Source organism: Takifugu rubripes, chromosome 2 (genome assembly GCF_901000725.2).
Source record: "Takifugu rubripes chromosome 2, fTakRub1.2, whole genome shotgun sequence".
Lineage (NCBI taxonomy): Eukaryota > Metazoa > Chordata > Actinopteri > Tetraodontiformes > Tetraodontidae > Takifugu > Takifugu rubripes.
This window is the reverse complement of record NC_042286.1, coordinates 27,989-88,936: the sequence shown is the minus strand read 5'-3', so window position 1 is coordinate 88,936 and position 60,948 is coordinate 27,989. Positions and strand designations below refer to the sequence as shown.

Sequence of the window (60,948 nt, the reverse complement as noted above, 5' to 3'; positions counted from 1 at the left end):
GTCCTGTAAAAACCCAACCTTAACATCTAGGAGTTTCATCGGAGACCCTTTATGTTCCCACAGTCAGTACATCTGGTGATGGTCCAGTTGTTGTGATGGCCTACTTAGATTTTTTTCTGATAGCTAGAACTTTATCATTGAAGAAGCTCATTAAGTCTTCATCACTAAGGGAAGAAGGGATACGTGGGCTCACTGATTCTTGGTTATTTTGCCACAGTGCTGAAAAGAAACCTGGGGTTATTCTTGTTTTCTTCAATTAAAAAAGAAAAATAAGCTGTTCTAGCCTTACGGAGGGCTGTTTTGTAAACTACCAGACTGTCTTTCCAGGCTAAATGGTAGCTATCTATTTTACAAGAATACCACTTCCTTTTTAGTCTTTCCACTTTCTGCTTGAGGGTCCTAATGTGTGAATTATACAAGGGGGCACACCTCCTATGATTTACTATTTTCTTTTTTAGGGGGGCAACAGAATCAAGCGTGATTCTCAGTGAGGTTGCTGCACCTTCAGCAATAGTCAACCTCTGCAGGGCTAAGATTATCATGCTTGATCCCTGGAGAAGCACCCCACCGTCCTGGGATCAGCACAGGGATCACTTCCTTAAACTTTGCAACAGCATTATCTGAAAGACATATGCTATACTAAGACCTTGTTCTGAGCATAGACAAATCCTTAATCATAAATGTAAAAGTGATCAAAGAATGATCTGACAGGAGTGGGTTCTGAGGGAACACTGACAAATGTTCTACCTCAAAACTGTAAGTTATAAGTAGATCAAGGGTGTGGTTGAAGCTATGAGTTGGTTGGTTTATCTGTTGAAGGAAACCAATTGACTCAAGTAATGAAATGAAGTAATTTATAACCTACACGGACGTTAAAGTCTCCAATGATAATGACTTTATCTGTTCTAAGGACCAAGTCAGATAAGAAGTCAGAGAACTCAGATAAGAACACTGAATGTGTTCCAGCAGGGGGCCAATATGCAACTACAAACAAAAGTGGCTTTTCTTCCATCTGGTTCAGATGGGTGATGCCAAGAATCAGGCTTTCAAATGAACTGGAACCATGTTTTGGTCTAGGATTAATTAATAACTTGGAGTGATTGATTGTTGCCACTCCCCCCTCCTCGACCAGTAACATGAGGAATGTTGAGATGGGTTGGAGGAGTAGATTCGTTTAAGCTAACATACCCCTCATCCTGAAGCCAGGTCTGTTAGACAAAATAAATCAATGTGTTGATCCACTATCACGTCGTGCACTAACAGGGATTTGCACAAAAGAGATCTAATAGTTAATAGTCCACATTTAATTGTGATGTCAGTTTATCCAATTTATGCTTTGGTATTAATTTTAATAAGATTATGGTGCTTGGTGAACTTTTAACTGTGGAACAGAGACTACTTCTATAGTGTTAAATATGTTATTGTTGGTGGATGAGGGTTCAATGGAACCAGCAGAGAGATGTGTAAGACTACAACTCTGCATCCTGGTCCGGACCCTGGTTTGTCAGGTAACTTTAGTTCAAATACAATTGGCGAAGTTACTAGAAATAAGTGAGGCACCATCCCAGTTGGGATGGACACCATCTCTCTTAATCAGACCAGGTTTTCCCCAAAAGCTGTTGTAGTATCTGAAGCCTGTGTATCTATTCTCTGCCTGCCTTTACTTCTGTAAGGCCACAACTTGTTTCTCAGCCAGCCGGGTGCCATATTAGGATATGCTCCACATGTGTCCTGTGACTTTGGTCTCTCTTTAAGCTTGTAATGGAAGTCTTGTTATTGCTAAAAGGAGTTGCTGTTGTGGTTCGGTTTCTGGTTGGCACTCGGACTTCTCACCTCCTCCTCTACCTGCAGGCACGGTATCCAGGGGCAGGCCGATCTCCGAAGAGCACTGAGCCTCCGGCGCACCTGCAGCTCGTTACGCCTAAATCAGCACCTACTTAAGCTCTCCCCTCTTTGCCTCCGGTGCCGGATTATTGCGTATGTTTCTGTATCTAGCTCCAGCTCCCCGAGATCACCAGCCCTTCGCCTCGTTTGTTCTCTCGTATAGTAAGTTTTTTCAGTGCTTAGTCACCTCTTTCATTTGTTTCTTTTCTCGACGGTTTTTTACCATTTCGATGGTGATTTTTCATTCCCCTTTTCCGTTGTTACTTTCTCAGAGTTTTTGGTTGTTACTTGGTTCGATCGTTTTGGATATCTTGTCAAGAAGGAACCTTTCTGTTTGCACTCTGCATCTGGGCCCTGGCCTCCTTAACTGTCCCGTAACAGTTGCTAAGAAGTGATGCTGGGCCCCGTAGGCAGTTCTCCATATGAGGATGTGTATCATGAGGCCTTTCTACTACCATATTTTCACGACCATAAGGCGCACTGTAATAAAAGGTGCAGTCTCAGTTACGGGTGCTATATCTGTATTTAAAACATACATAGGGCGCACCATATTATTAGGCGCATGATAAAACATACAGTAAAAAATGACAGCGGAAGTAAAACGGCGAGTTTCGACACATTTATTGAACAAAATATAAATTCTTCCGCCACAAAACCATCAAAGTTTTCATCTTCTGTATCTGAATTAAACAGCTGCGCTATTTCATTGTCCAACATCCCGAATTCCTCTTCTTCATCATCTGAATCAGACTCACCGACCGGTTCCGCTTCAGCATTAATGCCGGCTTTTGTGAAAGCTCTTACAATACATGAAGACGGAATCATAGCCCATGCGTCTACAATCCACCCGCATCTGGTGGCAAACTCGCCTGCCGCTGCCTCATAGTCTTTGTGAAAGAGTGTTCGCCTTCCGTCATCCAGCGCTCCCACGATGGATGGATCTCATCTATGTTGGTAATGTGGCTGGGGGCAATTATCTTGTCACGGCAGTAGGTGCGGAAGATGGCCACCCTCTCCTGGTAATCCGTGGGCAGCCGCTGCACAACAGCTGTCCTTGCGCATATGGAGAGATGCCGCCTCCTCATAAAGCAAAAACACCAAGACAGACCTCCTTGGAAGTGTACAATGTCCATTTCTTCAGCAATTGCTTTGGCCTTTTGTTGAATGGTGACAGTAGAGACACCCTTTCCAGTTGTTCCGCGGAAACTCAGCTTCTTCTTCCTCACTTGGCGCAGTTCACTTTCTTGTTTTCTCCACTTTCTGACCATTAAACATTACATTACATTAAAATGGCTTGCAGTTGCTCGATTGCCATTTTCAGCCGCATATTCGATGGCCTGCAGTTTAAAGTGAGTCTCATACGCATGTCGCTTGACCGGTGCCATTTTAGGTGGTCCTTACGCATATGTGTGCCGCTAATCGATGGGTGGAGCGTTTACCATAGTGCACCCACCAAAGGCACACAGCAGATTCTGGAACTCAGTCCACACACAAGGTGCACCATATTATAAGGCGGACCGTCGATTTTTGAGAAAATCTCAGTGTTTTAGGTGCACCTTAGTTGTGAAAATACAGTACTCCCATTTTTGGAGCTCCAGCCCCAGGCCTGGCTCCAGGGTGGGGCCCCGGTAACCCTCCGGGCCGGGTACGCGGCTTCCCTTTTAGTTGCTTCATGGTGGGTCTTGAACCATTCTTTGTCTGACCCTTCACCTAGGACCAATCTGCCTTGTGAGACCCTACCAGGGGCAAACTGCCCCGGACAGCATAGCTCCCAGGCTCATTAGGGTACACAAACTCCTCCAACACGATAAGGTGATGGTAATGTGTATGTATACAGTATTTTTGTGCTGATTGATGAGAATTGTCTTTATCTTGTTATGTGTTTCACCATATGTTTCTGTCTTCTCTTAGAAGTTAGGCAAGGTAGACTCATTGGTAAATGTAATAAAGAACAGAGACATTCCAGTTGCAGGATTGTTGTCTGTTCTATTGTTATCTCAGGAGCCAGTCAGGCAGGGGGTGTCAACCACTCATTGTATACAGGACATCAAGGGGTTGATGATCACATTTGCATGAAGAATGGGAGCTGGCCACCTGGGAAAACAATGGAAAAGAAGAACCCTACCAACACCGCAGGGGACTGGAGGAAGAGGACGAGGACATCCCAGCAGGGGATCTGGATTGGATTGCATGAACATTGTGAATTTACATGTGTGTGACTATAAAGGACTGGGCCAAGGGATAGTTAGGCTGTCAGACTTCATGCCCTGACAATTGACTCTGTTGTTGCTAGGGTTATGAACTGGCCCGGAACTCTGTAATATTTGTATCTGGAATTGGTTCTATTGTTAAATACATTTTGAAATTGGTACTTTTCTTCTCGAAGTCTTCGTTCAAAGAACACGCGGATCGGCAGCTACACTTGAAAGGTATCGCGATCCAACATGATGTTGGGGAACAGTTCTTTTTTCCAAAATTTTTAATTTGACCTTTTTTGTGTTATGAAAGACTGAAGTAGTGGCTCTGGAGGAGAGACAGGCCATGAGATTTATTTGCACTGCTCATTTCATTTAAAAAGGACATTCTGAATTTATCTTATTTCGGTCTGTATACTGTGTTATGTACAGGATTGGCGACTGAGCGTGCGGGCACTAGGAATGTGTCGTGTTATGGCCAGGAAATGATGTTAAAGTTTTAGAAAGCCGCGGACAATTGTCCCAAAGTCCTATGTGCCCTTTGGGAGTACCCAGTCAGGTCTCTCTTTCTCTTGATTGACTGGAAAACTGTGAGTAATACCGGGTCGGGGGTGTCCACTCTGGCGTGGCTGACGAGTGCGTTTGAAGACGCTTTTTACGGTCAGATACCCACTTTTCAGGGATGTAAATTTCGTGCGAGCAGTCGCAAAAAACTGTGATTTATGGCAGCGGCGCCAGACATGTCGTAATAGGCTAAATCTGCATACGCAGATGGTGTGCGTGAGTGCATAATCAGATCTGGCTTTTGTTAGTGTGTTTTGTTTAACCCCTACCCATCTATCTCTCTCTCTCTCTCTCTTTCTCTCTCTCTCTCTCTGAGCGTGAGCGTGGTGAGTGATAAAAGGTATGTTGGCTGCGGGAGTTAATGATAAATATAAGTGTTTTTTCCAAACATTTTCTAACTTCTGATCTTTATTGTCACACTGGGTGGTGTATAATCATATTGGGGAGCACTTTTTGTAATTTTGATTGTTTCCTCACTGTCTTTTTTGGAATTGTTTGGGGGCCACGGTTGCCATGCCCGTCATGACCCGAAGAGGTGGCACGTCTGAATGAATGGCACAACACAGACGTGCCACCTCTTTGGGTCAGGATTCAGCAGTCCACTTACACTTAAAGGAGAGTGGGCACTCCTTCGAGGACAGCCAAGTAAGGATACTGGCCAGAGAAGACCGCTGGTTTGAAAGGGGGGTCAAGGAAGCTATCCATGTTAAATTGGAGAAACCATCCTTAAACAGAGGTGGTGGCCTGAGGCACTTCCTATCACCCACATACAATGCAGTCCTCCACTCCTTCCAACAGCAAAACAAACATTCACACCATTCCAGGAGACCCAGTGACTCATCACCATGTGACCCAGCAGACAAAGGGGAGACACCTCAACAGAAACTAGGCCGACCAACGACCCTGCTAACGACTCTCAGGTGACCACCCAGATCATTAGCATGCAAATGGTCCACAGGGGCTATATATTTTCAAGCTCTCTCCCCAGCGATTTCAGAACTGAAGAAGCATTCTGGATAGAAGGCGAAACGTCTTCAAGAGAAGAAACCCAGTCCAGTTGACAGAGAAAACTACCTTGGATGTTTTAAATATCATTTTGGCATCTTTAAGAACTGTCACATCATCCCCGTAGGTGTTTCAGACCATTCTTTGGTAAAATGTGAGTTTTTTATTCAAAATGTTCAAACCTCCAGTGCCTTTTGGCACTTTAACACTGCTCTGTTAGAAGGCAGGCTCTGCAGGTGTTATGGGATGCACATAGACTCAGGAAACCAATGTTTTCATTGCTGCACAGGTGGTGGGATTTTGTAAAAACTGTAATTCAACAATTCTGTCAACAGTATACTCGCAACATCACCAAGCACATCACTGGATTTCTCCAGGACCTGGAGACTGAGGTACAGAACCTGCTGGGCTGTACAGGAAACAGAGGACGTTGAAGTCCTCCAAAGCACAGCTGCATTTCCTGCCTGGTAGGATGTAAATCGGCTTGAATTCAACCCTCAAGGAATGGATTTGACCTCCTCTGATGGGCAAATCCAATCCATGAAGGCTGGAATCCATCCAGGTTTTGCATCTTACCAGGGAGAAACCGCTTTCACCAAGGTAAATGGAACCCCAGGTGAAAGTATTTACCTGTGGGACAGAAAGTCTTGGCTTGGATCCGGCCCTTGAGGACTGGATTTGCCCACCCCTGCTGCAGAGTATCGAAGGCCTGGGATTACAGGAGTCCGTGTTCTTACTGGAGCTCAAGAACGTGAGTATGTTTTCCCTTCCATCTTTTTACCGAGGTCTTTTCAGAACCTGGAAGCTGCTGTGGAAACAGAGCCAATTATCAATCCTCGTTTTGGCTGATGAGGGAACCAGTGAGCCATGGAAGACTCCTGAGTTCCCCTTCCTGGGCAGGAGCAACAGTTGCAGAGGCTCTGCGCTCAAAGAGGAATGTGGACCAACTACTGAGCTACTGGAGAGCCTGTCTGACGGGGAGAGAGAGGCAACTGCTGAGGGAGCATAGCCAGAGGGTGACCTCTCCCTGTCTCCCTGAGCATCCTTTCCTTTCCCTCGTCGTTCGACCGGGACCAGATCAAAAGCAAGATGTAACATTGGAGACGGCTGAGAGCAAGGCTCTGACTGGACTGATGGTGAGGTCACTGAACAGGCAGAGGCTGGAGCGCCGGTGCTGATCACCCTGGAGGGCCAAACTAGCCCTGGGGGAAGAGGTTCGGCCTTAGTGGAGGAGTTTCTATAAACCCCGTCTCTCCAGGAAGGTGGCTGACCTCCAGTGGAGGCTCATCTATGGGATCTTAGCTGTCAACTGTTTCATTTCAATCTTGAACCCTTCTGTTCCAAATACCTGCCCGTTCTGTGAAGCAGTGGAAACCAGTGTCCATTGCTTCTCAGAATGTCCTTGTCTGCTCCCCTTGTTTTCCTTGCTCGACTCTTTGTTCAGGAGAGCGGATGAGGTCTTTTCACTTAGGACATTTCTGTACGGTTTCAAGTACATAAAGGTAAAAAAAGACAAGTGCCATTTGATTAACTTTATCCTGGGCCAGTCTAAAATGGCCGTGTACATAAGCAAGAGGAAGAAGGTTGAAGACAGTGCGGACTGTGATGTGGTTCTGCTATTGAGTACAATGCTTAAACCCAGAATTATTTTATAGAAAGATTTAGAGCAGTTTGTAAGGACATGGACCCACGGGGGTGTCCTGTGCTCTAACCCTAACCCTGTTTTTTTCAAACCAACTTGTCTAATTTGTTTTCCATCTACTTATTTATCTATTGTCAGTTTTCAAGCTGCTTTGTCCTATGATTTACTGTTAATGTAGAACACAAATGGCAAAATAAAGATGTGATTAAATCTCTCTCTCTCTCTCTCTCTCTCGCTGACCGCATGCTGGGAGTTTGCTGGTGAGCGTGCTGAGATTTCTATAAGTTTTTGAGTGTTTTCCCCAACTAACTCCCCCTTCTTGGCGGTGTGTCTGCACTTTTCATCGGGGTGGTTGTTGTCGGGTGGTTTTGGTGCAGTTTGGCGGAGGGATCGTCGTGTTTTACAGTGGGAATGGTGTCCTCGGTGACGCCGTCTCTTTCGATCCGACATGGGGTTCGGGTCCAACCCGACCCATCTGTGCCGGTGGAGGAGGTTCTCCTGGCCGTAGGAGACCAGGTGGGACACGCTAACCTGTCCTACACCTCCAGGATGAACAGAGGAGTGGTGGTGTTTGTGAAAGAGCAGCAACTGGTGGCTGAGTTGGTGGGGAGGGGGTTGACTCTGAATGGCTGCAGGTACGCACCTGCAGCTGTCCCCGCTCACTGCGCCCTCCACTTGGGTGACTGTCTCAGGTGTTCCCCTGTTTATTTCTAATGAGGCTCTGGAGCAGGAGCTGCTGCATTTTGGTAAGATGGCGAGTGGTCTGAGGACCGTGGGTCTGGGTTGTAGGAGCGATAAACTGAAGCACATGCTCTCACTCAGGAGGCAGTGCTTCATGTTCCACACCTGTCCGTCACAGACGATAGACGTGTCCTTCAGGGTGAGACATGGAGATGGACAGTACATGGTTTATGCTAGTTCTGGGAGCATGAGGTGTTTTGAGTGTGGGGATGTGGGACACAAGGGTGTCGCTTGCCCTCACAAACCCGAGCTGCATCAGCAGTCAAACCCTCAGGCAGTCTGGAGACGGCTGAAAAAAACACACGACGCTGGTCTGGGAGTTCACACATGTGACCGTCTATTTTGCGCATGCTCGTAAAACCTGCCGGCATCTCAAAGGCAGAGGCACATTATGTAATAGCGTTCGACGTAAAAGTGAGAATTTGAATGCGATGGCCGGGAATCGAACCCGGGTCAACTGCTTGGAAGGCAGCTATGCTCACCACTATACCACCATCGCGACGCGGTCAACATCTGCCCAGCACATCTGGAAGCGAAGACAAACGGCACCAAAGGACTTGAGGGAACGACTTTTCCTATGTAAATGATGTGATGCAGCATCTTTTAACTGCCGCTGTCTTTTAGTGCCCATTTTGTACAGTTCAATTTAATCCAAGTGCGTAACAACACGCAAGAGCTCAAAGGCAGCGGGCTCGCGCTCCTCACGTCAGCGTGCGCTCACCTCCACTTGACGGACGCAACAGAGAGGAAGGGGGACGTAAGGTGGTTGTTGAGAAACATTGTAATTTAGTGTACTAAGTTGTGATATATAATTTTCAGTCATAGTTTTATGGCCCAAGAATTAACACTGGCATCAACCTTTCGATTCAGGTCACGCCCATGTTGAGCCTGTTTTTTTTCTTTAAGTTCCGTTCCCCATGATTAAGCAGGAAGACGACTGATTTCGTTAATCGCTAATAAATACGCCCAGGTGGCTAAAAGACAATTTTGTCCCAGGAAGGATTTATTTGCCGGCTTCAGCGCAGGTAAAGCTGCAAAACTCAACAGTGTTGTGCGTCATTACGCGTGGTGACGCCAAGCTCTTCACCGCGGTATAGCTGTGAAATATGACGGCAGCATGTTGTGCAAATTACAAGAACGAATAGATTCCCGTGTTACATTCCAAAATGCATCACATTATAGCAAATCTTGTTGCTAAAGTCCACGACACCCTAATATTCATATGAACCGTTGAAAGTGACAAGTCAACACCGAGGGTTCAACACCAGAAAAGAGCAAAATCAAGTCACATCAGGCTAATTGAGACAACTGTAAGTTTTTTCTTTGAATTTAATTTAATCTGTGCAGTGCAGAAGGAACACAGGAAACCGTCATAGAGAGTGCTGCTCTTTCTATGATGGGTTTTAATTGCGGGGGCGAATTAACACTTGTGCTCAAATGTGACCACTTCAATTCATTTGCATTTACCAGAGACAATGTCACTGGTCTATTGCAGCATCTAATCAACTTGCATCGTGGCGCACAATAACCAAGTGACATCTCCACTCTTTCTGTATCGGTGGAAGACACAACTGTTTACCTCCACCTGTTTGAATGCCTTGGTGATGGACTGTAAATGGACATGTGGATGAACATCATTAGCTGAGCTGTGCTGGCGCTGTCTACCGACTCGTCGCGCTGGATGTTGAACCACCTGCACTAAGCGAGATCTCGGTCCAGTTGCTCTGTTAAGTTCTCAGACAGATGACACTCTTCTAGCAATCGTACTTGCTCCAAGGTGGACACGACCACGCACTAATGACCTTCGCCTTCAAAAGAGGTGGCTTCATAATGGCGTGCATAAAAAAAAGTTCCGTTTTTTAACATTGTTTAAAAATCGGCATTAATGTAAGCATTTTTTCAAAAAATTAAAGCAACTTTAAAAAAAATAAATAAAAAATTCTATTGTGACCAGTGCTATTTTTAGAGCATGCCGTGCGGGCGCCTTGAGTGGTCATCCCGGACGACCGTTTGGGTGACCTACATTAAAAAAAAAAACCCAACAACATTAATTCACATTCATGTAGTATCTGAAGCCTGTGTATCTATTCTCTGCAGGCCTTGACCTCTGTAAGAACTTAACTTGTTTGTCAGCCATCCTGGCGCCATCTTACACATGTTCCATATGTGTCCTGTCACCTGTGTTTTCATGTGCTTGTGATTGAATGTCTTGTTTTTTCCTGTGTGAGGAGCTGCTAAGAGGGAGTCCTGGGGCCAACAGGCTCCTGTGTCTTCTTCTTATGGACTGGACTCTGTACTATTTGGTTGGCTATATTGTGTTATGAGGTCCTCAGAGAAGAATGTGTTTACTTGACCATATATAAGGGGCTACCGAACTAAGCCCTTCGGAGATTTTAACGTCAGGACCACAAGACCTCCCGCGGACAAACTGCAGTGTCCGATTGATGCCTGACTTTTCTCTCCAATAAACATCTCTTCCAACCAAGTCTGTGAAGATTCCTTCCTCATCAACACATCTCGGTTACCATCAGAAGAAAATTCACCGCAATATTCTGGGGTCTTTCTCTCCCTCTTAGGTTACCTTTCTTCCTGTTCTTTCCCAGTACTTTTGTAACTTTGCAGTTTTGTCTTGAATTCTCCAAAAGTTAGCGTGTCATTTGTCTGGGTGATATGCACAACAAATGGCTTATATGAATCACGTAGCCCTTTTAGTAGCATTGCTATTTGAAGCCCATCACTTATTTGCTCCTCTGCTCTTCTAAATGATGTGAATATCATCTGTGGTCGAACAATGTAGTCTGTAACTGTCTCATTGCTGGCCTTTGTTGTGAAATATAGCGAATCGCATTTTATGTTATAGCTATTTTAATAAAAGTAGAGTAGTTTCGTTGATAATGCGAGGAGGATTAACTGGGGTAAAGTGGACTGGGGAAACTGTATGTGAGCGTGTTTGTGAGAAGGAGGACAAAACAACAATGTGTGATATCTGCTTGGGTTAGGGTACTGAAGGCTGTGCACCTGTGCGTAGGCCGAGAGCCGCTTCAATATGGTCAACTATGGGCAATGTGACTCGGTTGATGCAAACTATGGAACTAAAGAAACGCCTCCTGCCATGTAATCATGCCTGTTTTAATAAAAGAGACAATGCTGGGGCGGAGCGAGAGTCCCCGGGACAGCGCGACAGCAGGCGTGTCTGTAACGGAGCGGGACTCCCCTTGGCCAAGGTAGAAAAGGAACTTTGACGTCTGGTCTCAATTTGTGGTGAGCTTCGTTCGTGCGCCTGTCTGAGTACAGTTCTGAGGGTGATTTCGACGACACCTTGCAGAGTGAGGAAGGCTCGCAATACAAACTTACAATGCGGGGTTTATCTGTTCCCGCGTAGTGCTCTTGTAGAATCTCCAGCGCTCTTCTTCCGTCACGTTTTGCATCTCTCATTACCAAGGACAAACTCTTGTTGTCCACTAATTGCGCATATGCCTCACCGTTCTTTGCCTCATCTTCAGCGAAAACTTCTACGTCATCCTCATCGGCCTCCGGTCCTTTCTCAATTATGCCTCTGAGGCTGTGCAAGCCCACGTGCGCCATGAAACATGTTTCCCAAAGTTCAAAACTTTTTTCGTCACTGTTGGATAAAAGTCTAAACCACCTCTGGCCGGCATGACCGGGCCCATAACCTGCAAGAGTGGACATTTCTGCAGCAGTCAAACCCTCAGGCAGTCTGGAGACGGCTGAAAAAAACACACGACGCTGGTCTGGGAGTTCACACATGTGACCGTCTATTTTGCGCATGCTCGTAAAACCTGCCGGCATCTCAAAGGCAGAGGCACATTATGTAATAGCGTTCGACGTAAAAGTGAGAATTTGAATGCGATGGCCGGGAATCGAACCCGGGTCAACTGCTTGGAAGGCAGCTATGCTCACCACTATACCACCATCGCGACGCGGTCAACATCTGCCCAGCACATCTGGAAGCGAAGACAAACGGCACCAAAGGACTTGAGGGAACGACTTTTCCTATGTAAATGATGTGATGCAGCATCTTTTAACTGCCGCTGTCTTTTAGTGCCCATTTTGTACAGTTCAATTTAATCCAAGTGCGTAACAACACGCAAGAGCTCAAAGGCAGCGGGCTCGCGCTCCTCACGTCAGCGTGCGCTCACCTCCACTTGACGGACGCAACAGAGAGGAAGGGGGACGTAAGGTGGTTGTTGAGAAACATTGTAATTTAGTGTACTAAGTTGTGATATATAATTTTCAGTCATAGTTTTATGGCCCAAGAATTAACACTGGCATCAACCTTTCGATTCAGGTCACGCCCATGTTGAGCCTGTTTTTTTTCTTTATTTTTTTTAAAGTTCCGTTCCCCATGATTAAGCAGGAAGACGACTGATTTCGTTAATCGCTAATAAATACGCCCAGGTGGCTAAAAGACAATTTTGTCCCAGGAAGGATTTATTTGCCGGCTTCAGCGCAGGTAAAGCTGCAAAACTCAACAGTGTTGTGCGTCATTACGCGTGGTGACGCCAAGCTCTTCACCGCGGTATAGCTGTGAAATATGACGGCAGCATGTTGTGCAAATTACAAGAACGAATAGATTCCCGTGTTACATTCCAAAATGCATCACATTATAGCAAATCTTGTTGCTAAAGTCCACGACACCCTAATATTCATATGAACCGTTGAAAGTGACAAGTCAACACCGAGGGTTCAACACCAGAAAAGAGCAAAATCAAGTCACATCAGGCTAATTGAGACAACTGTAAGTTTTTTCTTTGAATTTAATTTAATCTGTGCAGTGCAGAAGGAACACAGGAAACCGTCATAGAGAGTGCTGCTCTTTCTATGATGGGTTTTAATTGCGGGGGCGAATTAACACTTGTGCTCAAATGTGACCACTTCAATTCATTTGCATTTACCAGAGACAATGTCACTGGTCTATTGCAGCATCTAATCAACTTGCATCGTGGCGCACAATAACCAAGTGACATCTCCACTCTTTCTGTATCGGTGGAAGACACAACTGTTTACCTCCACCTGTTTGAATGCCTTGGTGATGGACTGTAAATGGACATGTGGATGAACATCATTCGCTGAGCTGTGCTGGCGCTGTCTACCGACTCGTCGCGCTGGATGTTGAACCACCTGCACTAAGCGAGATCTCGGTCCAGTTGCTCTGTTAAGTTCTCAGACAGATGACACTCTTCTAGCAATCGTACTTGCTCCAAGGTGGACACGACCACGCACTAATGACCTTCGCCTTCAAAAGAGGTGGCTTCATAATGGCGTGCATAAAAAAAAGTTCCGTTTTTTAACATTGTTTAAAAATCGGCATTAATGTAAGCATTTTTTTCAAAAAATTAAAGCAACTTAAAAAAAAAAAAAAAAAATTCTATTGTGACCAGTGCTATTTTTAGAGCATGCGGTGCGGGCGCCTTGAGTGGTCATCCCGGACGACCGTTAGGGTGACCTACATTAAAAAAAAAAAACCCAACAACATTAATTCACATTCATGTAGTATCTGAAGCCTGTGTATCTATTCTCTGCAGGCCTTGACCTCTGTAAGAACTTAACTTGTTTGTCAGCCATCCTGGCGCCATCTTACACATGTTCCATATGTGTCCTGTCACCTGTGTTTTCATGTGCTTGTGATTGAATGTCTTGTTTTTTCCTGTGTGAGGAGCTGCTAAGAGGGAGTCCTGGGGCCAACAGGCTCCTGTGTCTTCTTCTTATGGACTGGACTCTGTACTATTTGGTTGGCTATATTGTGTTATGAGGTCCTCAGAGAAGAATGTGTTTACTTGACCATATATAAGGGGCTACCGAACTAAGCCCTTCGGAGATTTTAACGTCAGGACCACAAGACCTCCCGCGGACAAACTGCAGTGTCCGATTGATGCCTGACTTTTCTCTCCAATAAACATCTCTTCCAACCAAGTCTGTGAAGATTCCTTCCTCATCAACACATCTCGGTTACCATCAGAAGAAAATTCACCGCAATATTCTGGGGTCTTTCTCTCCCTCTTAGGTTACCTTTCTTCCTGTTCTTTCCCAGTACTTTTGTAACTTTGCAGTTTTGTCTTGAATTCTCCAAAAGTTAGCGTGTCATTTGTCTGGGTGATATGCACAACAAATGGCTTATATGAATCACGTAGCCCTTTTAGTAGCATTGCTATTTGAAGCCCATCACTTATTTGCTCCTCTGCTCTTCTAAATGATGTGAATATCATCTGTGGTCGAACAATGTAGTCTGTAACTGTCTCATTGCTGGCCTTTGTTGTGAAATATAGCGAATCGCATTTTATGTTATAGCTATTTTAATAAAAGTAGAGTAGTTTCGTTGATAATGCGAGGAGGATTAACTGGGGTAAAGTGGACTGGGGAAACTGTATGTGAGCGTGTTTGTGAGAAGGAGGACAAAACAACAATGTGTGATATCTGCTTGGGTTAGGGTACTGAAGGCTGTGCACCTGTGCGTAGGCCGAGAGCCGCTTCAATATGGTCAACTATGGGCAATGTGACTCGGTTGATGCAAACTATGGAACTAAAGAAACGCCTCCTGCCATGTAATCATGCCTGTTTTAATAAAAGAGACAATGCTGGGGCGGAGCGAGAGTCCCCGGGACAGCGCGACAGCAGGCGTGTCTGTAACGGAGCGGGACTCCCCTTGGCCAAGGTAGAAAAGGAACTTTGACGTCTGGTCTCAATTTGTGGTGAGCTTCGTTCGTGCGCCTGTCTGAGTACAGTTCTGAGGGTGATTTCGACGACACCTTGCAGAGTGAGGAAGGCTCGCAATACAAACTTACAATGCGGGGTTTATCTGTTCCCGCGTAGTGCTCTTGTAGAATCTCCAGCGCTCTTCTTCCGTCACGTTTTGCATCTCTCATTACCAAGGACAAACTCTTGTTGTCCACTAATTGCGCATATGCCTCACCGTTCTTTGCCTCATCTTCAGCGAAAACTTCTACGTCATCCTCATCGGCCTCCGGTCCTTTCTCAATTATGCCTCTGAGGCTGTGCAAGCCCACGTGCGCCATGAAACATGTTTCCCAAAGTTCAAAACTTTTTTCGTCACTGTTGGATAAAAGTCTAAACCACCTCTGGCCGGCATGACCGGGCCCATAACCTGCAAGAGTGGACATTTCTGCAGCAGTCAAACCCTCAGGCAGTCTGGAGACGGCTGAAAAAAACACACGACGCTGGTCTGGGAGTTCACACATGTGACCGTCTATTTTGCGCATGCTCGTAAAACCTGCCGGCATCTCAAAGGCAGAGGCACATTATGTAATAGCGTTCGACGTAAAAGTGAGAATTCGAATGCGATGGCCGGGAATCGAACCCGGGTCAACTGCTTGGAAGGCAGCTATGCTCACCACTATACCACCATCGCGACGCGGTCAACAACTGCCCAGCACATCTGGAAGCGAAGACAAAGGGCACCAAAGGACTTGAGGGAAAGACTTTTCCTATGTAAATGATGTGATGCAGCATCTTTTAACTGCCGCTGTCTTTTAGTGCCCATTTTGTACAGTTCAATTTAATCCAAGTGCGTAACAACAAGCAAGAGCTCAAAGGCAGCGGGCTCGCGCTCCTCACGTCAGCGTGCGCTCACCTCCACTTGACGGACGCAACAGAGAGGAAGGGGAACGTAAGGTGGTTGTTGAGAAACATTGTAATTTAGTGTACTAAGTTGTGATATATAATTTTCAGTCATAGTTTTATGGCCCAAGAATTAACACTGGCATCAACCTTTCGATTCAGGTCACGCCCATGTTGAGCCTGTTTTTTTTCTTTATTTTTTTTAAAGTTCCGTTCCCCATGATTAAGCAGGAAGACGACTGATTTCGTTAATCGCTAATAAATACGCCCAGGTGGCTAAAAGACAATTTTGTCCCAGGAAGGATTTATTTGCCGGCTTCAGCGCAGGTAAAGCTGCAAAACTCAACATTGTTGTGCGTCATTACGCGTGGTAACGCCAAGCTCTTCACCGCGGTATAGCTGTGAAATATGACGGCAGCATGTTGTGCAAATTACAAGAACGAATAGATTCCCGTGTTACATTCCAAAATGCATCACATTATAGCAAATCTTGTTGCTAAAGTCCACGACACCCTAATATTCATATGAACCGTTGAAAGTGACAAGTCAACACCGAGGGTTCAACACCAGAAAAGAGCAAAATCAAGTCACATCAGGCTAATTGAGACAACTGTAAGTTTTTTCTTTGAATTTAATTTAATCTGTGCAGTGCAGAAGGAACACAGGAAACCGTCATAGAGAGTGCTGCTCTTTCTATGATGGGTTTTAATTGCAGGGGCGAATTAACACTTGTGCTCAAATGTGACCACTTCAATTCATTTGCATTTACCAGAGACAATGTCACTGGTCTATTGCAGCATCTAATCAACTTGCATCGTGGCGCACAATAACCAAGTGACATCTCCACTCTTTCTGTATCGGTGGAAGACACAACTGTTTACCTCCACCTGTTTGAATGCCTTGGTGATGGACTGTAAATGGACATGTGGATGAACATCATTAGCTGAGCTGTGCTGGCGCTGTCTACCGACTCGTCGCGCTGGATGTTGAACCACCTGCACTAAGCGAGATCTCGGTCCAGTTGCTCTGTTAAGTTCTCAGACAGATGACACTCTTCTAGCAATCGTACTTGCTCCAAGGTGGACACGACCACGCACTAATGACCTTCGCCTTCAAAAGAGGTGGCTTCATAATGGCGTGCATAAAAAAAAGTTCCGTTTTTTAACATTGTTTAAAAATCGGCATTAATGTAAGCATTTTTTCAAAAAATTAAAGCAACTTAAAAAAAAAAAAAAAAATTCTATTGTGACCAGTGCTATTTTTAGAGCATGCCGTGCGGGCTCCTTGAGTGGTCATCCCGGACGACCGTTTGGGTGACCTACATTAAAAAAAAAAAACCCAACAACATTAATTCACATTCATGTAGTATCTGAAGCCTGTGTATCTATTCTCTGCAGGCCTTGACCTCTGTAAGAACTTAACTTGTTTGTCAGCCATCCTGGCGCCATCTTACACATGTTCCATATGTGTCCTGTCACCTGTGTTTTCATGTGCTTGTGATTGAATGTCTTGTTTTTTCCTGTGTGAGGAGCTGCTAAGAGGGAGTCCTGGGGCCAACAGGCTCCTGTGTCTTCTTCTTATGGACTGGACTCTGTACTATTTGGTTGGCTATATTGTGTTATGAGGTCCTCAGAGAAGAATGTGTTTACTTGACCATATATAAGGGGCTACCGAACTAAGCCCTTCGGAGATTTTAACGTCAGGACCACAAGACCTCCCGCGGACAAACTGCAGTGTCCGATTGATGCCTGACTTTTCTCTCCAATAAACATCTCTTCCAACCAAGTCTGTGAAGATTCCTTCCTCATCAACACATCTCGGTTACCATCAGAAGAAAATTCACCGCAATATTCTGGGGTCTTTCTCTCCCTCTTAGGTTACCTTTCTTCCTGTTCTTTCCCAGTACTTTTGTAACTTTGCAGTTTTGTCTTGAATTCTCCAAAAGTTAGCGTGTCATTTGTCTGGGTGATATGCACAACAAATGGCTTATATGAATCACGTAGCCCTTTTAGTAGCATTGCTATTTGAAGCCCATCACTTATTTGCTCCTCTGCTCTTCTAAATGATGTGAATATCATCTGTGGTCGAACAATGTAGTCTGTAACTGTCTCATTGCTGGCCTTTGTTGTGAAATATAGCGAATCGCATTTTATGTTATAGCTATTTTAATAAAAGTAGAGTAGTTTCGTTGATAATGCGAGGAGGATTAACTGGGGTAAAGTGGACTGGGGAAACTGTATGTGAGCGTGTTTGTGAGAAGGAGGACAAAACAACAATGTGTGATATCTGCTTGGGTTAGGGTACTGAAGGCTGTGCACCTGTGCGTAGGCCGAGAGCCGCTTCAATATGGTCAACTATGGGCAATGTGACTCGGTTGATGCAAACTATGGAACTAAAGAAACGCCTCCTGCCATGTAATCATGCCTGTTTTAATAAAAGAGACAATGCTGGGGCGGAGCGAGAGTCCCCGGGACAGCGCGACAGCAGGCGTGTCTGTAACGGAGCGGGACTCCCCTTGGCCAAGGTAGAAAAGGAACTTTGACGTCTGGTCTCAATTTGTGGTGAGCTTCGTTCGTGCGCCTGTCTGAGTACAGTTCTGAGGGTGATTTCGACGACACCTTGCAGAGTGAGGAAGGCTCGCAATACAAACTTACAATGCGGGGTTTATCTGTTCCCGCGTAGTGCTCTTGTAGAATCTCCAGCGCTCTTCTTCCGTCACGTTTTGCATCTCTCATTACCAAGGACAAACTCTTGTTGTCCACTAATTGCGCATATGCCTCACCGTTCTTTGCCTCATCTTCAGCGAAAACTTCTACGTCATCCTCATCGGCCTCCGGTCCTTTCTCAATTATGCCTCTGAGGCTGTGCAAGCCCACGTGCGCCATGAAACATGTTTCCCAAAGTTCAAAACTTTTTTCGTCACTGTTGGATAAAAGTCTAAACCACCTCTGGCCGGCATGACCGGGCCCATAACCTGCAAGAGTGGACATTTCTGCAGCAGTCAAACCCTCAGGCAGTCTGGAGACGGCTGAAAAAAACACACGACGCTGGTCTGGGAGTTCACACATGTGACCGTCTATTTTGCGCATGCTCGTAAAACCTGCCGGCATCTCAAAGGCAGAGGCACATTATGTAATAGCGTTCGACGTAAAAGTGAGAATTCGAATGCGATGGCCGGGAATCGAACCCGGGTCAACTGCTTGGAAGGCAGCTATGCTCACCACTATACCACCATCGCGACGCGGTCAACAACTGCCCAGCACATCTGGAAGCGAAGACAAACGGCACCAAAGGACTTGAGGGAAAGACTTTTCCTATGTAAATGATGTGATGCAGCATCTTTTAACTGCCGCTGTCTTTTAGTGCCCATTTTGTACAGTTCAATTTAATCCAAGTGCGTAACAACAAGCAAGAGCTCAAAGGCAGCGGGCTCGCGCTCCTCACGTCAGCGTGCGCTCACCTCCACTTGACGGACGCAACAGAGAGGAAGGGGAACGTAAGGTGGTTGTTGAGAAACATTGTAATTTAGTGTACTAAGTTGTGATATATAATTTTCAGTCATAGTTTTATGGCCCAAGAATTAACACTGGCATCAACCTTTCGATTCAGGTCACGCCCATGTTGAGCCTGTTTTTTTTCTTTATTTTTTTTAAAGTTCCGTTCCCCATGATTAAGCAGGAAGACGACTGATTTCGTTAATCGCTAATAAATACGCCCAGGTGGCTAAAAGACAATTTTGTCCCAGGAAGGATTTATTTGCCGGCTTCAGCGCAGGTAAAGCTGCAAAACTCAACATTGTTGTGCGTCATTACGCGTGGTCACGCCAAGCTCTTCACCGCGGTATAGCTGTGAAATATGACGGCAGCATGTTGTGCAAATTACAAGAACGAATAGATTCCCGTGTTACATTCCAAAATGCATCACATTATAGCAAATCTTGTTGCTAAAGTCCACGACACCCTAATATTCATATGAACCGTTGAAAGTGACAAGTCAACACCGAGGGTTCAACACCAGAAAAGAGCAAAATCAAGTCACATCAGGCTAATTGAGACAACTGTAAGTTTTTTCTTTGAATTTAATTTAATCTGTGCAGTGCAGAAGGAACACAGGAAACCGTCATAGAGAGTGCTGCTCTTTCTATGATGGGTTTTAATTGCAGGGGCGAATTAACACTTGTGCTCAAATGTGACCACTTCAATTCATTTGCATTTACCAGAGACAATGTCACTGGTCTATTGCAGCATCTAATCAACTTGCATCGTGGCGCACAATAACCAAGTGACATCTCCACTCTTTCTGTATCGGTGGAAGACACAACTGTTTACCTCCACCTGTTTGAATGCCTTGGTGATGGACTGTAAATGGACATGTGGATGAACATCATTAGCTGAGCTGTGCTGGCGCTGTCTACCGACTCGTCGCGCTGGATGTTGAACCACCTGCACTAAGCGAGATCTCGGTCCAGTTGCTCTGTTAAGTTCTCAGACAGATGACACTCTTCTAGCAATCGTACTTGCTCCAAGGTGGACACGACCACGCACTAATGACCTTCGCCTTCAAAAGAGGTGGCTTCATAATGGCGTGCATAAAAAAAAGTTCCGTTTTTTAACATTGTTTAAAAATCGGCATTAATGTAAGCATTTTTTCAAAAAATTAAAGCAACTTTAAAAAAAAAAAAAAAAATTCTATTGTGACCAGTGCTATTTTTAGAGCATGCCGTGCGGGCTCCTTGAGTGGTCATCCCGGACGACCGTTTGGGTGACCTACATTAAAAAAAAAAAAACCCAACAAAATTAATTCACATTCATGTAGTATCTGAAGCCTGTGTATCTATTCTCTGCAGGCCTTGACCTCTGTAAGAACTTAACTTGTTTGTCAGCCATCCTGGCGCCATCTTACACATGTTCCATATGTGTCCTGTCACCTGTGTTTTCATGTGCTTGTGATTGAATGTCTTGTTTTTTCCTGTGTGAGGAGCTGCTAAGAGGGAGTCCTGGGGCCAACAGGCTCCTGTGTCTTCTTCTTATGGACTGGACTCTGTACTATTTGGTTGGCTATATTGTGTTATGAGGTCCTCAGAGAAGAATGTGTTTACTTGACCATATATAAGGGGCTACCGAACTAAGCCCTTCGGAGATTTTAACGTCAGGACCACAAGACCTCCCGCGGACAAACTGCAGTGTCCGATTGATGCCTGACTTTTCTCTCCAATAAACATCTCTTCCAACCAAGTCTGTGAAGATTCCTTCCTCATCAACACATCTCGGTTACCATCAGAAGAAAATTCACCGCAATATTCTGGGGTCTTTCTCTCCCTCTTAGGTTACCTTTCTTCCTGTTCTTTCCCAGTACTTTTGTAACTTTGCAGTTTTGTCTTGAATTCTCCAAAAGTTAGCGTGTCATTTGTCTGGGTGATATGCACAACAAATGGCTTATATGAATCACGTAGCCCTTTTAGTAGCATTGCTATTTGAAGCCCATCACTTATTTGCTCCTCTGCTCTTCTAAATGATGTGAATATCATCTGTGGTCGAACAATGTAGTCTGTAACTGTCTCATTGCTGGCCTTTGTTGTGAAATATAGCGAATCGCATTTTATGTTATAGCTATTTTAATAAAAGTAGAGTAGTTTCGTTGATAATGCGAGGAGGATTAACTGGGGTAAAGTGGACTGGGGAAACTGTATGTGAGCGTGTTTGTGAGAAGGAGGACAAAACAACAATGTGTGATATCTGCTTGGGTTAGGGTACTGAAGGCTGTGCACCTGTGCGTAGGCCGAGAGCCGCTTCAATATGGTCAACTATGGGCAATGTGACTCGGTTGATGCAAACTATGGAACTAAAGAAACGCCTCCTGCCATGTAATCATGCCTGTTTTAATAAAAGAGACAATGCTGGGGCGGAGCGAGAGTCCCCGGGACAGCGCGACAGCAGGCGTGTCTGTAACGGAGCGGGACTCCCCTTGGCCAAGGTAGAAAAGGAACTTTGACGTCTGGTCTCAATTTGTGGTGAGCTTCGTTCGTGCGCCTGTCTGAGTACAGTTCTGAGGGTGATTTCGACGACACCTTGCAGAGTGAGGAAGGCTCGCAATACAAACTTACAATGCGGGGTTTATCTGTTCCCGCGTAGTGCTCTTGTAGAATCTCCAGCGCTCTTCTTCCGTCACGTTTTGCATCTCTCATTACCAAGGACAAACTCTTGTTGTCCACTAATTGCGCATATTAGATTAGATTAGATTAGATTCAACTTTATTGTTATTGCACATGTACAGGTACAGAGCAACAAAATGCAGTTTAGCATCTAACCAGAAGTGCAAAAGAAGCAGCAAGTGAGGATAATAACTTAATAAATACAGTATGGCGGTTATTTTACAATTGTTTACCGGGTTGTGCTATAAACATATTTTACAGATGGTGTTTACATTAAATGCCTTGGACTATAAGTGCAGGAGCTATTTAGCTATTTACGTAAGATAGAGGAGATGTGCAAATTATAAATTACGTGTATACAGATACAGATGATAAAGTGCATGAGTGCGCAGGACAGGTTTAAACAGTAGCTACATTGGTTACTAAGCTAGTGAGTTGTTGTGTAAACTGCTGTAGTGTAGTGAGGTGTGGAGTGTGTAAGGGTCAGCAGGAGTTCAACAGGGACACCGCTCTGGGGAAGAAGCTGTTCCTCAGTCTACTGGTCCGAGTCCTGAGGGTTCTGTAGCGCCTCCCAGAGGGCAGGAGGGAAAATAGTCTGTGGGCAGGGTGGGAGGAGTCCTTGAGTATGCTGCGTGCTCGATGCAGGCAGCGCTTCCTCTGGACATCTCCGATGGCAGGGAGTGTAGTCCTTGTGATGCGTTGGGCAGTTTTCACCACCCTCTGCAAGGCCTTGTGCTCAGCGATAGTGCAGCTTCCATACCAGACTGACACGCAGTTGGTCAGGATGCTTTCTATCGCACAGCAATAGAAGTTCACCAGGACAGCCGAGGATAGCTGGTTCTTCCTCAGTGTCCTCAGGAAGAAGAGGCGCTGGTGAGCCTTCTTGATGATGCTGGAGGTGTTTGTGGTCCAGGACAGGTCCTCTGAGATGTGGGTCCCCAGGAACTTGAAGCTGGAGACACGCTCGACGGCCATCCCGTTGATGTGGATGGGGTCCTGTGTGCCTCCTCTTGCTTTCCTGAAGTCCACGATGAGCTCCTTGGTCTTGCTGGTGTTGAGGACCAAGTTATTGTTAGCGCACCATGTGGTCAGGCGCTCTACCTCCTCTCTGTAGGCTGTCTCGTCGTTGTTGCTGATGAGATGCCTCAACGTTCTTTGCCTCATCTTCAGCGAAAACTTCTACGTCATCCTCATCGGCCTCCGGTCCTTTCTCAATTATGCCTCTGAGGCTGTGCAAGCCCACGTGCGCCATGAAACATGTTTCCCAAAGTTCAAAACTTTTTTCGTCACTGTTGGATAAAAGTCTAAACCACCTCTGGCCGGCATGACCGGGCCCATAACCTGCAAGAGTGGACATTTCTGCAGCAGTCAAACCCTCAGGCAGTCTGGAGACGGCTGAAAAAAACACACGACGCTGGTCTGGGAGTTCACACATGTGACCGTCTATTTTGCGCATGCTCGTAAAACCTGCCGGCATCTCAAAGGCAGAGGCACATTATGTAATAGCGTTCGACGTAAAAGTGAGAATTTGAATGCGATGGCCGGGAATCGAACCCGGGTCAACTGCTTGGAAGGCAGCTATGCTCACCACTATACCACCATCGCGACGCGGTCAACATCTGCCCAGCACATCTGGAAGCGAAGACAAACGGCACCAAAGGACTTGAGGGAAAGACTTTTCCTATGTAAATGATGTGATGCAGCATCTTTTAACTGCCGCTGTCTTTTAGTGCCCATTTTGTACAGTTCAATTTAATCCAAGTGCGTAACAACACGCAAGAGCTCAAAGGCAGCGGGCTCGCGCTCCTCACGTCAGCGTGCGCTCACCTCCACTTGACGGACGCAACAGAGAGGAAGGGGAACGTAAGGTGGTTGTTGAGAAACATTGTAATTTAGTGTACTAAGTTGTGATATATAATTTTCAGTCATAGTTTTATGGCCCAAGAATTAACACTGGCATCAACCTTTCGATTCAGGTCACGCCCATGTTGAGCCTGTTTATTTTTTTATTTTTTTTAAAGTTCCGTTCCCCATGATTAAGCAGGAAGACGACTGATTTCGTTAATCGCTAATAAATACGCCCAGGTGGCTAAAAGACAATTTTGTCCCAGGAAGGATTTATTTGCCGGCTTCAGCGCAGGTAAAGCTGCAAAACTCAACAGTGTTGTGCGTCATTACGCGTGGTGACGCCAAGCTCTTCACCGCGGTATAGCTGTGAAATATGACGGCAGCATGTTGTGCAAATTACAAGAACGAATAGATTCCCGTGTTACATTCCAAAATGCATCACATTATAGCAAATCTTGTTGCTAAAGTCCACGACACCCTAATATTCATATGAACCGTTGAAAGTGACAAGTCAACACCGAGGGTTCAACACCAGAAAAGAGCAAAATCAAGTCACATCAGGCTAATTGAGACAACTGTACGTTTTTTCTGCTTGGGTTAGGGTACTGAAGGCTGTGCACCTGTGCGTAGGCCGAGAGCCGCTTCAATATGGTCAACTATGGGCAATGTGACTCGGTTGATGCAAACTATGGAACTAAAGAAACGCCTCCTGCCATGTAATCATGCCTGTTTTAATAAAAGAGACAATGCTGGGGCGGAGCGAGAGTCCCCGGGACAGCGCGACAGCAGGCGTGTCTGTAACGGAGCGGGACTCCCCTTGGCCAAGGTAGAAAAGGAACTTTGACGTCTGGTCTCAATTTGTGGTGAGCTTCGTTCGTGCGCCTGTCTGAGTACAGTTCTGAGGGTGATTTCGACGACACCTTGCAGAGTGAGGAAGGCTCGCAATACAAACTTACAATGCGGGGTTTATCTGTTCCCGCGTAGTGCTCTTGTAGAATCTCCAGCGCTCTTCTTCCGTCACATTTTGCATCTCTCATTACCAAGGACAAACTCTTGTTGTCCACTAATTGCGCATATTAGATTAGATTAGATTAGATTAGATTCAACTTTATTGTTATTGCACATGTACAGGTACAGAGCAACAAAATGCAGTTTAGCATCTAACCAGAAGTGCAAAAGAAGCAGCAAGTGAGGATAATAACTTAATAAATACAGTATGGCGGTTATTTTACAATTGTTTACCGGGTTGTGCTATAAACATATTTTACAGATGGTGTTTACATTAAATGCCTTGGACTATAAGTGCAGGAGCTATTTAGCTATTTACGTAAGATAGAGGAGATGTGCAAATTATAAATTACGTGTATACAGATACAGATGATAAAGTGCATGAGTGCGCAGGACAGGTTTAAACAGTAGCTACATTGGTTACTAAGCTAGTGAGTTGTTGTGTAAACTGCTGTAGTGTAGTGAGGTGTGGAGTGTGTAAGGGTCAGCAGGAGTTCAACAGGGACACCGCTCTGGGGAAGAAGCTGTTCCTCAGTCTACTGGTCCGAGTCCTGAGGGTTCTGTAGCGCCTCCCAGAGGGCAGGAGGGAAAATAGTCTGTGGGCAGGGTGGGAGGAGTCCTTGAGTATGCTGCGTGCTCGATGCAGGCAGCGCTTCCTCTGGACATCTCCGATGGCAGGGAGTGTAGTCCTTGTGATGCGTTGGGCAGTTTTCACCACCCTCTGCAAGGCCTTGTGCTCAGCGATAGTGCAGCTTCCATACCAGACTGACACGCAGTTGGTCAGGATGCTTTCTATCGCACAGCAATAGAAGTTCACCAGGACAGCCGAGGATAGCTGGTTCTTCCTCAGTGTCCTCAGGAAGAAGAGGCGCTGGTGAGCCTTCTTGATGATGCTGGAGGTGTTTGTGGTCCAGGACAGGTCCTCTGAGATGTGGGTCCCCAGGAACTTGAAGCTGGAGACACGCTCGACGGCCATCCCGTTGATGTGGATGGGGTCCTGTGTGCCTCCTCTTGCTTTCCTGAAGTCCACGATGAGCTCCTTGGTCTTACTGGTGTTGAGGACCAAGTTATTGTTAGCGCACCATGTGGTCAGGCGCTCTACCTCCTCTCTGTAGGCTGTCTCGTCGTTGTTGCTGATGAGATGCCTCACCGTTCTTTGCCTCATCTTCAGCGAAAACTTCTACGTCATCCTCATCGGCCTCCGGTCCTTTCTCAATTATGCCTCTGAGGCTGTGCAAGCCCACGTGCGCCATGAAACATGTTTCCCAAAGTTCAAAACTTTTTTCGTCACTGTTGGATAAAAGTCTAAACCACCTCTGGCCGGCATGACCGGGCCCATAACCTGCAAGAGTGGACATTTCTGCAGCAGTCAAACCCTCAGGCAGTCTGGAGACGGCTGAAAAAAACACACGACGCTGGTCTGGGAGTTCACACATGTGACCGTCTATTTTGCGCATGCTCGTAAAACCTGCCGGCATCTCAAAGGCAGAGGCACATTATGTAATAGCGTTCGACGTAAAAGTGAGAATTTGAATGCGATGGCCGGGAATCGAACCCGGGTCAACTGCTTGGAAGGCAGCTATGCTCACCACTATACCACCATCGCGACGCGGTCAACATCTGCCCAGCACATCTGGAAGCGAAGACAAACGGCACCAAAGGATTTGAGGGAACGACTTTTCCTATGTAAATGATGTGATGCAGCATCTTTTAACTGCCGCTGTCTTTTAGTGCCCATTTTGTACAGTTCAATTTAATCCAAGTGCGTAACAACACGCAAGAGCTCAAAGGCAGCGGGCTCGCGCTCCTCACGTCAGCGTGCGCTCACCTCCACTTGACGGACGCAACAGAGAGGAAGGGGAACGTAAGGTGGTTGTTGAGAAACATTGTAATTTAGTGTACTAAGTTGTGATATATAATTTTCAGTCATAGTTTTATGGCCCAAGAATTAACACTGGCATCAACCTTTCGATTCAGGTCACGCCCATGTTGAGCCTGTTTATTTTTTATTTTTTTTAAAGTTCCGTTCCCCATGATTAAGCAGGAAGACGACTGATTTCGTTAATCGCTAATAAATACGCCCAGGTGGCTAAAAGACAATTTTGTCCCAGGAAGGATTTATTTGCCGGCTTCAGCGCAGGTAAAGCTGCAAAACTCAACAGTGTTGTGCGTCATTACGCGTGGTGACGCCAAGCTCTTCACCGCGGTATAGCTGTGAAATATGACGGCAGCATGTTGTGCAAATTACAAGAACGAATAGATTCCCGTGTTACATTCCAAAATGCATCACATTATAGCAAATCTTGTTGCTAAAGTCCACGACACCCTAATATTCATATGAACCGTTGAAAGTGACAAGTCAACACCGAGGGTTCAACACCAGAAAAGAGCAAAATCAAGTCACATCAGGCTAATTGAGACAACTGTACGTTTTTTCTGCTTGGGTTAGGGTACTGAAGGCTGTGCACCTGTGCGTAGGCCGAGAGCCGCTTCAATATGGTCAACTATGGGCAATGTGACTCGGTTGATGCAAACTATGGAACTAAAGAAACGCCTCCTGCCATGTAATCATGCCTGTTTTAATAAAAGAGACAATGCTGGGGCGGAGCGAGAGTCCCCGGGACAGCGCGACAGCAGGCGTGTCTGTAACGGAGCGGGACTCCCCTTGGCCAAGGTAGAAAAGGAACTTTGACGTCTGGTCTCAATTTGTGGTGAGCTTCGTTCGTGCGCCTGTCTGAGTACAGTTCTGAGGGTGATTTCGACGACACCTTGCAGAGTGAGGAAGGCTCGCAATACAAACTTACAATGCGGGGTTTATCTGTTCCCGCGTAGTGCTCTTGTAGAATCTCCAGCGCTCTTCTTCCGTCACGTTTTGCATCTCTCATTACCAAGGACAAACTCTTGTTGTCCACTAATTGCGCATATTAGATTAGATTAGATTAGATTCAACTTTATTGTTATTGCACATGTACAGGTACAGAGCAACAAAATGCAGTTTAGCATCTAACCAGAAGTGCAAAAGAAGCAGCAAGTGAGGATAATAACTTAATAAATACAGTATGGCGGTTATTTTACAATTGTTTACCGGGTTGTGCTATAAACATATTTTACAGATGGTGTTTACATTAAATGCCTTGGACTATAAGTGCAGGAGCTATTTAGCTATTTACGTAAGATAGAGGAGATGTGCAAATTATAAATTACGTGTATACAGATACAGATGATAAAGTGCATGAGTGCGCAGGACAGGTTTAAACAGTAGCTACATTGGTTACTAAGCTAGTGAGTTGTTGTGTAAACTGCTGTAGTGTAGTGAGGTGTGGAGTGTGTAAGGGTCAGCAGGAGTTCAACAGGGACACCGCTCTGGGGAAGAAGCTGTTCCTCAGTCTACTGGTCCGGGTCCTGAGGGTTCTGTAGCGCCTCCCAGAGGGCAGGAGGGAAAATAGTCTGTGGGCAGGGTGGGAGGAGTCCTTGAGTATGCTGCGTGCTCGATGCAGGCAGCGCTTCCTCTGGACATCTCCGATGGCAGGGAGTGTAGTCCTTGTGATGCGTTGGGCAGTTTTCACCACCCTCTGCAAGGCCTTGTGCTCAGCGATAGTGCAGCTTCCATACCAGACTGACACGCAGTTGGTCAGGATGCTTTCTATCGCACAGCAATAGAAGTTCACCAGGACAGCCGAGGATAGCTGGTTCTTCCTCAGTGTCCTCAGGAAGAAGAGGCGCTGGTGAGCCTTCTTGATGATGCTGGAGGTGTTTGTGGTCCAGGACAGGTCCTCTGAGATGTGGGTCCCCAGGAACTTGAAGCTGGAGACACGCTCGACGGCCATCCCGTTGATGTGGATGGGGTCCTGTGTGCCTCCTCTTGCTTTCCTGAAGTCCACGATGAGCTCCTTGGTCTTGCTGGTGTTGAGGACCAAGTTATTGTTAGCGCACCATGTGGTCAGGCGCTCTACCTCCTCTCTGTAGGCTGTCTCGTCGTTGTTGCTGATGAGATGCCTCACCGTTCTTTGCCTCATCTTCAGCGAAAACTTCTACGTCATCCTCATCGGCCTCCGGTCCTTTCTCAATTATGCCTCTGAGGCTGTGCAAGCCCACGTGCGCCATGAAACATGTTTCCCAAAGTTCAAAACTTTTTTCGTCACTGTTGGATAAAAGTCTAAACCACCTCTGGCCGGCATGACCGGGCCCATAACCTGCAAGAGTGGACATTTCTGCAGCAGTCAAACCCTCAGGCAGTCTGGAGACGGCTGAAAAAAACACACGACGCTGGTCTGGGAGTTCACACATGTGACCGTCTATTTTGCGCATGCTCGTAAAACCTGCCGGCATCTCAAAGGCAGAGGCACATTATGTAATAGCGTTCGACGTAAAAGTGAGAATTTGAATGCGATGGCTGGGAATCGAACCCGGGTCAACTGCTTGGAAGGCAGCTATGCTCACCACTATACCACCATCTCGACGCGGTCAACATCTGCCCAGCACATCTGGAAGCGAAGACAAACGGCACCAAAGGACTTGAGGGAAAGACTTTTCCTATGTAAATGATGTGATGCAGCATCTTTTAACTGCCGCTGTCTTTTAGTGCCCATTTTGTACAGTTCAATTTAATCCAAGTGCGTAACAACACGCAAGAGCTCAAAGGCAGCGGGCTCGCGCTCCTCACGTCAGCGTGCGCTCACCTCCACTTGACGGACGCAACAGAGAGGAAGGGGAACGTAAGGTGGTTGTTGAGAAACATTGTAATTTAGTGTACTAAGTTGTGATATATAATTTTCAGTCATAGTTTTATGGCCCAAGAATTAACACTGGCATCAACCTTTCGATTCAGGTCACGCCCATGTTGAGCCTGTTTATTTTTTATTTTTTTTAAAGTTCCGTTCCCCATGATTAAGCAGGAAGACGACTGATTTCGTTAATCGCTAATAAATACGCCCAGGTGGCTAAAAGACAATTTTGTCCCAGGAAGGATTTATTTGCCGGCTTCAGCGCAGGTAAAGCTGCAAAACTCAACAGTGTTGTGCGTCATTACGCGTGGTGACGCCAAGCTCTTCACCGCGGTATAGCTGTGAAATATGACGGCAGCATGTTGTGCAAATTACAAGAACGAATAGATTCCCGTGTTACATTCCAAAATGCATCACATTATAGCAAATCTTGTTGCTAAAGTCCACGACACCCTAATATTCATATGAACCGTTGAAAGTGACAAGTCAACACCGAGGGTTCAACACCAGAAAAGAGCAAAATCAAGTCACATCAGGCTAATTGAGACAACTGTAAGTTTTTTCTTTGAATTTAATTTAATCTGTGCAGTGCAGAAGGAACACAGGAAACCGTCATAGAGAGTGCTGCTCTTTCTATGATGGGTTTTAATTGCGGGGGCGAATTAACACTTGTGCTCAAATGTGACCACTTCAATTCATTTGCATTTACCAGAGACAATGTCACTGGTCTATTGCAGCATCTAATCAACTTGCATCGTGGCGCACAATAACCAAGTGACATCTCCACTCTTTCTGTATCGGTGGAAGACACAACTGTTTACCTCCACCTGTTTGAATGCCTTGGTGATGGACTGTAAATGGACATGTGGATGAACATCATTAGCTGAGCTGTGCTGGCGCTGTCTACCGACTCGTCGCGCTGGATGTTGAACCACCTGCACTAAGCGAGATCTCGGTCCAGTTGCTCTGTTAAGTTCTCAGACAGATGACACTCTTCTAGCAATCGTACTTGCTCCAAGGTGGACACGACCACGCACTAATGACCTTCGCCTTCAAAAGAGGTGGCTTCATAATGGCGTGCATAAAAAAAAGTTCCGTTTTTTAACATTGTTTAAAAATCGGCATTAATGTAAGCATTTTTTCAAAAAATTAAAGCAACTTTAAAAAAAAAAAAAAAATTCTATTGTGACCAGTGCTATTTTTAGAGCATGCCGTGCGGGCTCCTTGAGTGGTCATCCCGGACGACCGTTTGGGTGACCTACATTAAAAAAAAAAAACCCAACAACATTAATTCACATTCATGTAGTATCTGAAGCCTGTGTATCTATTCTCTGCAGGCCTTGACCTCTGTAAGAACTTAACTTGTTTGTCAGCCATCCTGGCGCCATCTTACACATGTTCCATATGTGTCCTGTCACCTGTGTTTCATGTGCTTGTGATTGAATGTCTTGTTTTTTCCTGTGTGAGGAGCTGCTAAGAGGGAGTCCTGGGGCCAACAGGCTCCTGTGTCTTCTTCTTATGGACTGGACTCTGTACTATTTGGTTGGCTATATTGTGTTATGAGGTCCTCCGAACTAAGCCCTTCGGAGATTTTAACGTCAGGACCACAAGACCTCCCGCGGACAAACTGCAGTGTCCGATTGATGCCTGACTTTTCTCTCCAATAAACATCTCTTCCAACCAAGTCTGTGAAGATTCCTTCCTCATCAACACATCTCGGTTACCATCAGAAGAAAATTCACCGCAATATTCTGGGGTCTTTCTCTCCCTCTTAGGTTACCTTTCTTCCTGTTCTTTCCCAGTACTTTTGTAACTTTGCAGTTTTGTCTTGAATTCTCCAAAAGTTAGCGTGTCATTTGTCTGGGTGATATGCACAACAAATGGCTTATATGAATCACGTAGCCCTTTTAGTAGCATTGCTATTTGAAGCCCATCACTTATTTGCTCCTCTGCTCTTCTAAATGATGTGAATATCATCTGTGGTCGAACAATGTAGTCTGTAACTGTCTCATTGCTGGCCTTTGTTGTGAAATATAGCAAATCGCATTTTATGTTATAGCTATTTTAATAAAAGTAGAGTAGTTTCGTTGATAATGCGAGGAGGATTAACTGGGGTAAAGTGGACTGGGGAAACTGTATGTGAGCGTGTTTGTGAGAATTGGAAATCGAACCCGGGTCAACTGCTTGGAAGGCAGCGACCTAAGTGCAGTCCTGGTAGTGAACCCCTCCTGCAGGTGGTGAGCCCACGGGAAGGGGGTCCCATGTTGCCTCTTCGGGCTGTGCCCGGCCGGACTACAGGTGACAGGACACATATGGAACATGTGTAAGATGGCGCCAGGATGGCTGACAAACAAGTTAAGTTCTTACAGAGGTCCGGCCACCAGGTGCTCGTCAACGTGCCCCACCCTCAGGCCTGGCTCCAGGAGGGGGCCCCGGTGACCCGCATCCGGGCAAGGGAAGCCTGGTACCAATGTTTTTCATCATTAGGAGGTCTGGGCTACGCTTTGTCTGATCCCTCACCTAGGACCTGTTTGCCATGGGTGGCCCTACCAGGGGCATATAGCCCCAGACAACGGAGCTCCTGGGATCATTGGGACACGCAAACCCCTCCACCACGATAAGGTAGTAGCCCAGGAGGGGACCATACCATAATATCTATGGAAAGCTTTATTTAAAATTGATTTTGAAAAAAAATATTTCTATCCGTTGTTAGGGTTAATTTGGATCTTTTGGATCTCAGGGTATGGCTCACAGTCTGCAGCTGTGTGTTGGGCCTGCAATCAGCGACCAATTCGGAGTAGTGAGAACAGATGTTCACTTTCTGGTGACTAGAAGTGAACAGGAAGTGGTTCTAGACATCAAGAGGTGGAGCTAGTTGGCTCCCACTAGGAGTGAGGCGGAGAGTCCCTCCTCATTCAATTTATTTTCACTTTTTAAAGTGACAGTCTTTATCAGAGGAAAAAGCTGAACACACACTTGCTTCCTCCTTTTAGAACAGCGCTGAATTCTTTAATGTGTGTTGGGATTTTTTAAGAAATATACTGGGGCATAAATGCAACAGGTTTATTTACTTGTAAGATCACTGTTTCTAATTAAATGATTGTTTAATAATAATAATTGTTATAGCTTAATAAAATCAATAAGAATAATACAAGAATTATACACTTTGTATTTTTCTTGAAGGAGTTTAATAGCTTATGAACTACTGAATTTTTTCTTTTTCCACTTTACATTTTTGACACATCTGAACTTGATTCCTTTAGGGGGCAGACAAGAGGAGGAGTTGACCTACTGATGGTAACATAACGGTCTTACACTAAGGCTAGTTAAATTTATATATACATAATCTTTTTGGATAAATACATACAATGGGTTTTGCACCCCATTCTGGATGGTTTAGAGTCAGATTGAATTAGTTTGAGAGTAATAGGGAATTTATAAATTTTTAACTTTTTTCTAACCTCATTTATATACTTTTCTTTATTAATACTTATTATAATTCTGCTTTGTTGTTTCCTTTTGTATTCTTTATATTTCTACATTCTCATATTAATTAAATAATTTACGTTTTGCATTCATCAACCAACAATTATTTTTTTTGTATTTTAGCTAAACAATAATTAAAATAAACAATGCATTTATATTTTAAGGATTAACATTTGCATACGATTTGATGAGAATTGTCTTTATCTTGTTGTTATGTGTTCTACCATATGTTCCTGTCTTCCCTTAGAAGTTAGGCATGGTAGACTCATTAGCAAATGTAATCAAGATCAGAGACATTCCTTTCACAGGATTGTTGTTTAGACCATTGTAATCTCAGGAGCCAGTCAGGCAGGGGGTGTTAAACACCCATTATAAACGGGACATCAGGTTGATGAGCTTATTTGCATGAAGAATGGGAACTTTGATCTGGCCACCTAGGAAGATAATGGAGAAGAAGGACTGTATCAACACCAAAGGAGACTGGAAGAAGAGGACGAGGTCATCCCAGCAGAGAAACTGGATTGGATTGTATGAACATTGATAATTTGCATTTGTGTTTCTATTAAAGACTGGGCCAAGGGATAGTTAGGTTGTCAGACTTCATGCCCTGGCAATTGACTCTGTTATTGTAGGGTTATGAATTGGCCTGGAGCTCTCCAATATTTGTATCTCGAATTGGTTCAGTTGCTAAATACATTTTGAAATTGACATTTTTCTTCTTGGAGTCTTCATTCAAAGAACACGCGGATTAGCAGAGGTATTGCGATCCAACAGATTATTTTTACAATATATCTACTACACGAAAATGTCAAAGGTGGAAAGCAAAACACTTAAACGCATGACCCCAATTGAGGTGGTACAGAAAAATAATCCTCTTATTAAAGGCCTATTAAAAGCCTCAAAGAAATGGAACAAGCGTTGGCCAGATATTGAACAACCTTGGCCGGTGGAAGGTACCCTCAACCCTGATGTGATTCAAACAATCAGTACACTTGCTACCGCCTCCAAGGCAAATGAGAAAGAAGGCAAAAAGGGGAAGTCTCATGCAGAAAAAAGACGGACTGAGCTCGCAATGTTGCAAGTTTCTGATCAAGAGGGACAGAAGTTGAGAGCAGCTTTAAAAGAGAAAAACAGAACAGCAAAACAAGTTATTGAAAGAACCACCAAACAAACAGCGGCGCTAGTGGAAAAGATTAATGCTCCTTTTTAACGGCTCCTCTGAAAAACCCTCCACCATATGACTTAGAAGTTGACTACACCGATATCTATCTACAACTTCCTGTTCTTAGCCAGAAAGGTAAATATAAAATTAAGGATGAGGACAACCAAACTGTTGAAAAGGGAAAGGCGAAAACAGTTATGTACATTTATCCAACAACTCCAAAATCCAAATCAAGAAAAACACTGCTCTTGGAGGACGATGATGCCATAGGTGGTTATGATCCTGTCATCAAGCGTGTGTTGGCTAAGGCAGAAAAGCGAGGCAATAAATCTAAGAAGAGTGCCAAGTCTGGTCAAGATCTGACCAATGACAGTTCAGGGTCAGACACTGATGAAGATTCAGACAGCAATTGTTCTTCTTCTGAGGAGAAACAACGTTCCCTGAGAAATCTTGAAAGGAGTATGGAACAGTGTCGTTTAGACATTAACTTGACTAAACTCCTGAAGCTCAGAAGATGTTAGAAAAACAGTTGGAAGGTATGGAGAGATGGTGTAGGTCATTAAGGAAGGGAAAGTTTTCAAAACTGCTAACTTCTGACTATACCTTGCGTTCGAAAAAGGAGAGCTCTCCTATCAAAATGTTTCCTGTTGTTGTTCGTGGACAAAATTTTGAGTATAAACCTTGGCAGAGCTCCGACATGCATCCGGCTATTTTTCCCGGGCAAAAAGGTGAACCCAGTCAGACCGTGTGGGCTATACTTTTGCCTGCGGATGTGACTATTGGAACGTTTAAAGACATTTGGTGGGTGTGTGGTGTAACCTGCCTCAGCCCTAAAACGATAATAGCTGCGTCATATGCATTTCTTCTTGCATTTTCCATGATGAGGGTCTGTTTATGCTAATTTTATTCATACACAAAGCGCGAAGTTACATTAAACTTGCGTCTTCCTCGACACATAAATTCCACCTGTCTCACTCTTACCTTTTCTGCTCGAGCGCCCCTAGCGGCCGATAGAAAAATACATAAATAAGCCGCACCGGAGAATAAGCCGCAGTGTTTAAAGTGTAGGAAAAAAGTAGCGGCTTATAGTCTGGAAATTACGGTATATAATATCAGTGAAGTTTACTCACCAGAGGCTCACACATCAAATACACAAACACTGGCACAATTGCAGATCACATGGCTCTCATCAGTCCAGGTTCAGGTTCTCTCGTTTCTTTGGCAGAATACATGGTCCACTAATGAATCCACGGCAAAAAAAAAAAAAAACACACCAAAAACCACAGTGATGAAAATTATTGAATTATCTTTAGGAGTGGGAAAGTGAAGCCTCATGAAGCACTGAGGCTTTCCAAACAATTGTGTCGAAAAAGATTCAAAGCTTCGAGACTTCAGTGATGGTGACATCTGGTGGACAACTGAAGCCATAGCAACCTCCAAAGAGCACGACTGAAGCACTGGCACTGTTTCAATCCCATGACACTAATAAAAGTTCATTGTGTGCTCGTCCAGGGGTTTTGTTCATTCATACCAAATTATATCGTCTTTACAATAAAATATGCAGATGGTCTCCCCCTTACTCTAAAACACATTCAAGATTAACCCAAAGAATAAATGCAAATTATATTAAGGGTTCAGTGTTGGTTAAGGGTTCATTGAACACTTTGAGATTTATTTAAAAACTACTAAAAGTCCCTAACAGGATTAGAGATCCTTCCTACTTTGCAAATCATCATGGTGTTTGAATTCAGAAACATTTATTTTTGTGTGTGTGTGAAGTGTTTTTAGGAAAACCTTTAAAGATAATGGTTTGTCATTTGTCATATGTTTGATTTGGAATGATTTTTCACAGAAGCAGAAAAGTTATTTGTTCTCACAAATTCTAGAACGTCGCTTATTGGTGGTACTCACCATGAAACTTGCCAAAACACTCTAACTCTCACTCTCCAAATCTCTATCTCCTCACAACCCAACAATTTTGAAGCATATTAATGCATCTTATATAGCTGATATGCCATCAAACCACTCAAATCTGTCTCAAAATGCATTGAAACGCCATGAGCCATTGAAAGGCTTCGAAACATTTTAAAGCAATGAAGCACGAAGCAAAACAGCGATGACGTTCGGTTACGTGACACTGGTGTTTTGATACAAGCTCCGACACAGTGTTTCGAATCACTCCGCTTCGGGAAGAGTGACACAAGCGCCGAAGCCTCAGTATCATTTGCCTATCACTACCGCATGCTGACCTTTTGCTGCAGATGCTATTGTTTGTTTGTTTTTTTGTCTAAGAGAGCAAGATAATTAGTGATGGGCAAATGATACCGAGGCTTCGGAGCTTGTGTGTTGGAGAGATGTTCAAAGCCTTTTATAGTGTTAGAGTTGAAACAGTAGTAGCAGCAGTAAAACCCTGCGTGAAGGACTTCCCACTCGATGATGGCCGTATAAAACTGCGCCAACATCCTGGGAGGCAGTTTGAGTTTCCTCAGCTTCCGTAGGAAGAACATCCTTTGCTGGGCCTTCTTGATGAGGGAGCTGATGGTTGGCTCCCACTTAAGGTCCCGGGTGATGGTGGTGCCCAGGAAGCGGAAGGAGTCCGCAATGGTGATGGGGGAGTCCATGAGGGCAAGGGGGGGCAAAGGGGCTGTGACTTTCCTGAAGTCCACAATCATCTCCACTGTCTTCTGAGCATTCAGCTGCAGGTTGGTGTGTCCGCACCAGGACACCAGTCGAGCCACCTCCCTCCTGTAAATATCTGGCTTTGTTGTGAAATGAATGCGAGTCCCAGGAAGGGAGAAACTTCTAAACACCAACAGACTTTTATAATTGTGTTCTAGTGGAGCCCAAGCCTCCAAAGGTCAAAAAATCCGCCCGCCTTCGTCGTCGCAACTGCCAGCGTCGACTGCGTGAATACACCATGGATGACGAGTACGACGACGAAGAAATAAGGATGACCCCACAGGGACTCTGCCTGTTCCGATTGTTTGGCAGCCGATGGGTGGCAATGGCCTAATCAGTTTTTCTTTTTTGAATTGCTTCATTTTAAATGATCCATTTTCTTTTCCTGAAATTCATGAATATTTGTTGTATTTGTGACTAAAATCTGAAATTACTCCTGTGTTTAGTGATGATTTGAGTCACATGGTGAAATTCAAATGCAATAAAAGCCCAACCTTAATTCATTTAACCCCAATCCTCAGATCCCGAACATTATATTCTTATTATATGAAAGATAAAGCGAAGCTAACTACTTCAGGCTCCGCTGACCATCCATAACCAGAAGCCCTCTGGCCCAAGTAGCTGCACATCTGAAGGTATTTGACCCGCTGCTGCCACCACATTTCCTGGGTGATACTTTGAGATAAAGTCCACTCGGTTCATTCGGTGTTCTTTTAGGCCTGTGGCGTTAAGATCGAGGACGGTCCAGTGGAAAGGACTGGAGCTGTGGGCACCATCACCACCCTGTACTTCAGGGATCCAGACCACAATCTCATTGAGGTGTCCAACTATATGCAGCCATCAGAGGGCTCCTAATGAGACTTTGGCTTTTACACAGAAATGTCTCCAACCACCAGACTGTTTCTTTCTTTTATTTCTCAGAAACAGACAATTACTAAATAGAAATTCCAATACAATTCACTGTTTCAGGATCAGTTTTGATCTGAACAGTGTAGCTTAATGAATGGACAATTTCCAGAGATGATGTTAAATTACCATGTTTGACCAATGAGTATTTTGCTAAGTTAAAAAAAAATGTACAATTCTCTGTGTCAAGTGCCAATTATCAGGAGTGTAGATAAAAATTAAGTTAACTGTTGGAATTTTTTAATGAATACGAATTTTTTTTGACACGCATCCATCTGTTCAGATCTTTTGTGGTGGTTGTTGTTTTGTTTTTTTTTTAGAGCAAAAATGGCAGAAAACAGTTTAACTTTTCATTTCTCAAGGCATACTGATCAAATGTATTAAAAGTTTAATCCAAAATTGTACAACTCTTGGTTTACTACAGTATCAAGTGTGCTTTAGCCTCAGTGTTTGGACAGTATATTTTTCCTTTGTACTGGCTGTGGCCAGTCTCCACCGTCCTGAACTGTCCGCAAGCTCTACAAGAATTAGCAGTGACCGTCCGATTATACTTTCTTTTTTGTTTCACATCTGAGACAGTGGAAACACGGGGCTCTGGAGCAGGAGAAGTGTTTGCAGAGGAAATGGTCAGCTGTGGTACCAAAACAAACTGCGGCACTACAAACTTCGGCAGAATGGGCCTCTCTCTGTTGGGAGCTGAGGAATCTGGAGCTTGTGTGACCGAGGACTGAAAGAGGGTGGCTGATGGTCCACTGGAGGCAACTGCAGGATCAATTTACCGTAACCTCGGTTTTGCATGTCCAGCTGTATTTGCTGGCATATTGTACGTGTGCAGCTGGTAAGCTGGGGGCTGGTGTTGGTACTGTGGCAGAGAGATGGGTTTTGTTTTTGCAAAGGGCAATGGGTCAGCTGCCACTGGCCGTGCGACTGGCAGTTGCACACCTTGCAAAAGAACAGACACCTCCTTACCCTTCAACCGTTGGTTATACCACTGCATGAGGGTGGTCTGGTTCACTACAACAAGTTGAAGGGTTGTCTGCTGCATTAGTGTCCCATTGCACAGAACCAGCTGCCGGATCTTTTTGTAGTCTGTAAAATTAGAGACCATCGAGATACGCTGTGTTTTTTTTGGGGGGGCTCGTGTGAATGTTGCACAGCCTCACGAAGATGGTCTCAATCAGGCGACAGCAGTTTGGCCACTGAGCTGGTAAACCACTTGAGCCAAGAACACACCGTTTTGTGCTTTCTACCCCAGGAGTGAACACAGCCTTCTTTTTAGGAGACCTGAAGCGTCCAGTTAGCAACCGGTCCTGATATCTTGCAGCATACACAATCCTGTCTTTGTCAAATTTGTCAAGACTCTGCCACAAACCCAGAATGGTGCTAACTTGTTGATTGTTCAGGGTCAATCCTGTCTGCTCTCGTAGCTCCACCAAGTATTCAGCCAGTTCATCTACACGGTCCATTCCAGGAATGCCGCGGTTGTCTACAGTCTGGAAAATAAAAACTGATATTTAGGTTCTGTGGCATCACAATTTCCTTGTCACTACTTAAATTCTTGCAGACAGACAGGACAGACAGACAGATGTCAGGAACCCGACGAGAACCCAAATGCGACACTTGAGTTCGACGGAACACAGCCTTATTATCAGGAATAGACAGCAGACAGGATTCACCGGGGAGCAGGCAGGATAGAATAGTTGGGGACGGTGGAAGGTGATCTATAGATCGACTGAGAATTTATTTATTTATCACTTACATCCTGTTGTGAAGAGGACATGGAAGAAGGAAGCTGGGGCTGAAGCAAAACTGTAGTTGACTGAAGAGGAGGCACGGCTGAAGGTGGAGGAAGCACAGCTGAAAGTGGTGGAGGCACTGCTGGAGGTGGCGGAGGCACTGCTGAAGGTGGAGGAGGCCATGCTGAAGGTGGTGGAGGCACTGCTGGAGGTGGTGGAGGCACTGATGAAGGTGGAGGAGGCACTGCTGGAGGTGGAGGAGGCACTGCTGAAGGTGGAGGAGGAACTGCTGAAGGACAAAGAACAGCTGGAGGGGGGTAGATTTCTTTGATGGGATTAGAAACCATCAGATCCGCAATTGTTGCTTCACTTCCCAAAAAATCCTCAAATCCCTCATCTGGATCTTTTGGCTCCTCAACATCTAAGTCCTCCATCAACTGGGATGTCTCCTCAGAATTGGGGTGCATGTCTTGAAGAGGTTCATTATTCTGCCTCAGAAAGTACTGCACCCCAATGAGTTCTCCTGAGAAATATTAAATTGGGAAATTTTGAATAACAGAACCATCCCAAACTCAAATAAAAACAATGCACACAGGCACATTTGACACTACCTGTATATTTTGCAGGTGGTGAAAACCCTGGAACAAGTTTCCTGCCAAACACCTTCTCGTAGTTGCTGTTCACACAATGAACCAACTCCCCTGTGTACGTGCGCAAAGTTGAAGGTTCAGATGTGACAGCAGCAGCGGCCCGGTCTTGATTGCAGCGACTGAGTCCTTCCAAAAGGTAGATTTGGTAGTTCAGCAGGTTCGCACTGTTCCCTTGAAAAAACAAGTAAAGGAAGTAAAGTGTAAGAGATTCCTGATAAATGAGAAAAAGTGAAGAGTTACACAAAGAGAACACTATTTATAAGGTAATAGTTCGTCAGAACCCCAAATCACTGTGGCTAATAGGCCAACAAATTTAAAAGCAAAACACCATTAAATCCCCTGGCCTGAATTCTCATTATAAAGAGTGATCATGAACATTTAGCACAAACCTGGAATGAATCGATTCAAATGGCAGTGAAACGATTCCATAGACGTGGAACCCCTGGCACAGCGGAATGTTTTTAATACCACTCCTCCCTTTCTAGTGCTCCCAGTCTCCGTGTATAAAGCCAAACCAGGAGGGTCCTGGATGCACCTCACATGCCGCCTTTGGATGCGCCAGATGTGCTGCATCCTAACAGTGTCTAGAAGAGGAACACCCAGTGCATCATTCCCCTTGCCACTCATGAGCTCCGTAAGAAGCTGATCAAGGAGTTGGATGGATGTCTCCTGTCCACGGGTCCGTCTCCTGCAGTGCAGCGCAAGCTCATCTTGTGTGATGTGTTTGTCCAACTCCTGGTCAGAGAGAGCAGGCCAGCCCTCCTGCAACAGTTGTGCCTTCTTGGCCCTTCTGAGCTCCGCCACATCTGTTGCATCCCACTCAAATATGCAGGCTGACATGCGTGCCATGAAAGTGGGGTACAGCTGATGTGCATCAGTAGTACATCCCACTGCCAAACGACGCATGAAATGCCAAATGTCTAGACGGACAATCAAATTTGGCCACTGCCCAAATTTGGCCTTGATCTTGCTCGCCCACCTCTTTACAGCAGCCGTTGTCCACATAAAGTGCAACAGAAGGATCCACCCCTGCGCTCTGGTACCTGAGGAAGTCATGTTGGTGCATTTAGTTTTTTATTCTGAATCCATCCATAATGCCACTTTCATTTTTTGCAATTCTGTTAAGCATTTTAGAACTCGTTCTTTTAAATAGCTAATAGTTCATCAGTATTATCATTATTACCTGTCCATCAGGCCTGCAGCCATAAGATCCAATGCTGGACCCTCACTGGCTGTTAGGACACTAATAAGTACCTGACCCATTTCGTTCCCAACAGAAGTCAGCCACCGGGCAGGGGTTCTGTTAAAGTACAGAAAAACAAGGAGACCTGCCTTTTAAGACTCATCTCATGCAATGGTTTAAGGCAAAACAAAAGTATCATCACTTTTTTTACCAGGTTGCTCACAACAGTATGATCCGTCACAGGCTGAGCAGGTGCTGGTTGCTGCACAGATAGTGGTAATGGGGGAGCAAGGAAGGTGTCTGGGGATGCGAAAACAGTTGGACGAGACGGAGAAGGTTGATGAGGCTGCTTTGGCAATGGGACAGGATCAGGAGATGGGTAGATGGCTGAAGCTGCCCCAGAACCCTCATGTCCCGATGCAGTCACTGGTACCTATGAGGTTATATAGATGTGACATGTTATTGTACATGTTTTATTTGCCACTGTCATACATTTGTATGTACATGCCAAACTTCATAATATGTTCTTATATTCACCTGGGAAGGTTTTCTGGAAACATTCAGGTTTGGCTTTGCAGCTCTCACATGTTTTCCACCAAACCTTGATCTTTCAAACCTAAAATAACATATATCAGACTCATAAAACATATATCAAAATCAAAAGCCTTGGAAATTAGAGGCAAAACGTTGCATCACTATGTCATAAGATGTTTTTATGCTTGAAGAACATTTGGAGTAAGTAACTTTGACTAGAAATTAATATCAGTATGTTACATTTACCATTGAAATATTTACCTTATTGAAGCAGTGGAGACATCAGTAGAGCTGATTGGACTTCTCTGCGGAGGAGGAAGAGTGACTGATGTGTCACCTGCATGGGTTGTTTCTGGAACAACAGAGGGTATCTGAAAAATACAGCACATACAATGTCAGTCAGGCATACATATGTTAGACTGAATTAAATAATTGCAAGAAAATGATTTGGAGGCTTCATTTACCACAGAGAACGAGTGTGCAGGACTTGACACTGGCAAATCACCAGTGGATGCAGATGTGCTCTGGCCAACAATGCATGTTGAGGCAGCAGCAGCAGCAGCAGGAAGCTGAAGAGTCACAGAAACCATCAAGAAATCATCATTTGCCCAGTACTAGCACATGTAAATTAAATTATCAAAAGAGTGTGAAATTAATACTGCGACTACTATTAACACTAATACATATCAACAATTGTCTTTAATGGATGGTAACTATCATCAAATAGTTATTTTATTGAAACTTCACCACTGTGCTTGATTAGTGCCATTAGTGCCTGTGGGATCTGTGTGTTTTGGTTAGTTGAAGATTACAAAACCCAGAATAATATTACCTCCTGATACATGTAATGCCATTCTTCAGGTGAGGAACAGACCATTTATCTAGAGCCCAACCGATCCAGGTTGAAGTTAAGCCAATGTTTTTAATATGAAATCAAACACTACAGTCCTCCCAGAAAATCACACACATAACCAAAATAAAGTTGAAAGTGTCAATGTCGTATGTTGTTATTGCTGCAGTTTTGCCCAAAGTAATGAAATAAGTGCTCTGTGAGTAGTGCTGTTTAAGGATTTTAATATTTTTCTTTCCAGCATTCTCTAATGTTGCCTGCAATAATTAATTAAAGAAAAAACACACTAGGTACCTTAAACATCCCAAAATCTAACATTGTTATGTCTGTGTTATTAACCCCCACCCCCACTACTGCTACCCCCACCCCCGCCAAAAACACACTCACACACTACATAACTATTCTATTCTATCCTATAATGATGTGGAGTCCCATTAGTGAATGAAGGAGAAAAATAGGATAAATGTATGGAGTTGTGAATGTGCTGTCAGTGTCAGCAGTCAACCTCTCATTGGAAATGAATTTTTCTATATTTGCAGTGTTTCTTTTTAATTGTAGTCACCTTGTGAGTGTGAAAGCTGCAATTGCACCCCTGTGGCTCTCTCACCAGGGTCCTTTGACCCCTCAGCTGCAGAGGGCACTTCTCTATCTGTAACAACAAAAAAATCTTACTCTTGTTTCACATAACATAATAGCTGACCAATAAATGTGTAAACACCCTACTGAATGTAACAGTTCACCGTGTTAAGTTCTTCCGAGGGATTTTTATCCTGCTAATAGTTATAAATCTAGATAGATTATATCCTTTCTGTCTATACCTGAGGGAAAAATGTAGTCTGCTATCTGAAATGATTAATGTAAGTTGTTTTTGGTTGGTCGTTTTACCTGAGTGTAAAGGTCATGCCATTTCTTTTGTCTGGGAGCAGGCCTGTTGCCTGAAGTTGATGGCCTGTGGTGGCAAATGACCTCAAGTGCGACAGCCACTCTTGGTCATCCATGGCCTTGTGAGTTTTTTTGGTAGACATTTTCTGTCATGTTATAACATAACATAACATATTGTTATGTTATGTTATAACATGACAGAAAGTCGGGTGTTAGTCGGGTGTTAGTCGGGTGTGTGGAGAATGGACAGGAGGATGAATACAGGGACCTTGTGGAGAGTTTTGTCAGGTGGAGCAGGGAGAACCTTCTGCAGCTCAACGTGACCAAGACGAAGGAGATGGTGGTGGATTTCAGAAAAAGCAAGTCCCCACCCTCCCCAGTCTGCATCAGTGGGAAGGACGTGGAAATAGTCCCATCTTACAGGTTCCTGGGTGTTCAGCTGGACAATAAACTGGAGTGGTCCACAAACACCGATGCTGTCTACAAGAAGGCCATGAGCAGACTCTATTTCCTCAGGAGACTCAGGTCCTTCAGTGTTTGCAGCAGGATGCTCCAGATGTTCTACCAGTCTGTTATGGCTAGCACCATCTTCTTTGCTGCAGTGTGCTGGGGTGCAGGCATTAAAGCAAAGGATGCCAACAGACTCAACAAACTCATCAAAAAGGCAGGGTCTGTTGTTGGCTGTAGACTTGATAACTTGGACGAGGTGGTGAGGGACAGGATGGTGTTGAAACTGCGGACAATCATGGACAGTCCCTCCCACCCCCTCCATAACACAGTGGACAAACTGAGGAGCAGCTTCAGCAACAGACTCCTGCAGCCTCGCTGCTCCAAGGAACGGTACAGGAAGTCATTCCTGCCGTCCGCCATTAAACTGTACAATTCACTCAAACCAACTCAACAATAATTGTGTAATGTTTATGTTGTAATTTTATTTCTAATTTATTCTATATTTATGTATATATGCTTATAATATGTATATATTATATTATGTATATATTATATATATGCTTATAATATATGCTGTATATATGCTTATAACATTCTAATCTATCTGTATTTATTTTTTTCTGTCTCTTTACTCTGCATTCGCTGCTACTATAATTCAATTTCCCCACGGGGATGAATAAAGTCCATCTTAATCTTAATCTTAATCTTATAACATAACAAGTAATCAGAAACGACGCACTCCAGCGTACAACTGCCAAAGAAAACAAGCAATTTCATCGGCAGAAAGAAATACAACCAGCTAAAGCTACGGCAGCAACTGCACAAACTTTATTGCAAAACTCCCGATGTTCAAGTTACATTAGCGTTACAAATGCCTGACATGACTTGGACATATTGCATTAAGCATTTACGGTGATATTTTATGTGAAATTAAAAAAAAATCTTAACGAATAACAGACCTCAATTTGCGCGCGTACCTTGTCAGAATCCACGGAGATGTCCGGAATAAACAGCAGGCAGATTTTTAAATAATAAATCAACTCTAGGATTGATTGGCTTTTCCAAATATTGAGACCGCAGTTTAATTTAAGCCGGGGAACACTGTAGAAAGATTGAATCGCGCAGATGATTGGCTGTTGAAAGATTGAAAAGCGCAGATGATTGGCTGTTGAAAGATTGAAAAGCGCAGATGATTGGCTGGTGAAAGATTGAATCGCGCATATGACTGGCTGGTGAAAGATTGAATCGCACATATGTTTGGCTGTGAAAGATTGAATCGCACAGACAATTGGCTTTCAAATTTCTGAATCTGCGACGCGACTGACTGGGTTTATAAAGCTTTGCACTCGTCGGGTAGGCCGACCCAGTCACACTGACCCACTGCAAAGAGGTCATATATGGTTTTAAAAAAGCCATAATTTGAATCTCATCTGTGGATGTGATTTCTTTCAACAGGAATTCCATATTTTCACAGCATGTGAAAAGAAAAATCTGTGTGAAGAATATTTAATCATGGCTTTTTTTAAACCATATATGACCTCTTTGCAGTGGGTCAGCGTGACCTCATAGGTTAGTGGTTTAAGCCACTGACTTTTTTTGCCAAAGGTTGTTGGTTCGAATCCAGGCGGGACTTTGGTTTGAAGAATCAATATTCTTCACACACATGTTTTTGTTTTTTATACATCAATTATATAACTTTTTCCCTTTTTAGTTTGTGATTCATTGCTGGAATAGTTACAGGGGTGCTGATTTATATGCTGTCATACAATCCTCTTTCCCACCATACAGTAATTTCTAAATAGGATACTTGGTCTTAAAAATTGTGATGCAATGCATGACAGTCACCACGGTAAAACCAAAAACATGTGTGTGAAGAATATTGATTCTTCAAACCAAAGTCCCACCTGGATTTGAACCAACAACCTTCTGCAAAAAAGTCAGCGGCTTAAACCACTGACCTATGTAGGCAAACTAAAACCATTGCAAAGAGGTCATATATGGTTCAAAAAAGCCATAATTTCAATATCATCTGTGGATGTGATTTCTGTCAACACAAATTCCATATTTTCACAGCATGTGAAAAAAAAATCTGTGTGAAGAATATTTAATAATGGCTTTTTTTAAACCATATATGACCTCTTTGCAGTGGGTCAGTGTGACCTCATAGGTCAGTGGTTTAAGCTGCTCACTTCTTTTGCTGAAGGTTGTTGGTTCGAATCCAGGCGGGACTTTGGTTTGAAGAATCAATATTCTTCACACACATGTTTTTGTTTTTTTATACATCAATAATATAACTTTTTCCCTTTTTAGTTTGTGATTCATTGCTGGAATAGTTACAGGGGTGCTGATTTATAAGCTGTCATACGATCCTCTTTCCCACCATACAGTAATTTCTAAATAGGATACTTGGTCTTAAAAATTGTGATGCAATGCATGACAGTCACCACGGTAAAACCAAAAACATGTGTGTGAAGAATATTGATTCTTCAAACCAAAGTCCCGCCTGGATTCGAACCAACAACCTTCCGCAAAAAAGTCAGCAGCTTAAACCACTGACCTATGCAGTCACACTAGATCCCTGCAAAGAGGTCATATATGGTTCAAAAAAGCCATAATTTCAATATCATCTGTGGATGTGATTTCTGTCAACACAAATTCCATATTTTGACAGCATGTGAAAAAAAAAATCTGTGTGAAGAATATTTAATAATGGCTTTTTTTAAACCATATATGACCTCTTTGCAGTGGGTCAGTGTGACCTCATAGGTCAGTGGTTTAAGCTGCTCTCTTCCTTTGCTGAAGGTTGTTGGATCGAATCCAGGCGGGACTCTGGTTTGAAGAACCAATATTCTTCACACATATGTTTTTGTTTTTTTATACATCAATTATATAACTTTTTCCCTTTTTAGTTTGTGATTCATTGCTGGAATAGTTACAGGGGTGCTGATTTATAAGCTGTCATACGATCCTCTTTCCCACCATACAGTAATTTCTAAATAGGATACTTGGTCCTAAAAATTGTGATGCAATGCATGACAGTCACCATGGTAAAACCAAAAACATGTGTGTGAAGATAATTGATTATTCAAACCAAAGTCCCGCCTGGATTCGAACCAACAACCTTCCGCAAGAAAGTCAGCTGCTTAAACCACTGACCTATGCAGTCACACTGGAACACTGCAAAGAGGTCATATATAGTTCAAAAAAGGCATAATTTCAATCTAATCTCTGGATGTGATTTCTGTGTCAACACAAATTCCATATTTTCACAGCATGTGAAAAAAGAAATCTGTGTGAAGAATATTTAATCATGGCTTTTTTTAAACCATATATGACCTCTTTGCAGTGGGTCAGTCTGGACTCATAGGTCAGTGGTTTAAGCTGCTTACTTCTTTTGCTGAAGGTTGTTGGTTCGAATCCAGGCGGGACTTTGATTTGAAAAATCAATATTCTTCACACACATGTTTTTGTTTTTTTATACATCAATTATATAACTTTTTCCCTTTTTAGTTTGTGATTCATTGCTGGAATAGTTACAGGGGTGCTGATTTATAAGCTGTCATACGATCCTCTTTCCCACCATACAGTAATTTCTAAATAGGATACTTGGTCCTAAAAATTGTGATGCAATGCATGACAGTCACCACGGTAAAACCAAAAAATGTGTGTGAAGAATATTGATTCTTCAAACCAAAGTCCCGCCTGGATTCGAACCAACAACCTTCCGCAAGAAAGTCAGCAGCTTAAACCACTGACCTATGCAGTCACGCTTCTCCACTGCAAAGAGGTCATATATGGTTCAAAAAAGGCATAATTTCAATATCATCTGTGGATGTGATTTCTGTGTCAACACAAATTCCATATTTCCACAGCATGTGAAGAAAAACATCTGTGTGAAGAATATTTAATCATGGCTTTTTTTAAACCATATATGACCTCTTTGCAGTGGGTCAGTGTGACCTCATAGGTCAGTGGTTTAAGCTGCTCTCTTCCTTTGCTGAAGGTTGTTGGATCGAATCCAGGCGGGACTCTGGTTTGAAGAACCAATATTCTTCACACATATGCTTTTGTTTTTTTATACATCAATTATATAACTTTTTCCCTTTTTATTTTGTCATTCATTGCTGGAATAGTTACAGGGGTGCTGATTTATAAGCTGTCATACAATCCTCTTTCACACCATACAGGAATTTTCAAAATAGGATACTTGGTCTTAAAAATTGTGATGCAATGCATGACAGTCACCACGGTAAAACCAAAAACGTGTGTGTGAAGAATATTGATTCTTCAAACCAAAGTCCCGCCTGGATTCGAACCAACAACCTTCCACAAGAAAGTCAGCTGCTTAAACCACTGACCTATGCAGTCTCCCTAGAACATTGCAAAGAGGTCATATATGGTTCAAAAAAGGCATAATTTCAATATCATCTGTGGATGTGATTTCTGTGTCAACACAAATTCCATATTTTCACAGCATGTGAAGAAAAACATCTTTGTGAAGAATATTTAATCATGGCTTTTTTAAAACCATATATGACCTCTTTGCGGTGCGTCAGTGTGACCTCATAGGTCAGTGGTTTAAGCTGCTCTCTTCCTTTGCTGAAAGTTGTTGGATCGAATCCAGGCGGGACTCTGGTTTGAAGAACCAATATTCTTCACACATATGTTTTTTTATACATCAATTATATAACTTTTTCCCTTTTTATTTTGTCATTCATTGCTGGAATAGTTACAGGGGTGCTGATTTATAAGCTGTCATACAATCCTCTTTCGCACCATACAGTAATTTCTAAATAGGATACTTGGTCTTAAAAATTGTGATGCAATGCATGACACTCACCAAGGTAAAACCAAAAACATGTGTGTGAACATAATTGATTCTTCAAACCAAAGTCCCGCCTGGATTCGAACCAACAACCTTCCGCAAGAAAGTCAGCTGCTTAAACCACTGACCTATGCAGTCACACTGGATCACTGCAAAGAGGTCATATATGGTTCAAAAAAGGCATAATTTCAATATCATCTGTGGATGTGATTTCTGTGTCAACACAAATTCCATATTTTCACAGTATGTGAAAAAAAAAATCTGTGTGAAGAATATATAATCATGGCTTTTTTTAAACCATTTATGACCTCTTTGCCGTGGGTTTCTGTGACCTCATAGGTCAGTGGTTTAAGCTGCTCAGTTCTTATGCTGAAGGTTGTTGGTTCGAATCCAGGTGGGACTTTGGTTTTAAGAATCAATGTTCTTCACACACATGTTTTTGTTTTTTATACATCAATTATATAACTTTTTCCCTTTTTAGTTTGTCATTCATTGCTGGAATAGTTACAGGGGTGCTGATTTATAAGCTGTCATACGATCCTCTTTCCCACCATACAGTAATTTCTAAATAGGATACTTGGTCCTAGAAATTGTGATGGAATGCATGACAGTCACCACGGTAAAACCAAAAACATGTGTGTGAAGAATATTGATTCTTCAAACCAAAGTCCCGCCTGGATTCGAACCAACGACCTTCCGCAAGAAAGTCAGCAGCTTAAACCACTGACCTATGCAGTCACACTTCTCCACTGCAAAGAGGTCATATATGGTTCAAAAAAGGCATAATTTCAATATCATCTGTGGATGTGATTTCTGTGTCAACACAAATTCCATATTTCCACAGCATGTGAAGAAAAACATCTGTGTGAAGAATATTTAATCATGGCTTTTTTTAAACCATATATGACCTCTTTGCAGTGGGTCGGTGTGACCTCATAGGTCAGTGGTTTAAGCTGCTCTCTTCCTTTGCTGAAGGTTGTTGGCTCAAATCCAGGCGGGACTCTGGTTTGAAGAACCAATATTCTTCACACATATGCTTTTGTTTTTTATACATCAATTATATAACTTTTTCCCTTTTTAGTTTGTGATTCATTGCTGGAATAGTTACAGGGGTGCTGATTTATAAGCTGTCATACAATCCTCTTTCGCACCATACAGTAATTTCTAAATAGGATACTTGGTCTTAAAAATTGTGATGCAATGCATGACAGTCACCACGGTAAAACCAAAAACATGTGTGTGAAGAATATTGATTCTTCAAACCAAAGTCCCGCCTGGATTCAAACCAACAACGTTCCACAAGGAAGTCAGCTGCTTAAACCACTGACCTATGCAGTCTCACTAGATCATTGCAAAGAGGTCATATATGGTTCAAAAAAGGCATAATTTCAATATCATCTGTGGATGTGATTTCTGTGTCAACACAAATTCCATATTTTCACAGCATGTGAAAAAAAAAATCTGTGTGAAGAATATTTAATCATGGCTTTTTTTAAACCATATATGACCTCTTTGCCGTGGGTCTGTGTGACCTCATAGGTCAGTGGTTTAAGCTGCTGACTTTTTTGCCGAAGGTTGTTGGTTCGAATCCAGGTGGGACTTTGGTTTTAAGAATCAATGTTCTTCACACACATGTTTTTGTTTTTTTATACATCAATTATATAACTTTTTCCCTTTTTAGTTTGTCATTCATTGCTGGAATAGTTACAGGGGTGCTGATTTATAAGCTGTCATACAATCCTCTTTCGCACCATACAGTAATTTCTAAATAGGATACTTGGTCTTAAAAATTGTGATGCAATGCATGACAGTCACCACGGTAAAAACAAAGACATGTGTGTGAAGATAATTGATTATTCAAACCAAAGTCCCGCCTGGATTCGAACCAACAACCTTCCGCAAGAAAGTCAGCTGCTTAAACCACTGACCTATGCAGTCACACTGGATCATTGCAAAGAGGTCATATATGGTTCAAAAAAGGCATAATTTCAATATCATCTGTGGATGTGATTTCTGTGTCAACACAAATTCCATATTTTCACAGCATGTGAAGAAAAACATCTTTGTGAAGAATATTTAATCATGGCTTTTTTTAAACCATATATGACCTCTTTGCGGTGGGTCAGTGTGACCTCACAGGTCAGTGGTTTAAGCTGCTCTCTTCCTTTGCTGAAGGTTGTTGGATCGAATCCAGGCGGGACTCTGGTTTGAAGAACCAATATTCTTCACACATATGTTTTTGTTTTTTTATACATCAATTATATAACTTTTTCCCTTTTTAGTTTGTGATTCATTGCTGGAATAGTTACAGGGGTGCTGATTTATAAGCTGTCATACAATCCTCTTTCGCACCATACAGTAATTTCTAAATAGGATACTTGGTCTTAAAAATTGTGATGCAATGCATGACAGTCACCACGGTAAAACCAAAAACATGTGTGTGAAGAATATTGATTCTTAAAACCAAGGTCCCGCCTGGATTCGAACCAACAACCTTTCACAAGAAAGTCAGCTGCTTAAACCACTGACCTATGCAGTCACACTAGATCATTGCAAAGAGGTCATATATGGTTCAAAAAAGGCATAATTTCAATATCATCTGTGGATGTGATTTCTGTGTCAACACAAATTCCATATTTTCACAGCATGTGAAGAAAAACATCTGTGTGAAGAATATTTAATCATGGCTTTTTTTAAACCATATATGACCTCTTTGCAGTGGGTCAGTGTGACCTCATAGGTCAGTGGTTTAAGCTGCTCTCTTCCTTTGCTGAAGGTTGTTGGATCGAATCCAGGCGGGACTCTGGTTTGAAGAACAAATATTCTTCACACATATGTTTTTGTTTTTTTATACATCAATTATATAACTTTTTCCCTTTTTAGTTTGTGATTCATTGCTGGAATAGTTACAGGGGTGCTGATTTATAAGCTGTCATACGATCCTCTTTCGCACCATACAGTAATTTCTAAATAGGATACTTGGTCTTAAAAATTGTGATGCAATGCATGACAGTCACCACGGTAAAACCAAAAACATGTGTGTGAAGAATATTGATTCTTCAAACCAAAGTCCCGCCTGGATTCAAACCAACAACGTTCCACAAGGAAGTCAGCTGCTTAAACCACTGACCTATGCAGTCTCGCTAGATCATTGCAAAGAGGTCATATATGGTTCAAAAAAGGCATAATTTCAATATCATCTGTGGATGTGATTTCTGTGTCAACACCAATTCCATATTTTCACAGCATGTGAAAAAAAAAATCTTTGTGAAGAATATTTAATCATGGCTTTTTTTAAACCATATATGACCTCTTTGCCGTGGGTCTGTGTGACCTCATAGGTCAGTGGTTTAAGCTGCTGACTTTTTTGTCGAAGGTTGTTGGTTCGAATCCAGGTGGGACTTTGGTTTTAAGAATCAATGTTCTTCACACACATGTTTTTGTTTTTTTATACATCAATTATATAACTTTTTCCCTTTTTAGTTTGTCATTCATTGCTGGAATAGTTACAGGGGTGCTGATTTATAAGCTGTCATACGATCCTCTTTCCCACCATACAGTAATTTCTAAATAGGATACTTGGTCCTAAAAATTGTGATGCAATGCATGACAGTCACCACGGTAAAACCAAAAACATGTGTGTGAAGATAATTGATTATTCAAACCAAAGTCCCACCTGGATTCGAACCAACAACCTTCCGCAAGAAAGTCAGCAGCTTAAACCACTGACCTATGCAGTCACACTTCTCCACTGCAAAGAGGTCATATATGGTTAAAAAAAGTCATAATTTCAATATCATCTGTGGATGTGATTTCTGTGTCAACACAAATTCCATATTTTCACAGCATGTGAAGAAAAACATCTTTGTGAAGAATATTTAATCATGGCTTTTTTTAAACCATATATGACCTCTTTGCGGTGGGTCAGTGTGACCTCATAGGTCAGTGGTTCAAGCTGCTGTCTTCCTTTGCTGAAGGTTGTTGGATCGAATCCAGGCGGGACTCTGGTTTGAACAACCAATATTCTTCACACATATGTCTTTGTTTTTTTATACATCAATTATATAACTTTTTCCCTTTTTAGTTTGTGATTCATTGCTGGAATAGTTACAGGGGTGCTGATTTATAAGCTGTCATACAATCCTCTTTCGCACCATACAGTAATTTCTAAATAGGATACTTGGTCCTAAAAATTGTAATGCAATGCATGACAGTCACCACGGTAAAACCAGAAACATGTGTGTGAAGATAATTGATTATTCAAACCAAAGTCCCACCTGGATTCGAGCCAACAACCTTCCGCAAGAAAGTCAGCAGCTTAAACCACTGACCTATGCAGTCACACTTCTCCACTGCAAAGAGGTCATATATGGTTAAAAAAAGTCATAATTTCAATATCATCTGTGGATGTGATTTCTGTGTCAACACAAATTCCATATTTTCACAGCATGTGAAGAAAAACATCTTTGTGAAGAATATTTAATCATGGCTTTTTTTAAACCATATATGACCTCTTTGCGGTGGGTCAGTGTGACCTCATAGGTCAGTGGTTCAAGCTGCTGTCTTCCTTTGCTGAAGGTTGTTGGATCGAATCCAGGCGGGACTCTGGTTTGAACAACCAATATTCTTCACACATATGTCTTTGTTTTTTTATACATCAATTATATAACTTTTTCCCTTTTTAGTTTGTGATTCATTGCTGGAATAGTTACAGGGGTGCTGATTTATAAGCTGTCATACAATCCTCTTTCGCACCATACAGTAATTTCTAAATAGGATACTTGGTCTTAAAAATTGTGATGCAATGCATGACAGTCACCACGGTAAAACCAAAAACATGTGTGTGAAGAATATTGATTCTTCAAACCAAAGTCCCGCCTGGATTCGAACCAACAACCTTCAGCAAGAAAGTCAGCAGCTTAAACCACTGACCTATGCAGTCACACTTCTCCACTGCAAAGAGGTCATATATGGTTCAAAAAAGTCATAATTTCAATATCATCTGTGGATGTGATTTCTGTGTCAACACAAATTCCATATTTTCACAGCATGTGAAAAAAAAAATCTTTGTGAAGAATATTTAATCATGGCTTTTTTTAAACCATATATGACCTCTTTGCCGTTGGTCTGTGTGACCTCATAGGTCAGTGGTTTAAGCTGCTGACTTTTTTGCCGAAGGTTGTTGGTTCGAATCCAGGTGGGACTTTGGTTTTAAGAATCAATGTTCTTCACACACATGTTTTTGTTTTTTTATACATCAATTATATAACTTTTTCCCTTTTTAGTTTGTGATTCATTGCTGGAATAGTTACAGGGGTGCTGATTTATAAGCTGTCATACAATCCTCTTTCGCACCATACAGTAATTTCTAAATAGGATACTTGGTCTTAAAAATTGTGATGCAATGCATGACAGTCACCACGGTAAAAACAAAGACATGTGTGTGAAGATAATTGATTATTCAAACCAAAGTCCCGCCTGGATTCGAACCAACAACCTTCCGCAAGAAAGTCAGCTGCTTAAACCACTGACCTATGCAGTCACACTGGATCATTGCAAAGAGGTCATATATGGTTCAAAAAAGGCATAATTTCAATATCATCTGTGGATGTGATTTCTGTGTCAACACAAATTCCATATTTTCACAGCATGTGAAGAAAAACATCTTTGTGAAGAATATTTAATCATGGCTTTTTTTAAACCATATATGACCTCTTTGCGGTGGGTCAGTGTGACCTCATAGGTCAGTGGTTTAAGCTGCTCTCTTCCTTTGCTGAAGGTTGTTGGATCGAATCCAGGCGGGACTCTGGTTTGAAGAACCAATATTCTCCACACATATGTTTTTGTTTTTTTATACATCAATTATATAACTTTTTCCCTTTTTAGTTTGTGATTCATTGCTGGAATAGTTACAGGGGTGCTGATTTATAAGCTGTCATACAATCCTCTTTCGCACCATACAGTAATTTCTAAATAGGATACTTGGTCTTAAAAATTGTGATGCAATGCATGACAGTCACCACGGTAAAACCAAAAACATGTGTGTGAAGAATATTGATTCTTAAAACCAAGGTCCCGCCTGGATTCGAACCAACAACCTTTCACAAGAAAGTCAGCTGCTTAAACCACTGACCTATGCAGTCACACTAGATCATTGCAAAGAGGTCATATATGGTTCAAAAAAGGCATAATTTCAATATCATCTGTGGATGTGATTTCTGTGTCAACACAAATTCCATATTTTCACAGCATGTGAAGAAAAACATCTGTGTGAAGAATATTTAATCATGGCTTTTTTTAAACCATATATGACCTCTTTGCAGTGGGTCAGTGTGACCTCATAGGTCAGTGGTTTAAGCTGCTCTCTTCCTTTGCTGAAGGTTGTTGGATCGAATCCAGGCGGGACTCTGGTTTGAAGAACAAATATTCTTCACACATATGTTTTTGTTTTTTTATACATCAATTATATAACTTTTTCCCTTTTTAGTTTGTGATTCATTGCTGGAATAGTTACAGGGGTGCTGATTTATAAGCTGTCATACGATCCTCTTTCGCACCATACAGTAATTTCTAAATAGGATACTTGGTCTTAAAAATTGTGATGCAATGCATGACAGTCACCACGGTAAAACCAAAAACATGTGTGTGAAGAATATTGATTCTTCAAACCAAAGTCCCGCCTGGATTCAAACCAACAACGTTCCACAAGGAAGTCAGCTGCTTAAACCACTGACCTATGCAGTCTCGCTAGATCATTGCAAAGAGGTCATATATGGTTCAAAAAAGGCATAATTTCAATATCATCTGTGGATGTGATTTCTGTGTCAACACCAATTCCATATTTTCACAGCATGTGAAAAAAAAAATCTTTGTGAAGAATATTTAATCATGGCTTTTTTTAAACCATATATGACCTCTTTGCCGTGGGTCTGTGTGACCTCATAGGTCAGTGGTTTAAGCTGCTGACTTTTTTGCCGAAGGTTGTTGGTTCGAATCCAGGTGGGACTTTGGTTTTAAGAATCAATGTTCTTCACACACATGTTTTTGTTTTTTTATACATCAATTATATAACTTTTTCCCTTTTTAGTTTGTCATTCATTGCTGGAATAGTTACAGGGGTGCTGATTTATAAGCTGTCATACGATCCTCTTTCCCACCATACAGTAATTTCTAAATAGGATACTTGGTCCTAAAAATTGTAATGCAATGCATGACAGTCACCACGGTAAAACCAAAAACATGTGTGTGAAGATAATTGATTATTCAAACCAAAGTCCCACCTGGATTCGAACCAACAACCTTCCGCAAGAAAGTCAGCAGCTTAAACCACTGACCTATGCAGTCACACTTCTCCACTGCAAAGAGGTCATATATGGTTAAAAAAAGTCATAATTTCAATATCATCTGTGGATGTGATTTCTGTGTCAACACAAATTCCATATTTTCACAGCATGTGAAGAAAAACATCTTTGTGAAGAATATTTAATCATGGCTTTTTTTAAACCATATATGACCTCTTTGCGGTGGGTCAGTGTGACCTCATAGGTCAGTGGTTCAAGCTGCTGTCTTCCTTTGCTGAAGGTTGTTGGATCGAATCCAGGCGGGACTCTGGTTTGAACAACCAATATTCTTCACACATATGTCTTTGTTTTTTTATACATCAATTATATAACTTTTTCCCTTTTTAGTTTGTGATTCATTGCTGGAATAGTTACAGGGGTGCTGATTTATAAGCTGTCATACAATCCTCTTTCGCACCATACAGTAATTTCTAAATAGGATACTTGGTCTTAAAAATTGTGATGCAATGCATGACAGTCACCACGGTAAAACCAAAAACATGTGTGTGAAGAATATTGATTCTTCAAACCAAAGTCCCGCCTGGATTCGAACCAACAACCTTCAGCAAGAAAGTCAGCAGCTTAAACCACTGACCTATGCAGTCACACTTCTCCACTGCAAAGAGGTCATATATGGTTCAAAAAAGTCATAATTTCAATATCATCTGTGGATGTGATTTCTGTGTCAACACAAATTCCATATTTTCACAGCATGTGAAAAAAAAAATCTTTGTGAAGAATATTTAATCATGGCTTTTTTTAAACCATATATGACCTCTTTGCCGTTGGTCTGTGTGACCTCATAGGTCAGTGGTTTAAGCTGCTGACTTTTTTGCCGAAGGTTGTTGGTTCGAATCCAGGTGGGACTTTGGTTTTAAGAATCAATGTTCTTCACACACATGTTTTTGTTTTTTTATACATCAATTATATAACTTTTTCCCTTTTTAGTTTGTGATTCATTGCTGGAATAGTTACAGGGGTGCTGATTTATAAGCTGTCATACAATCCTCTTTCGCACCATACAGTAATTTCTAAATAGGATACTTGGTCTTAAAATTGTGATGCAATGCATGACAGTCACCACGGTAAAACCAAAGACATGTGTGTGAAGATAATTGATTATTCAAACCAAAGTCCCGCCTGGATTCGAACCAACAACCTTCCGCAAGAAAGTCAGCTGCTTAAACCACTGACCTATGCAGTCACACTGGATCATTGCAAAGAGGTCATATATGGTTCAAAAAAGGCATAATTTCAATATCATCTGTGGATGTGATTTCTGTGTCAACACAAATTCCATATTTTCACAGCATGTGAAGAAAAACATCTTTGTGAAGAATATTTAATCATGGCTTTTTTTAAACCATATATGACCTCTTTGCGGTGGGTCAGTGTGACCTCATAGGTCAGTGGTTTAAGCTGCTCTCTTCCTTTGCTGAAGGTTGTTGGATCGAATCCAGGCGGGACTCTGGTTTGAAGAACCATTATTCTCCACACATATGTTTTTGTTTTTTTATACATCAATTATATAACTTTTTCCCTTTTTAGTTTGTGATTCATTGCTGGAATAGTTACAGGGGTGCTGATTTATAAGCTGTCATACAATCCTCTTTCGCACCATACAGTAATTTCTAAATAGGATACTTGGTCTTAAAAATTGTGATGCAATGCATGACAGTCACCACGGTAAAACCAAAAACATGTGTGTGAAGAATATTGATTCTTCAAACCAAAGTCCCGCCTGGATTCAAACCAACAACGTTCCACAAGGAAGTCAGCTGCTTAAACCACTGACCTATGCAGTCTCGCTAGATCATTGCAAAGAGGTCATATATGGTTCAAAAAAGGCATAATTTCAATATCATCTGTGGATGTGATTTCTGTGTCAACACAAATTCCATATTTTCACACCATGTGAAAAAAAAAAATCTTTGTGAAGAATATTTAATCATGGCTTTTTTTAAACCATATATGACCTCTTTGCCTTGGGTCTGTGTGACCTCATAGGTCAGTGGTTTAAGCTGCTGACTTTTTTGCCGAAGGTTGTTGGTTCGAATCCAGGTGGGACTTTGGTTTTAAGAATCAATGTTCTTCACACACATGTTTTTGTTTTTTTATACATCAATTATATAACTTTTTCCCTTTTTAGTTTGTGATTCATTGCTGGAATAGTTACAGGGGTGCTGATTTATAAGCTGTCATACAATCCTCTTTCGCACCATACAGTAATTTCTAAATAGGATACTTGGTCTTAAAAATTGTGATGCAATGCATGACAGTCACCACGGTAAAACCAAAAACATGTGTGTGAAGAATATTGATTCTTAAAACCAAGGTCCCGCCTGGATTCGAACCAACAACCTTTCACAAGAAAGTCAGCTGCTTAAACCACTGACCTATGCAGTCACGCTAGATCATTGCAAAGAGGTCATATATGGTTCAAAAAAGGCATAATTTCAATATCATCTGTGGATGTGATTTCTGTGTCAACACAAATTCCATATTTTCACAGCATGTGAAGAAAAACATCTGTGTGAAGAATATTTAATCATGGCTTTTTTTAAACCATATATGACCTCTTTGCAGTGGGTCAGTGTGACCTCATAGGTCAGTGGTTTAAGCTGCTCTCTTCCTTTGCTGAAGGTTGTTGGATCGAATCCAGGCGGGACTCTGGTTTGAAGAACAAATATTCTTCACACATATGTTTTTGTTTTTTTATACATCAATTATATAACTTTTTCCCTTTTAGTTTGTGATTCATTGCTGGAATAGTTACAGGGGTGCTGATTTATAAGCTGTCATACGATCCTCTTTCGCACCATACAGTAATTTCTAAATAGGATACTTGGTCTTAAAAATTGTGATGCAATGCATGACAGTCACCACGGTAAAACCAAAAACATGTGTGTGAAGAATATTGATTCTTCAAACCAAAGTCCCGCCTGGATTCAAACCAACAACGTTCCACAAGGAAGTCAGCTGCTTAAACCACTGACCTATGCAGTCTCGCTAGATCATTGCAAAGAGGTCATATATGGTTCAAAAAAGGCATAATTTCAATATCATCTGTGGATGTGATTTCTGTGTCAACACAAATTCCATATTTTCACACCATGTGAAAAAAAAAAATCTTTGTGAAGAATATTTAATCATGGCTTTTTTTAAACCATATATGACCTCTTTGCCTTGGGTCTGTGTGACCTCATAGGTCAGTGGTTTAAGCTGCTGACTTTCTTGCGGAAGGTTGTTGGTTCGAATCCAGGTGGGACTTTGGTTTGAAGAATCAATGTTCTTCACACACATGTTTTTGTTTTTTTATACATCAATTATATAACTTTTTCCCTTTTTAGTTTGTCATTCATTGCTGGAATAGTTACAGGGGTGCTGATTTATAAGCTGTCATACGATCCTCTTTCCCACCATACAGTAATTTCTAAATAGGATACTTGGTCCTAAAAATTGTAATGCAATGCATGACAGTCACCACGGTAAAACCAAAAACATGTGTGTGAAGATAATTGATTATTCAAACCAAAGTCCCACCTGGATTCGAACCAACAACCTTCCGCAAGAAAGTCAGCAGCTTAAACCACTGACCTATGCAGTCACACTTCTCCACTGCAAAGAGGTCATATATGGTTAAAAAAAGTCATAATTTCAATATCATCTGTGGATGTGATTTCTGTGTCAACACAAATTCCATATTTTCACAGCATGTGAAGAAAAACATCTTTGTGAAGAATATTTAATCATGGCTTTTTTTAAACCATATATGACCTCTTTGCGGTGGGTCAGTGTGACCTCATAGGTCAGTGGTTTAAGCTGCTGTCTTCCTTTGCTGAAGGTTGTTGGATCGAATCCAGGCGGGACTCTGGTTTGAACAACCAATATTCTTCACACATATGTCTTTGTTTTTTTATACATCAATTATATAACTTTTTCCCTTTTTAGTTTGTGATTCATTGCTGGAATAGTTACAGGGGTGCTGATTTATAAGCTGTCATACAATCCTCTTTCGCACCATACAGTAATTTCTAAATAGGATACTTGGTCTTAAAAATTGTGATGCAATGCATGACAGTCACCACGGTAAAACCAAAAACATGTGTGTGAAGAATATTGATTCTTCAAACCAAAGTTCCGCCTGGATTCAAACCAACAACGTTCCACAAGGAAGTCAGCTGCTTAAACCACTGACCTATGCAGTCTCACTAGATCATTGCAAAGAGGTCATATATGGTTCAAAAAAGGCATAATTTCAATATCATCTGTGGATGTGATTTCTGTGTCAACACAAATTCCATATTTTCACAGCATGTGAAAAAAAAAATCTGTGTGAAGAATATTTAATCATGGCTTTTTTTAAACCATATATGACCTCTTTGCCGTGGGTCTGTGTGACCTCATAGGTCAGTGGTTTAAGCTGCTGACTTTTTTGCCGAAGGTTGTTGGTTCGAATCCAGGTGGGACTTTGGTTTTAAGAATCAATGTTCTTCACACACATGTTTTTGTTTTTTTATACATCAATTATATAACTTTTTCCCTTTTTAGTTTGTCATTCATTGCTGGAATAGTTACAGGGGTGCTGATTTATAAGCTGTCATACAATCCTCTTTCGCACCATACAGTAATTTCTAAATAGGATACTTGGTCTTAAAAATTGTGATGCAATGCATGACAGTCACCACGGTAAAAACAAAGACATGTGTGTGAAGATAATTGATTATTCAAACCAAAGTCCCGCCTGGATTCGAACCAACAACCTTCCGCAAGAAAGTCAGCTGCTTAAATCACTGACCTATGCAGTCACACTGGATCATTGCAAAGAGGTCATATATGGTTCAAAAAAGGCATAATTTCAATATCATCTGTGGATGTGATTTCTGTGTCAACACAAATTCCATATT

General features: G+C 42.7%; 2 protein-coding genes and 7 non-coding genes across 9 annotated transcripts; 1 reads left to right on the top strand and 8 right to left on the bottom strand.

Moving 5' to 3' along the window:
* Positions 1 to 7,701: 7,701 nt before the first annotated feature.
* Positions 7,702 to 37,540, top strand: LOC115248826 (glyoxalase domain-containing protein 5-like). Its single transcript, XM_029832698.1, has 3 exons — positions 7,702 to 7,893; positions 8,009 to 8,170; positions 37,403 to 37,540. Exons 1-3 carry the CDS (start codon positions 7,702 to 7,704, stop codon positions 37,538 to 37,540), a joined length of 492 nt encoding a protein of 163 aa, XP_029688558.1.
* On the bottom strand, positions 8,459 to 8,530 carry trnag-ucc (transfer RNA glycine (anticodon UCC)). Its single transcript has one exon. It is a non-coding gene; the product is annotated as a tRNA-Gly (tRNA).
* Positions 11,898 to 11,969, bottom strand: trnag-ucc (transfer RNA glycine (anticodon UCC)). Its single transcript has one exon. It is a non-coding gene; the product is annotated as a tRNA-Gly (tRNA).
* On the bottom strand, positions 15,347 to 15,418 carry trnag-ucc (transfer RNA glycine (anticodon UCC)). The gene has a single exon. It is a non-coding gene; the product is annotated as a tRNA-Gly (tRNA).
* On the bottom strand, positions 18,794 to 18,865 carry trnag-ucc (transfer RNA glycine (anticodon UCC)). The gene has a single exon. It is a non-coding gene; the product is annotated as a tRNA-Gly (tRNA).
* Positions 23,312 to 23,383, bottom strand: trnag-ucc (transfer RNA glycine (anticodon UCC)). Its single transcript has one exon. It is a non-coding gene; the product is annotated as a tRNA-Gly (tRNA).
* On the bottom strand, positions 26,169 to 26,240 carry trnag-ucc (transfer RNA glycine (anticodon UCC)). Its single transcript has one exon. It is a non-coding gene; the product is annotated as a tRNA-Gly (tRNA).
* On the bottom strand, positions 29,020 to 29,091 carry trnag-ucc (transfer RNA glycine (anticodon UCC)). Its single transcript has one exon. It is a non-coding gene; the product is annotated as a tRNA-Gly (tRNA).
* Positions 37,541 to 38,366: 826 nt separating the features above from the next.
* LOC115248825 (uncharacterized) lies at positions 38,367 to 41,237 on the bottom strand. Its single transcript, XM_029832697.1, has 5 exons — positions 41,161 to 41,237; positions 40,367 to 41,020; positions 39,939 to 40,148; positions 39,626 to 39,850; positions 38,367 to 38,680 (listed from the first exon to the last, which is right to left on the bottom strand). Exons 2-5 carry the CDS (start codon positions 40,980 to 40,982, stop codon positions 38,367 to 38,369), a joined length of 1,365 nt encoding a protein of 454 aa, XP_029688557.1. The 5' UTR covers positions 40,983 to 41,020; positions 41,161 to 41,237.
* Between the last annotated feature and the right edge of the window lie 19,711 nt (positions 41,238 to 60,948).

Excerpts from the sequence above, each read along its gene's own strand:
- LOC115248826 (XM_029832698.1), top strand. The coding sequence starts at position 7,702 with ATGGTGTCCTCGGTGACGCCGTCTCTTTCGATCCGACATGGGGTTCGG. Across the intron at positions 7,894-8,008 it reads AGCAACTGGTGGCTGAGTTG|GCTCTGGAGCAGGAGCTGCT; the intron begins GTGGGGAGGGGG and ends ATTTCTAATGAG. Across the intron at positions 8,171-37,402 it reads CGATAGACGTGTCCTTCAGG|GCCTGTGGCGTTAAGATCGA; the intron begins GTGAGACATGGA and ends GTGTTCTTTTAG.
- LOC115248825 (XM_029832697.1), bottom strand. The coding sequence starts at position 40,982 with ATGTGGACAACGGCTGCTGTAAAGAGGTGGGCGAGCAAGATCAAGGCC. Across the intron at positions 40,149-40,366 it reads TTTGAATCGATTCATTCCAG|GGAACAGTGCGAACCTGCTG; the intron begins GTTTGTGCTAAA and ends TGTTTTTTCAAG. Across the intron at positions 39,851-39,938 it reads ACCACCTGCAAAATATACAG|GAGAACTCATTGGGGTGCAG; the intron begins GTAGTGTCAAAT and ends AATATTTCTCAG.